At 44.9% G+C, this 72,089-nt stretch overlaps 1 protein-coding gene across 1 annotated transcript; it reads right to left on the bottom strand.

Moving 5' to 3' along the window:
- Positions 1–33,811: 33,811 nt before the first annotated feature.
- Positions 33,812–34,912, bottom strand: LOC123161009 (zinc finger protein CONSTANS-LIKE 2). Its single transcript, XM_044578860.1, has one exon. It carries the CDS (start codon positions 34,832–34,834, stop codon positions 34,103–34,105), a length of 732 nt encoding a protein of 243 aa, XP_044434795.1. The 5' UTR covers positions 34,835–34,912; the 3' UTR covers positions 33,812–34,102.
- Between the last annotated feature and the right edge of the window lie 37,177 nt (positions 34,913–72,089).

Raw genomic sequence — 72,089 nt, forward strand, 5'->3', positions numbered from 1 at the left:
ACGCGCATGTCCTCGCTTCCATGCCCACATTCGTCCCCATCCCAGTAGCGCTTGTCCCCGTGCCCGCGCATGTTCCCACATTGCCGGCCACGGACCCAGATGCGGAGGCATAATTTCAAGCCATCTGGCCGTTAAAGCATGTGGGGCAAAGGACGCTCATCACACATTGTTTATTAAATAGATAAGTATGTGGTTGTAAGATTGGCATTGGTCACTTTGAAACACTGCCATGTGTCATTGTGGGAACTTTCCCATTTGTCAATTTGGGAACTGAAGTGAAGTGTTCATTCAATGAACACTACCAACAAAATCTAATTTAGCAACTGAATATTACACAAACATGGCCAATACGCTGAAATTCACTTAACACATTCATATCCTTAATTAAGTGGTAGGTTTATGTACAAACTATATTTTCTATAGGCTTGCTCAAACCTGAAGATATTTGACTTAAACAAAACTAAAACTTCAAATATTATGGAACGAAGGAGGAATAAAAGAAGGCATTGACGACAAAATTAAAATGCCAACAAGATAAAAAAAATGATAAACAACTTGTATGTATCTAGTAACAAATATGCAACCGAACAAAAACGTATTGAGTAGGTAATATATAAAATGTTCCTAAAAAGATAATATATAAAAGACAACAGATGATCAACTCAAGGACTGGAGGAACTTGGAGACCTCACAAGGGAGAAAGGACATGGGTGCTTCGGACCTTTTTTCGGTTAAGTCACCATCGTCAGTTTCAAGGCCCTCTTTTCCATTGATATATTTAGAGAATGAAACCACGGTCTTGGTTTTCATGTTAATGACGACCACCCACATCTTCTTCAGCACCCATTCAAACTCGGTCATAAGGAAGTGCACTTTCTGTGGGTTGTCGATGTTCACTTGAGGGAACATCAAGATGTCACGAGGGAGACACTCAGAAGAGTTGAGCGACCAGAGCTCATCCGAGCTGATCTTGTAGTCCTCGTTCCACACCATTTGGCCCGACGTAAGGGTCATGAGGGTGTGGCAGATGATAGTGAAGCCAGCACCGGGTTTAAGTGGTCCGTAGCCAACACCATCATTGCGGGCGATATTAACAAATTTGAGTGCACGGCCTGCATCGACAACCGAAGCACCACGATACACCCAGCTGGATTCCCTGCCGCGAGTGGAAGGGAACTTGTTCAAGGGGAACCGGAGAAAGGAGACGGCGGGACTGGCCTCTGCAAACACATCACAAAGGAGGATGCCTCGGTAGTAGTCGATCCAGCATAGGAAATGTTTGAAGGGAATAACGGCGTCGGTCTGCCAATAACAGAGCTACACGACATCATCAAGATCTTCAACGCCGAGGATTGGCACACGCATGGAGTTCCATTTGCCGTCAGGTCTGAGGCTAGCTGACGTAGTACTTGAGTACAAAATGCAGATGTCGGCATAGACCTTATTATGGAGGGTAGGGAAACGCTGAGCTCTGCCACCGCAAACTCTTCGCCTTCGCCTCGGCACAAGAGGCCCATGGATCCGACGGTCAGCAGGCGCCACTCCTCCTTCTGGCCAGGAGGTTGACGAGGTAGCCGGTAATCAGAGCGGGAATTATCTGGGTACGGCTTGGTACAAGTTGGGAGCGCTATGAGCGAGGAAGGGTTGTTGGCGTTGTAGATGAAGAAGTCCTGCAGCACCACCCCGCCTAGTGTCGGGGTACAGGTACCGACGTGAAACAGGAAGATATGGCGGTGGGTCGTCTGGATGGCTAAGGGCCTCTGTTCCATGGGATCCGGGAAGCCCGGGAACTGCGCGTACAAGCGTCAGATGAGCGGCGCTCGGCAAGGCAGAAGGCGAGGCGGAAGGAGGCGTGAAACGAGGTGGCGCCGGTCACCCTGATGGGCGCCTTGCCATCATATGTAACCTTTAGGGATTGTTTGTTGCAATGCGATGGATTGTCACCTTATGGTCAGATTTATATGGTTTATTCTTGGATTCATATGAGTTCTTTGTTGCATAATTTATAGACATATATGATTTCTGATCTATTAGTCTTGCACTGGCCATGTTAAGATGAATGATCTCCAAGAGGGAGTTGTGTATGTTACTTGGGTCCAATCTTGCAAGTGATCTACGACGGTGATAGAAGATGTGAAATGATTGTATTCTGTTGTTGCCACTAAGGATAAAAGGATAGTTGCATAGTAACTCGTCTCAAGCGTATTTATAATTTTTGTTTGTTTCATGTCAAGGTTTATATCATTTTGGCATCAATTTTTATTATTTTTTAGACAAACCTATTAACTTAATGCCTAGGGTCAGTTGTTGTTTTCTACATGTTTTTACATTTCTATGAAAATCAATCAGAGTTCCAAAAATACCAAAATTGTTCCAGAAAATCTTTGTCATCGGGAAGCTTCTGGAGGACACAAGAGGTGGCTAGGGGTCGCCCACAACCCACATCCTCCAGGTGCCCCCACCACATGGCCAAGGGCACATGGTGGGGCCGCATGGAGCCCGTGGTCCACCTCTCCACCACCTTTCGACGTCTACATTTTCCGTTCGCACCGAAAACCCTAAATATTGAGGAGTTATTCAACTCCTACCATTGCACCTCTTTGTTCCACGATGATCCAATTTGGAGGCCTTTTTGGTACTCTGCCAAAGAACAAAATTATCACGGTTGCCATCTCCATCAACTTGAAGGTCACCACGATTGCCGGTGAGCAATTTCCTTTGGACTACGGGTCCATAGCAGTCGCTAGTTGGTTTTCTCTCCCATGTTTCTCAATACAAAGATCACATGAGCTACCCTACATGATTGTGATGCTTCTGATGTAATCTGCTGGTATGTTTGTTGTGTTGTGATGAATTTTCACTTTATGATCAGATTTATCATGAATATTTTTTAGACCTATTTGATTTCTTTGCTGCATAATTGTTATTTGAAAGGATCGATATAGTTGACTAGAGGGGGGGGGAGTGAATAGGCAACTAACAATTTTTAAGCTTCTCTTTACCAATTTAAACTTTGCAACAAAATAGGTTGTCTAGATATGCAACTATGTGAGCAACCTATATGATGCAATAACAACTAGCACATAAGCAAGCAAGGGATACAATCACAAGTAGGCTTGCAAAAGTAAAGGCACGAAATAACCAAGAGTGGAGCCGGTGGAAACGAGGATGTGTTACCGAAGTTCCTTCCTTTTAAGGGGAAGTACGTCTCCGTTAGAGTGGTGTGGAGGCACAATGCTCCCCAAGAAGCCACTAGGGCCACCGTATTCTCCTCACGCCGTCACACAGTGCGAGATGCCGTGAATCCACTATTGGTGCCCTTGAAGGCGGCGACCGAACCTTTACAAACAAGGTTGGGGCAATCTCCACAACTTAATTGGAGGCTCCCAACGACACCACGAAGCTTCACCACAATGGACTATGGCTTCGAGGTGACCTCAACCCTCTAGGGTGCTCAAACACCCAAGAGTAACAAGATCCGCCAGGGATTAGTGGGGGGAATCAAATTTCTCTTGGTGGAAGTGTAGATCGGGGCCTTCTCAACCAATCCCGAGCAAATCAACAAGTTTGATTTGATAGGGAGAGAGATCGGGCGAAAATGGAGGTTGGAGCAACAATGGAGCTTTTGGGGGAAGAGGTAGGTCAACTTTGGGGAAGAAGACACCTTTATATAGTGGGGGAAACAATCCAACCGTTACCCCCCCCCCCCAAACAGCCACGCACAGAGCGGTACTACCGCTTGGGCAGGACGGTACTACCACTGACAAGCGGTACTACCGCTCCCTCCCAGCGGTACTGCCGCGCTGACGAGGGATGCAGGGTCATGGCCCGAGAGCGGTACTACCACGGAAGTATTTGCGGTACTACCGCTTGGAGCGGTACTACCGCCACTACTGCCGCTACTAGTACCGTAAAACCCGACACGAAAAACAGCGGTCTCGAGTCGAGGCGGTAGAACCACTGCGGTACTACGGCCGAAGACCGCAAGCGGTACTACCGCTCGGGGAACGGTACTACCGCTTGGGGAGCCGTACTACCGCTTGACGTGCTTCGGCGGTACTACCGCTGAGGACCGCGGTACTACCGCTGGGACAGGACAGGGCAGGCACAGATAGGGAAGGTAGCTCCAATGAAGCGGAAAGAAACATCGGGTGTGATAAGGATGTGTACGTGTTGATTCCACCCTAGCCTTACCAAAGCGGATCCCCTCTTGATAGTACGGTGACAGTCCACCAACAGAGAAACGAAGGAGCTACACCGTCTTGAATAAAACACCGATGGGAGGTAATCATCTCGTGCCAAAGGATGAATCTCTGAAAGAACTCAACTCACACGATTAGTCCGCAAAAGCATTGTCATCAATCACCAAAACATCTTGGGGATAAATATGCCCTTACAATCTCCCCCTTTTTGGTGGATTGATGACAATACGGGATTTGCACAAACAGGAAAGATATAGGACAAGCGCAAAACCCCACCGTCCTAAAATGTAGATGGGCTCCCCCTAGATGTGTGTTATCTGGATAAGTGCTTTGGACTGCACGACACACATACCAGGATCAACGCTCCCCCTGCATTTTAGAGACCAACCACCTAAGCAGGGTATATGAGAGCAACATAGATAACAGGATAAGCATGCAACTCATAAGCTAGATAGACATAGATAATGATACTCGAAAGATAAGGTAGCATATGTCTCGAAAGATAAGGTAGCATATGTCTCACACCATATGACTGGAACTTAGGTCTCACTAACACAAACCAAACAAAGCAAACTGCGAGAAAACACAAACACAGAAGACGAAAGACACAAAACACAAATCCCTAAACTCTCTCCCCCTTTGGCATCGAGACACCAAAAAGGAGAGGGAGTGTTGCTACGGCTCCATGTGATAGCAAGAGAGGGACTCAAATATCAGATCTCAGCGGGATTGTCTGCGCCACCGTCGTCGGTCGGGAAGTGCTCGGCATCAAAATCGGTCCACAGGCAGTGCTGCTGAATCCACTCCTCCTCCTCAGTAAGCTGGTCCTCAGATCCACTGTTAACGGTGGCACCCAACTGACGCATGAGCTCCTTGTGACGACCTCGGGCCTTCTTCTCAGCCACATGAGTCATGTACTGACCGTGAGACTCCATGCAGAACAGCTTCTTCATCTTGAGCTTGAGCTTCTTTGCCCAAGAGGGCTCTGCCGCAGAAGGCACATAGTCATCATCATCATCCTCAGCCTCAGCCTCCTCCTCGATCTCCATGGCAGTAGCAGATGAAGGACCTCCAGATTTAGGGACCTGAGTGCCCCAGTTGTCCTTCTTCCTCAGACGCTTGATGTCGTGAGAAACCAACTCTCCAGTCTCTAGCATCACCTTGGGATAGACACGATCCCAGGCCTTCTCAATAAGCAGCATGATGAACGGACCATAAATCGGGCACTTGCGCTCGGAGATAGCAAGATAAAAGCTCAGACCACATAACATGAGAGATATCAGGGACTCTCCGGTGTTTTGTTCCTTCTCACGCTGGCAGAAGAGAAGCATGTCCATGAGATAAGAATGAACCATATCCAGATTCCCGATGCGAGGGAAAAGAGTCTCATGGAAGACACAGTGAAGAATGTCCAGAAAGGCAGGCAGCTCATACGTTTCCTTCTTCGTCTCAGGGTTGATCTTCAAAGTGCAGTAGGGCCATAGAGCTTGCTTGTGAGTGGAGGTGGTGTTGCGGTGTGGGCGAAAGCCGACAGGAGACGCAAGCCCTTGATCTTCCACCCCAATCAACTCTATGAACGCCTTCCACTTGACTGAAAGCAACTTGCCATTGGTCATCCAAGTCAGTGTCATGTTCTCATCAGTCCCGAGATGAACTGTGGCATAGAATTGGGCCACAATGTCAGCATCATAATCTTTGTTGAATTGCATGACACCAAGAATGTTCAGTTGAGTGCACATCTGAAGAGCTTCACCAAAGTATTCAGGATCCTTCTCCATATGGTCGGTGTCGATGGAGTGCATGTTAACAAAGAGGTTCTTCTTGGCTTTGAGTACATCAAAGAAGATGGCAAACTGAAACCTGTTCCAGAATGGACGGTTTTACCAAAGTGGGATCTTGGTCTGCCTCATAGGGGTTGCGGCGACGCCTTGCCCAGTACTCCTTGGCTTGCATTTCTGGCATGGTTTTTTCCAGATTGCTTTGGCTTGACAGCAGACTTCTTCTTGAGTTGAGGTGGAGGTGGAGCACTTGAGGAACCTCCTGCAGACTCAGTTGTGCGGTAACGCTTTGACGTGGCACGACCGGGGTTGATACACCGAGCCCGATGCTCAGGAAGCTCATCACCTGGAACCACACACAAGAACACGCAAACAACTAGAAAGAATGAGCATAAGCCACCAAACACAACCAAAAAGGATCACTGGGTAGTAAGAGTATGGTGGAACCTGGTAGAGGGCGGTAGTATCGCGACCTGTGAGCGACATTACCGCTCCAAGCGGTAGTACCACTCTAGAGGGAGCGGTAGTACCGCTCGAGATGGGGAAACAACAGTTTCCTACTACCGTGGTCAGATCCGGCACTACCGTCCTACCAAATTCAAAAATACTTCTACCAACCACCAATCCAAACTGCCTAGATGCCTTCTTCATCCTACTCAAGCCTAGATTTGGCCAAAAATCTAGATATGCAACCACTAGTGCCCCTAAGATGCTAGATTGGAAGTCTAGACAAGAAGAGAGAGGGAATGGGGGCAATACCGACATCCATGGCAAGAGGACAAGGTGGGGATCGTCTCCACCGAAGGAAATGGAGAGGAACGCCCCGAAGAAGGAGATCCGCCGGAGCCCTCCCGCGGAGCCGGTTGCTGGAGAGACGAACAGAGCGAGGGGGCGAGCGAATAGGTATGGGTGAGAAGAAAACTCCCCCTGCCCCCGATATAACCCCCTGCCCCCGCCACACAGCGGTAGTACCACGCTGGTGGGAGGTAGTACCGCTTGGAGCGGTAGTACCGCGCACCACCAGCGGTAGTACCGCTCAGCAACCTACAGGCCTCTAGACAGACGACAAAAGCTCAAGAAGAAACGAAAAACATAGCCAAGAAGGAGGACAGACCAACACGGCCACAAACACACTAATAACGGTCCAGAACACACCTCTTCAAGAGAGGACGGTGGCCGAGGCCACCTATGTTTGAGTCAAGAGGTATGGCGTCGCGAAGATTTTAACCTTGGACGCATGATGAAAACTCGTCCTTGAAGCACTAGTACCATAATAAAAAAATGGTTAAAGTGAAAGACTAGACCAATTTATGCATAATGGGGGGAGGGAGAGTTCATTGAGAGAACAACACTCCCCCTATGTCCATGCCTACATCTAAGCTAGCCAACAAGTTGAGTGAGGTGGGGTGTACAAGGGTTCAAGTCACATTGCTCGAATCAATGATATTTAGCTCATGCCTTAACTCACGAAATCTTGCTTCATCCAAGGGCTTCGTGAAAATATCTGCGAGGTTATCATGAGTGTTGACATACTTGAGCTTCATCTCTCCTCGCCTAATGTGATCCCGGATGAAATGATACAGAATCTCAATATGCTTCATCTTGAAGTGTTGCACCAGGTTGAGAGAAATCTTGATGGCACTTTCGTTATCACACCAAAGAGGCACTTTGTCACAAATGACACTGTATTCCTTTAAAGTTTGCCTCATCCATAAGAATTGTGCACAACAACTACCGGCCGCCACATATTCCGCTTCGGTGGATGAGAGAGACACACAACTTTGCTTCTTGGAAGACCAACTCACCAAAGAGCACCCAAGAAATTGGCACCCTCCGGAAGTGGACTTCCTATCCACTTTGTCTCCCGCCCAATCGGAATCCGTAAATCCTTCAAGCTTGAAGTTTGCTCCTCTTGGGTACCATAAGCTAAAGTTTGGGGTATGAGCCAGATATCGAAAGATTCGCTTGACCGCCACATAGTGACTTTCCTTTGGTGTGGCTTGAAACCGTGCACACATACCCACACTCAACATGATATCCGGTCTAGATGCACAAAGGTAAAGCAAGGAGCCAATCATGGAGCGATATACCTTTTGATCCACCGCTTTACCATTGGGATCAATGTCAAGTTGGCACTTGGTAGGCATTGGTGTAGTAGCCGGCTTGACATCATTTAGCTTGAATCTTTTTAGCATGTCTTGAGTGTATTTGGCTTGGTTGATGAAGGTACCTTCTCTTTGTTGTTTGATATCAAAACCAAGGAAGAACTTCAACTCTCCCATTGAAGAAATCTTGAACTTGGAGGTCATAAGAGCGGCAAATTCCTCATTGAAAGCTTTGTTAGGGGAACCAAAGATAATATCATCAACATATAGTTGGCATACAAACAACTCCCCTTTGACCTTCTTAGTAAAAAGAGTGGGATCGATTTGCCCCACCTCAAATCCACGATCTTGTAACAACTCGGTAAGGTGGTCATACCACGCACGTGGGGCTTGTTTAAGGCCATAGAGTGCCTTATCGAGTTGATACACATGATCCGGTAAGTAGGGATCCCCGAACCTGGGGGGTTGCTTGACATAGACCAACTCATTAATAGGACCATTAAGAAAAGCACTTTTCACATCCATTTGTTGCAACTTAAAGTTGTGATGGGAAGCATAAGCAATCAACAAACGTATGGATTCAAGACGAGTAACGGGAGCAAAGGTTTCACCGTAGTCGACACCCTCAACTTGGGAGTAGCCTTGTGCTACCAATCTTGCCTTGTTGCGAATGATGTTCCCATGAGCATCTTGCTTGTTGTTGAAAATACACTTGGTTCCAATGACGTTGTGGTTCCCTGATGGCCTTGGCACCAATCTCCACACCTTGTTGTACTCGAAGTTGTTGAGTTCCTCATGCATGGCATTGAGCCAATCCGAGTCTTCGAGCGCCTCATAGACCTTTTGGGGTTCAACACAAGAGACAAACGCGTGATGTTCACAATAGTTTGCTAATTGTCTACAAGTGCTTACCCCCTTTCTTAGGCTTCCAACCACATTTTTCATGAGATGGCCTTTGCTGGTGAGCTTGGAAGCAATCTTCGCGGCACGACGCTCTAATTCCTCCTCGGATGTGGAAGGAGGAGGGTTAACTTGATTATCTTGAGCGTCGTCTTGAGCTTGCTCATGATCTTGAACTTGCTCGAGGGGGAGAACTTGACCTTGGGCATCATTTAGAGGATCACCACCATCTTGAGATTGATCTTGCCCTTGGTCTTGTTCACGAGGTTGAGGGCCTTCACTTTGTTCTTCGGAAGCGTGTGGGTCTTGGGGAGGTGATGGCTCCACTTGAGTGGAGCATTGTCCTTCTCCTTCGGCCACAAGGGGTTCCTTAATGGGTAGAATATGACCAATACCCATTATTCTTATGGCTTGGGGTGGAATTTCATCACCTACCTCACAAGTACCACTTTGCTCCACTTGGGAGCCGTTATTTTCGTCAAACTCCATGTTACACGTCTCCTCAATGAGTCCGGTGGACTTGTTGAGAACACGGTAAGCATGAGAGTTTGTAGCATAACCAACAAATATGCCCTCATAAGCTCTAGCCTCAAATTTAGACAAACGAACACCTTTCTTGGGAATGAAATACTGACACCCGAACACCCGTAAGTACTTGAGATTGGGCTTGTTGCTGGTGAGTATCTCATAAGGAGTCTTGTTCAAGCCTTTGCGCAGATAGAGCCGATTTGATGCATGACATGCGATGTTGATGGCTTCGGCCCAAAAGTTGTATGGAGACTTGAACTCCGCCATCATGGTCCTTGCCGCATCCATCAACGTCCGGTCCTTCCTCTTCGCAACACCATTTTGTTGAGGGGTATATGGAGCAGCATATTGATGCTTGATCCCCTCATCACTAAGAAACTCATCCAAGGTGTAGTTCTTGAACTTGGTGCCATTGTCACTCCTTATTGTAAAGATCTTTGCATTATGTTGACGTTGAGCTTCACTTGCAAAGTCGATGACAGTTTGTTGAGTCTCACTCTTCCTCTTAAAGAAGTATACCCAAGTGTATCTTGAATAATCATCCACAATCACCAAGCAATACTTTCTACATGCAAGACTATCAAAAGATGGAGGACCAAAAAGATCCATGTGAAGGAGCTCCAAGGGTCTCTTCGAGTAGATAATGGTCGTGGGAGGGTGAGCCTTCTCATGGAGCTTTCCTTCAATACAAGCACTGCAAGCACGATCTTTGGCAAAACTAACATTTGTTAGTCCACGGACATGGTCCCCCTTGAGAAGACTTTGCAAAGATCTCATATTGACGTGGGCTAAACGGCGATGCCAAAGCCATCCCACGTCAACTTTAGCCATTAGGCATGTCGCGGTCTTAGTGGGTCGCTCCGAAAAGTTAATCACATAGAGACCGTTCTCGACATGCCCAACAAAGGCTACTTTAAGAGTCTTGCTCCACAAGAGGGCCACGGTATCAATGTCAAAGAAAGTAGCAAAACCCATGAGTGCAAGTTGACGAACGGAAAGCAAATTGTATGCAAGGGACTCAACAAGCATGACTTTCTCGATCGTTAGATCATGAGAAATGACAACCTTGCCAAGACCCAATACCTTAGAATGTGAGGCATCACCCCACTCAACATTGGTGGGCATAGATGGAATCTTTTGCACGTCCACCAACAAGTCCTTGCTCCCGGTCATATGATTTGTTGCTCCACTATCGAGCAACCATGACCCCCCACCTGAAGCGAACACCTACAAGAGATCAATGCTTGGTTTTAGGTACCCATTTAGTAATGGGTCCTTTGATGTTAGTAACAAGGGTCTTAGGAACCCAAATAGATAACTCAATGTACTCATAAGGAGAACCAACAAATTTAGCATAAACATGTCCATCACTAGCACGGCATAACACATATGATGGGTTAAAGTCGTCGGCCTTGGAGGAGGGGGAGGTGGTGTTGCCCCTTTTGACATCAACACCCTTCACATTGTTCTTCTTCTCCTTAGGAGCACCCTCTCCCTCTTTCACAAAGGTTTGCTTGAGAGGGGGAGGTCGTTTGGTCTTGTCGTTCTTCTTCTTGTTCTTGGACTTGGGTGCGAATCCAATTCCTTCCTTGGCCACAACTTCCTTTTGATTGCTCAAAAGGTCGTTGAGGTTCTTCTCACCTTGAATGCATGCCACAAGGCCTTTCTCAAGTTGATCCTTAAATTTGGCATTCTCCTCCACAAGATGCACATGCTCACAACACGGGTTAGTAGCATATGCATTATCAATTAATACCATATGAGGAAAGGTGGCCTTTTCCTTGGTTAGCTTAACTTGGAGTTGAGCATGAGACTCCTTGAGGTTTGCATGAGCACCCTTCAAGACCTTGTGGGCCTTGTCAAGTACATCAAACTCCTCCTTGAGTCTAGCATGATCAACCCCAAGTTTAGCCTTCTCGGAAGTTAGCACACGAGACACAACAAGAGCATGATCAAGATCTTTCTTTAACTTGGCATGGTCATCATTTTGTGACTCCTCAAGAGCCAAACGATGCCCATGTTCTTCCTCAAGAGCATTAGAGAGATCCGATATCTCATCGGCATAGTCACAACTATGACCTTCCATCTTAGAGATGGTTTCTTCGTGAGCCTCGATCATGTCATTGGCTTCACCAAGTTGTTCCAAGAGAGCAACAAAGTGCTTCTTGGATTTGCCCTTGAGCTTACTCATAAAGGACTCAAAATCATTTACTTCCTAATTAGTCCCCTTATCATCATATGTGCCAACCGTCAAAGATGGATTTGGAATAATAGTGGTTTTGATGTTGGGGTTACCTTGTTGGTGGTTTTAGCCATGAGGCACTTGGCGGTGATGTTCTCGTTGGGTGAGTCGAAGAGAGACACCCGGGGAGTTGTGGCAATGGCAACGGATGCCATGGCCATTGCTTCACTATCTTCATCATCATCGTCATCCTCACAGTATTCCTCTTGAACCACCAACCCTCGAGTAGGAGTCTTCTTGGTGAAGTTGTTCTTGTTTGGGAAGGACTTGGCTTTGTCTCTCTGAATGAGCTTGCCACCATTGTCTTCCCGCTTCTCGTAAGGACAATCCGCAATGAAATGGCTCACATTGCCACAGTTGAAGCAAGTTCTAACTCGTTGCTTGCTCTTGAAGACACTTGAGTTGTTCTTGTTGAAGTTGGGTCTTGAGTTCTTCTTGCTCCAAAATTGCCTCGAAGCAAGGGCCATGTGCTTGTGATAATCATATTTTGTGTCTTCGGGGTTGCTCTCGTCCTCTTCCTCTTCTTCCACAGTAACCTTGGCCTTCAAGGCAAGGTTGGGCTTCTTTGCCCTTTGATACCGGAGTACCGCGTTGTCGGCGGTATTGTACAAGATGCTCATGGCAACAAACTCATCCAACACTTCACTTGAGGTCATGGAGTGGAAGTCCGGTCTTTGACGAATGACTGAGGACATGGCCTTGTTGTAGGGCATCATGGCCTTAAGGAACTTGTGTTTGATCCAATTGTCATCCGTGTCCTTGCTCCCATGATCTCGGAGCGAGACCGCAAGTTTGGTTACCCTCCGAATGAGCTCACGAGGTTCTTCATCTTCCTTCATAGCAAACTCATCAGCTTCATCTTGCACCACTTCATAGTTGGAGCGTTGAATGCTCGCACTTCCTCGATAGACAGACAACGCAATGCCATGCGTCTTTGGCCGTGGCGTAGGGTTGAAGATGAGGGAGATCTTCGGGAAGAATTGCCTCTTGGATGATGAAGAGAGCATTCTCATTGAATTGATTGTCCACGGCTTCTCGAGGGGTGAAGTTGCTCGGGTCTTGAGGATAGAAACCTTCTTCAATGATTCTCCAAAGATTAGTATTAACATGCTTTAAGTGACGCTTGAAGCGATACACCCAAGAATCAAAATCCTCATTTTTCACAATCTTAGGAGGAGGACCGGCATGATTTAAATGAGTAGATGGAATCGGTCCTCCATAAATTGGAGGTTCCACATGGGCAAAGATGTCGGTGCCATTTCTACCGCTAGTAGAAGGACGCTTTTCACTGTTAGCTTCCCCCTTGTCGGAGGTAGCATTCGTCACCTTGTTAGTGGGATCACCCACTTTCATCGGCGAGGTGGACAGTTTAAGCCCTTCAAGAAATTTAGTAAACATGCTTTCAACCTTGGTTGTCATGGAGTCTTTCAATGTGTCTAGAGCCACATTCAATTCCTCACGAGAGACCGAGGTTCCCCCATCGGCCGTAGACGAGATAGGATTCACACCGGAGTGCTCCTCCGCACCGTCTGTGGTGTCAACCATACTCTTCAGACGGCAAAGTCCTTAATAAAGAGACGAGGCTCTGATACCAATTGAAAGGATCGATATAGTTGACTAGAGGGGTGAATAAGCAACTAACAATTTTTAAGCTTTTCTTTACCAATTTAAACTTTGCAACAAAATAGGTTGTCTAGATATGCAACTATGTGAGCAACCTATATGATGCAAAAACAACTAGCACATAAGCAAGCAAGGGATACAACACAAGTAGGCTTGCAAAAGTAAAGGCACGAAATAACCAAGAGTGGAGCCGGTGGAAACGAGGATGTGTTACCGAAGTTCCTTCCTTTTAAGGGGAAGTACGTATCCGTTAGAGCGGTGTGGAGGCACAATGCTCCCCAAGAAGCCACTAGGGCCACCGTATTCTCCTCACGCCCTCACACAATGCGAGATGTCGTGAATCCACTATTGGTGCCCTTGAAGGCGGCGACCGAACCTTTACAAACAAGGTTGGGGCAATCTCCACAACTTAATTGGAGGCTCCCAATGACACCATGAAGCTTCACCACAATGGACTATGGCTCCGAGGTGACCTCAACCGTCTAGGGTGCTCAAACACCCAAGAGTAACAAGATCCGCTAGGGATTAGTGGGGGGAATCAAATTTCTCTTGGTGGAAGTGTAGATCGGGGCCTTCTCAACCAATCCCGAGCAAATCAACAAGTTTGATTGGCTAGGAAGAGAGATCGGGCAAAAATGGAGCCTGGAGCAACAATGGAGCTTTTGGGGGAAGAGGTAGGTCAACTTTGAGGAAGAAGACACCTTTATATAGTGGGGGAAACAATCCAACCATTACCCCCCCCCCAAACAGCCACGCACAGAGCGGTACTACCGCTTGGGCAGGACGGTACTACCGCTTGTGCAGGATGGTACTACCGCTCCCTCCCAGGGGTACTGCCACGCTGACGAGGGATGCAGGGTCCTGGCCCCAGAGCGGTACTACCGCGGAAGTATTGGCGGTACTACCGCTTGGAGCGGTACTACCGCCACTACTGCCGCTACTAGTACCGTAAAACCCGACACGAAAAACAGCGGTCTCGAGTCGAGGCGGTAGTAGCCCGGAACCACTGCGGTACTACGGCCGAAGACCGCAAGAGGTACTATCGCTCGGGGAACGGTACTACCGCTTGGGGAGCGGTACTACCGCTTGACGTGCTTCGGCGGTACTACCGCTGAGGACCGCGGTACTACCGCTGGGACAGGACAGGGCAGGCACAGATAGGAAAGGTAGCTCCAATGAAGCGGAAAGAAACATCGGGTGTGATAAGGATGTGTACGTGTTGATTCCACCCTAGCCTTACCAAAGCGGATCCCCTCTTGATAGTACGGTGACTCCCACGAAACTAGTCCACCAACAGAGAAACGAAGGAGCTACACCGTCTTGAATAAAACACCAAGGGGAGGTAATCGTCTCATGACAAAGGATGAATCTCTGAAAGAACTCAGCGCACACAATTAGTCCGCAAAAGCTTTGTCATCAATCACCAAAACATCTTGGGTATAAATATGCCCTTACAATTCATATATGCTCTTCAGTCTATTTATCTTTCTTTGTCCAAGTTTGATGATTGATCTCCAAGAGAGAGTTATGTATGATAGTTGGGTTCAACCTTGCAAGTAATCTACCATAGTGGCGGTAAGCAGAAAATGTTTGTATTGTGTTGTTTCCACTAGGTATTAAAATATGATTTTGTAGTTGTTTTTTGAACTCATCGTGGAGACGATATATCATTGACTAAATGTTATCATACTGTCGGGGGGATGACCCCCAGGTAGACCCAAGATGGTGAATGACGCTTCAAAACATTGCCAGGAGAGTGCCCCCTGGCTGGCTGGAACTTGGCTGGCTGGAATCTGGCCGGGTTGAGCCTGGCTAGGTTGAGCCTGGCCGGGTTGAGCCTAGCCGGGTTGAGCCTGGTCGGGTTGAGTCGTCCAGGTTAAGCCATCTGGGTTGAGCCCGTCCGGTTGGAATCTGGCCAAGTCAACTAAGACGTCCCTTCGACCCGACACCGACAAGACGGTCATTGTTGGGGAACGTAGTAATTTCAAAAAAAATCCTACGCACACACAAGATCATGGTGATGCATAGCAAGGAGAGGGGAGAGTGTTGTCCACATACCCTCGTAGACCAAAAGCGGAAGCGTTAGCACAACGCGGTTGATGTAGTCATACGTCTTCACGGCCCGATCGATCAAGCACCGAAAGCACGACACCTCCGAGTTCTTGCACACGTTCAGCTCGATGACATCCCTCGAACTCCGATCCAGTTGAGTGTAGAGGGAGAGTTCCTTCAGCACGACGGTGTGGTGACGATGATGATGTTCTACCGATGCAGGGCTTTGCCTAAGCACCGGTACGATATTATCGAGGAGGACTATGGTGGAGGGGGGCACCGCACACGGCTAAGAGATCAATGATCAATTGTTGTGTCTATGGGGTGCCCCCTCCCCCGTATATAAAGGAGTGGAGGAGGGGGCCAGCCAATGGGAGGAGGCGCGCCCAAGGGGGGAGTCCTACTCCCATCGGGGGTAGGAATCCTCCCTTTCCTATTTGGAGAGGGAGAGGGAAGGAAGAGGAAGGAGGGAGGAAGGAAAGGGGGAGCCGTCCCCCCTCCCAATTCGGATTGGGCTTGGGGGGGCGCCCCCTCCCTTGCTCCTTTCCCCTCCTTTCCACTAAAGCCCATTAAGGCCCATATACCTCCCGGGGGTTCCGATAACCTCCCGGAGCTCCGGTATTGTCCCAATCTCACCCGGAACCTTTCCGGTGTCCAAATATAGTCGTCCAATATATCGATCTTCATGTCTCAATCATTTCAAGACTCCTCGTCATGTCCATGATCACGTCCGGGACTCCGAACAACCTTACGTACATCAAAACACATAAGGTCATAATATAACTGTCATTTAACTTTAAGCGTGCGGACACTACGGGTTCGAGAACTATGTAGACATGACCGAGACACGTCTCCGGTCAATAACCAATAGCGGAACCTGGATGCTCATATTGGCTCCTACATATTCTACGAAGATCTTTATCGGTCAAACCGCATAACAACATACGTTGTTCCCTTTGTCATCGGTATGTTACTTGCCCGAGATTCGATTGTCGGTATCTCAATACCTAGTTCAATATCGTTACCGGCAAGTCTCTTTACTCGTTACTCAATGCATCATCCCGCAACTAACTCATTAGCTACATTGCTTGCAAGGCTTATAGTGATGTGCATTACCGAGAGGGCCCAGAGACACCTCTCCGACATTCGGAGTGACAAATCATAATCTCGAAATGCGTAAACTCAACAAGTACCTTTGGAGACACCTGTAGAGCACCTTTATAATCACCCAGTTACGTTGTGACATTTGGTAGCACACAAAGTGTTCCTCCGGTAAGCGGGAGTTACATAATCTCATAGTCATAGGAACATGTATAAGTCATGAAGAAAGCAATAGCAACATACTAAACGATCAAGTGCTAAGCTAACGGAATGGGTCAAGTCAATCACATCATTCTCCTAATGATGTGATCCCGTTAATCAAATGACAACTCATGTCTATGGTTAGGAAACTTAACAATCTTTGATTCACGAGCTAGTCAAGTAGAGGCATACTAGTGACACTATGTTTGTCTATGTATTCACACATGTATTATGTTTCCAGGTAATACAGTTCTAGCATGAATAATAATAATTTATCATGATATGAGGAAATAAATAATAACTTTATTATTGCCTCTAGGGCATATTTCCTTCAGTCTCCCACTTGCACTAGAGTTAGTAATCTAGATTACACAGTAATGATTCTAACACCCATGGAGCCTTGGTGATGATCATGTTTTTCTCGTGGAAGAGGCTTAGTCAAGGGTCTGCAACATTCAGATCTATATGTATCTTGCAAATCTCTATGTCTCCCACCTGGACTTGGTCCCCGATGGAATTGGAGTGTCTCTTGATGTGCTTGGTTCTCTTGTGAAATCTGGATTCCTTTGCCAAGGCAATTGCACCAGTATTGTCACAAAAGATTTTCATTGGACCTGATGCACTAGGTATGACACGTAGATCGGATATTAACTCCTTCATCCAGACTCCTTCATTTGCTGCTTCCGAAGTAGCTATGTACTCCGCTTCACATGTAGATCCCGCCACGACGCTTTGTTTAGAACTGCACCAACTGACAGCTCCACCATTCAATATAAACACGTATCTGGTTTGTGATTTAGAATCATTCGGATTAGTGTCAAAGCTTTCATCGACGTAACCATTTATGACTAGCTCTTTGTCACCTCCATAAACGAGAAACATATCCTTAGTCCTTTTCAGGTATTTCAGGATGTTCTTGACCGCTGTCCAGTGATCCTCTCCTGGATTACTTTGGTACCTCCCTGCTAAACTAATAGCAAGGCACACATCAGGTCTGGTACACAGCATTGCATACATGATAGAGCCTATGGCTGAAGCATAGGGAACTTATTTCATTTTCTCCCTATCTTCTGCAGTGGTCGGGCATTGAGTCTAACTCAATTTCACACCTTGCATTACAGGCAAGAACCCTTTCTTTGCTTGATCCATTTTGAACTTTTTCAAAACTTTATTAAGGTATGTAATTAGTGAAAGTCCAATTAAGCATCTTGATCTATCTCTATAGATCTTGATGCCCAATATGTAAGCAACTTCACCGAGGTCTTTCATTGAAAAACTTTTATTCAAGTATCCTTTTATGCTATCCAGAAATTCTATATCATTTCCAATCAATAATATGTCGTCCACATATAATATTAGAAATGCTACAGAGCTCCCACTCACTTTCTTGTAAATACAGGCTTCTCCAAAAGTCTGTATAAAACCATATGCTTTGATCACACTATCAAAGCGTTTATTCCAACTCCGAGAGGCTTGCCCCAGTCCATAAATGGATCGCTGGAGCTTGCACACTTTGTTAGCATCCTTTGGATCGACAAAACCTTCTAGTTGCATCATATACAACTCTTCTTCCAGAAATCCATTCAGGAATGCAGTTTTGACATCCATTTGCCAAATTTCATAATCATAAAATGCGGGCAATTGCTAACATGATTCGGACAGACTTAAGCATCGTTACGGGTGAGAAAGTCTCATCGTAGTCAACCCCTTGAACTTGTCGAAAACCTTTCGCAACAAGTCAAGCTTTGTAGACAGTAACATTACCATCAGCATCAGTCTTCTTCTTGAAGATCCATTTATTCTTGATGGCTTGCCGATCATCAGGCAAGTCAACCAAAGTCCACACTTTGTTCTCATACATGGATCCCATCTCAGATTTCATGGCCTCAAGCCATTTTGCAGAATCTAGGCTCATCATCGCTTCCTCATAGTTTGTAGGTTCTCCATGGTCAAGTAACATGACCTCCAGAATAGGGTTACCATACCACTCTGGTGAGGATCTTATTCTGGTTGACCTACGAGGTTCTGTAATAACTTGATCTGAAGTTTCATGATCAATATCATTAGCTTCCTCACTTATTGGTGTAATCGTCACAGGAACCGATTTCTGTGATGAACTATTTTCCAATAAAGGAGCAGGTACAATTACCTCATCAAGTTCTACTTTCCTCCCACTCACTTCTTTCGAGAGAAACTCCTTCTCTAGAAAGGATCCATTCTTGGCAACAAATGTCTTGCCTTTGGATCTGTGATAGAAGGTGTACCCAACAGTTTCCTTTGGGTATCCTATGAAGAAACATTTCTCCGATTTGCGTTCCAGCTTATCGGGTTGAAGCTTTTTCACATAAGCATCACAACCCCAAACTTTAAGAAACGACAACTTTCGTTTCTTGCCAAACCACAGTTCATAAGGCGTCGTCTCAACGGATTTTGATGGTGCCCTATTTAACGTGAATATTAATGCGGCCGTCTCTAAAGCATAACCCCAAAACGATAGCGGCAAATCAGTAAGAGACATCATAGATCGCACCATATCTAGTAAAGTATGATTACGACGTTCGGACACACCATTACGCTATGGTGTTCTGGGCGGCGTGAGTTGCGAAACTATTCCGCATTGCTTCAAATGTAAACCAAACTCGTAACTCAAATATTCTCCTCCATGATCAGATCATAGAAACTTTATTTTCTTGTTACGATGATTTTATACTTCACTCTGAAATTCTTTGAACTTTAAGTAGATATACCCATATCTGCTCAAATCATCTGTGAAGGTGAGAAAATAAAGATACCCGCCGCGAGCCTCAACATTCATTGGACCACATACATCAGTATGTATGATTTCCAACAAATCAGTTGCTCGCTCAATAGTTCCGGAGAATGGCGTTTTAGTCATCTTGCCCATGAGGCATGGTTCGCAAGTACCAAGTGATTCATAATCAAGTGATTCCAAAAGTCCATCAGTATGGAGTTTCTTCATGCGCTTTACACCAATATGACCTAAACGGCAGTGCCACAAATAAGTTGCACTATCATTATCAACTCTGCATCTTTTGGCTTCAACACTATGAATATGTGTATCATTACTATCGAGATTCATCAAAAATAGTCCACTCTTTAAGGGTGCATGACCATAAAAGATATTACTCATATAGTAGAACAAACATTATTCTCAGATTTAAATGAATAACCGTCTCGCATCAAACAAGATCCAGATATAATGTTCAAGCTCAACGCTGGAACCAAATAACAATTATTTAGGTCTAAAACTAATCCCGAAGGTAGATATAGAGGTAGCGTGTAGACGGCGATCACATCGACTTTGGAACCATTTCCCACGCACATCGTCACCTCGTCCTTAGCCAGTGTCCGCTTAATCTGTAGTCCCTGTTTCGAGTTGCAAATATTAGCAACAGATCTGGTATCAAATACCCATGTACTGCTGCGAGCTCTGGTAAGGTACACATCAATAACATGTATATCACATATACCTTTGTTCACCTTGCCATCCTTCTTATCCGCCAAATACTTGGGGCAGTTCCGCTTCCAGTGACCAGTCTGCTTGCAGTAGAAGCACTCAGTCTCAGGCTTAGGTCCAGACTTGGGTTTCTTCTCTTGAGCAGCAACTTGTTTACTGTTCTTCTTGAAGTTCCCCTTCTTTTTCCCTTTGCCCTTTTTCTTGAAACTGGTGGTCTTATTGACCATCAACACTTGATGCTCCTTCTTGATTTCTACCTCCGCAGCCTTTAGCATTGCGAAGAGCTCGGGAATTGTCTTATCCATCCCTTGCATATTATAGTTCATCACGAAGCTCTTGTAGCTTGGTGGTAGTGATTGAAGAATTCTGTCAATGACGCTATCATCCGAAAGATTAGCTCCCAGTTGAATCAAGTGATTGTTATACCCAGACATTCTGAGTATATGCTCACTGACAGAACTATTCTCCTCCATCTTGCAGCTGTAGAACTTATTGGAGACTTCATATCTCTCAATTTGGGCATTTGCTTGAAATATTAACTTCAACTCCTGGAACATCTCATATGCTCAGTGACGTTCAAAACGTCATTGAAGTCCCGGTTCTAAGCCGTAAAGCATGGCACACTGAACTATCAAGTAGTCATCAACTTTGATCTGCCAGACGTACATAACATGTGGTGTTGCTCCTGCAGCAGGTTTGGCACCTAGCGGTGCTTCCAGGACGTAATTCTTCTGTGCATCAATGAGGATAATCCTCAAGTTACGACCCAGTCCGTGTAATTGCTATCATCATCTTTCAACTTTGCTTTCTCAAGGAACGCATTAAAATTCAATGGAACAACAACACAAGCCAGCTATCTACAACAAACATAGACAAGCAAAATACTATCAGGTACTAAGTTCATGATAATTTTAAGTTCCATTAATCATATTACTTAAGAACTCCCACTTAGATAGACATCCCTCTAATCATCTAAGTGATCACGTGATCCAAATCAACTAAACCATAACGAATCATCACGTGAAATGGAGTAGTTTTGAATGGTGAACATCACTATGTTGATCATATCTACTATATGATTCACGCTCGACCTTTCGGTCTCAGTGTTCCGAGGCCATATCTGCATATTCTAGGCTCGTCAAGTTTAACCTGAGTATTGTGCGCATGCAAAACTGGCTTGCACCTGTTGTAGATGGAAGTAGAGCTTATCACACCCTATCATCACGTGGTGTCTGGGCACGACGAACTTTGGCAATGGTGCATACTCAGGGAGAACACTTTTATCTTGAAATTTAGTGAGATACCATCTTATAATGCTACCGTCAATTAAAGCATAATAAGACGCATAAAAGATAAACATCACATGCAATCAATATAAGTGACATGATATGGCCATCATCATCTTGTGCTTGTGATCTCCATCTCCGAAGCACCGTCATGATCACCATCGTCACCGGGCACGACACCTTGATCTCCATCGTAGAATCGTTGTCGTCTCGCCAACTATTGCTTCTACGACTATCGCTACCGCTTAGTGATAAAGTAAAGCAATTACTAGGCGATTGCATTGCATACAATAAAGCGACAACCATATGGCTCCTGCCAGTTGCCGATAACTCGGTTACAAAACATGGTCATCTCATACAATAAAATATAGCATCACGTCTTGACAATATCACATCACAACATGCCCTGCAAAAACAAGTTAGACGTCCTCTACTTTGTTGTTGCAAGTTTTACGTGGCTGCTACGGGCTTAGCAAGAACCGTTCTTACCTACGCATCAAAACCATAATGATAGTTCGTTAAGTTAGTGCTATTTTAACCTTCTCAAGGACCGGGCATAGCCACACTCGGTTCAACTAAAGTTTGAGAAACTGACACCGGCCAGCCACCTGTGTGCAAAGCACGCCGGTAGAACCAGTCTCGCGTAAGCGTAAGCGTAATGTCGGTCCGGGACGCTTCATCCAACAATACCGCCGAACCAAAGTATGACATGCTGGTAAGCAGTATGACTTGTATCACCCACAACTCACTTGTGTTCTACTCATGCATATAACATCTACGCATAAAACATGGCTCGGATGCCACTGTTGGGGAACGTAGTAATTTCAAAAAAAATCCTACGCACACACAAGATCATGGTGATGCATAGCAACGAGAGGGGAGAGTATTGTCCACGTACCCTCATAGACCGAAAGTGGAAGCGTTGGCACAACGCGGTTGATGTAGTCGTACGTCTTCACGGCCCGACCGATCAAGCACCGAAAGCACAACACCTCTGAGTTCTTGCACACGTTCAGCTCGATGACGTCCCTCGAACTCTGATCCAGCTGAGTGTCGAGGGAGAGTTCCGTCAGCACGACGGCGTGGTGACGATGATGATGTTCTACCGACGCAGGGCTTCACCTAAGCACCGCTACGATATTATCGAGGAGGACTATGGTGGAGGGGGGCACCGCACACGACTAAGAGATCAATGATCAATTGTTGTGTCTATGGGGTGCCCCCCTCCCCCGTGTATAAAGGAGTGGAGGAGGGGGCCGGCCAATGGGAGGAGGCGCGCCCAAGGGGGGAGTCCTTCTGCCACCGGGAGTAGGACTCCTCCCTTTCCTATTTGGAGAGGGAGAGGGAAGGAAGAGGAAGGAGGGAGGAAGGAAGGAGGGGGGGGCGGCCCCCCTCCCAATTTGGATTGGGCTTGGGGGGGCGCCCCCTCCCTTGCTCCTTTCCCCTCCTTTCCACTAAACCCATTAAGGCCCATATACCTCCCGGGGGGTTCCGATAACCTCCCGGAGCTCCAGTATTGTCCCAATCTCACCTAGAACCTTTCCGGTTGCCAAATACAGTCGTACAATATATCGATCTTCATGTCTCGATCATTTTGAGAGTCCTCGTCATGTCCATGATCCCATCTGGGACTCCGAACAACCTTTGGTACATCAAAACACATAAACTCATAATATAACTATCATCTAACTTTAAGTGTGCAGACCCTACGGGTTCGAGAACTATGTAGACATGACCGAGACACGTCTCCGGTCAATAACCAATAGCGAAACCTGGATGCTCATATTGGCTCCTACATATTCTACGAAGATCTTTATCGGTCAAACCGCATAACAACATACGTTGTTCCCTTTGTCATCGGTATGTTACTTGCCCGAGATTCGATCGTCGGTCTCAATACCTAGTTCAATCTCGTTACCGGCAAGTCTCTTTACTCGTTACTCAATGCATCTTCCCGCAACTAACTTATTAGCTACATTGCTTGCAAGGCTTATAGTGATGTGCATTACCGAGAGGGCCCAGAGATACGTCAACTCAACAAGTACCTTTGGAGACACCTGTAGAGCACCTTTATAATCACCCAGTTACGTTGTGACATTTGGTAGCACACAAAGTGTTCCTCCGGTAAGCGGGAGTTACATAATCTCATAGTCATAGGAACATGTATAAGTCATGAAGAAAGCAATAGCAACATACTAAACGATCAAGTGCTAAGCTAACGGAATGGGTCAAGTCAATCACATCATTCTCCTAATGATGTGATCCCGTTAATCAAATGACAACTCATGTCTATGGTTAGGAAACTTAACCATCTTTGATTCACGAGCTAGTTAAGTAGAGGCATACTAGTGTCACTATGTTTGTCTATGTATTCACACATGTATTATGTTTCCGTGTAATACATTTCTAGCATGAATAATAAACATTTATCATGATATGAGGAAATAAATAATAACTTTATTATTGCCTCTAGGGCATATTTCCTTCAGTCTCCCACTTGCACTAGAGTCAATAATCTAGATTACACAGTAATGATTCTAACACCCATGGAGCCTTGGTGCTGATCATGTTTTGCTCGTGGAAGAGGCTTAGTCAACGGGTCTGCAAGATTCAGATCCGTATGTATCTTGCAAATCTCTATGTCTCCCACCTGGACTTGGTCCCGGATGGAATTGAAGCGTCTCTTGATGTGCTTGGTTCTCTTGTGAAATCTGGATTCCTTTGCCAAGGCAATTGCACCAGTATTGTCACAAAAGATTTTCATTGGACCCGATGCACTAGGTATGACACCTAGATCGGATATGAACTCCTTCATCCAGACTCCTTCATTTGCTGCTTCCGAAGCAGCTATGTACTCCGCTTCACATGTAGATCCCGCCACGACGCTTTGTTTAGAACTGCACCAACTGACAGCTCCACCGTTCAATATAAACACGTATCCGGTTTGCGATTTAGAATCGTCCGGATCAGTGTCAAAGCTTGCATCGACGTAACCATTTACGACTAGCTCTTTGTCACCTCCATAAACGAGAAACATATCCTTAGTCCTTTTCAGGTATTTCAGGATGTTCTTGACCGCTGTCCAGTGATCCACTCCTGGATTACTTTGGTACCTCCCTGCTAAACTAATAGCAAGGCACACATCAGGTCTGGTACACAGCATTGCATACATGATAGAGCCTATGGCTGAAGCATAGGGAACTTCTTTCATTTTCTCTCTATCTTCTGCAGTGGTCGGGCATTGAGTCTGACTCAATTTCACACCTTGTATTACAGGCAAGAACCCTTTCTTTGCTTGATCCATTTTGAACTTTTTCAAAACTTTATCAAGGTATGTACTTTGTGAAAGTCCAATTAAGCGTCTTGATCTATCTCTATAGATCTTGATGCCCAATATGTAAGCAGCTTCACCGAGGTCTTTCATTGAAAAACTTTTATTCAAGTATCCTTTTATGCTATCCAGAAATTCTATATCATTTCCAATCAATAATATGTCGTCCACATATAATATTAGAAATGCTACAGAGCTCCCACTCACTTTCTTGTAAATACAGGCTTCTCCAAAAGTCTGTATAAAACCATATGCTTTGATCACACTATCAAAGCGTTTATTCCAACTCCGAGAGGCTTGCACCAGTCCATAAATGGATCGCTGGAGCTTGCACACTTTGTTAGCATCCTTTGGATCGATAAAACCTTCTGGTTGCATCATATACAACTCTTCTTCCAGAAATCCATTCAGGAATGCAGTTTTGACATCCATTTGCCAAATTTCATAATCATAAAATGCGGCAATTGCTAACATGATTCGGACAGACTTAAGCATCGCTACGGGTGAGAAAGTCTCATCGTAGTCAACCCCTTGAACTTGTCGAAAACCTTTCGCAACAAGTCGAGCTTTGTAGACAGTAACATTACCATCAGCGTCAGTCTTCTTCTTGAAGATCCATTTATTCTTGATGGCTTGCCGATCATCGGGCAAGTCAACCAAAGTCCACACTTTGTTCTCATACATGGATCCCATCTCAGATTTCATGGCCTCAAGCCATTTTGCGGAATCTGGGCTCATCATCGCTTCCTCATAGTTCGTAGGTTCGCCATGGTCAAGTAACATGACCTCCAGAATAGGATTACCGTACCACTCTGGTGCGGATCTTACTCTGGTTGACCTACGAGGTTCTGTAGTAACTTGATCTGAAGTTTCATGATCAATATCATTAGCTTCCTCACTTATTGGTGTAGTCGTCACAGGAACCGGTTTCTGTGATGAACTATTTTCCAATAAAGGAGCAGGTACAGTTACCTCATCAAGTTCTACTTTCCTCCCACTCACTTCTTTCGAGAGAAACTCCTTCTCTAGAAAGGATCCATTCTTGGCAACAAATGTCTTGCCTTCGGATCTGTGATAGAAGGTGTACCCAACAGTTTCCTTTGGGTATCCTATGAAGACACATTTCTCCGATTTGGGTTCGAGCTTATCGGGTTGAAGCTTTTTCACATAAGCATCGCAGCCCCAAACTTTAAGAAACGACAACTTTGGTTTCTTGCCAAACCACAGTTCATAAGGCGTCGTCTCAACGGATTTTGATGGTGCCCTATTTAACGTGAAATGCGGCCGTCTCTAAAGCATAACCCCAAAACGATAGCGGTAAATCAGTAAGAGACATCATAGATCGCACCATATCTAGTAAAGTATGATTACGACGTTCGGACACACCATTACGCTATGGTGTTCCGGGTGGCGTGAGTTGCGAAACTATTCCGCATTGCTTCAAATGTAAACCAAACTCGTAACTCAAATATTCTCCTCCATGATCAGATCGTAGAAACTTTATTTTCTTGTTACGATGATTTTCAACTTCACTCTGAAATTCTTTGAACTTTTCAAATGTTTCAGACTTATGTTTCATTAAGTAGATATACCCATATCTGCTCAAATCATCTGTGAAGGTGAGAAAATAACGATACCCGCCGCGAGCCTCAACATTCATTGGACCACATACATCAGTATGTATGATTTCCAACAAATCAGTTGCTCGCTCCATAGTTCCGGAGAACGGCGTTTTAGTCATCTTGCCCATGAGGCATGGTTCGCAAGTACCAAGTGATTCATAATCAAGTGATTCCAAAAGTCCATCAGTATGGAGTTTCTTCATGCGCTTTACACCAATATGACCTAAACGGCAGTGCCACAAATAAGTTGCACTATCATTATCAACTCTGCATCTTTTGGCTTCAACATTATGAATATGTGTATCACTACTATCGAGATTCATCAAAAATAGACCACTCTTTAAGGGTGCATGACCATAAAAGATATTACTCATATAAATAGAACAACCATTATTCTCAGATTTAAATGAATAACCGTCTCGCATCAAACAAGATCCAGATATAATGTTCATGCTCAACGCTGGCACCAAATAACAATTATTTAGGTCTAAAACTAATCCCGAAGGTAGATGTAGAGGTAGCGTGTCGACGGCGATCACATCGACTTTGGAACCATTTCCCACGCGCATCGTCACCTCGTCCTTAGCTAGTGTCCGCTTAATCTGTAGTCCCTGTTTCGAGTTGCAAATATTAGCAACAGAACCAGTATCAAATACCCAGGTGCTACTGCGAGCTCTGGTAAGGTACACATCAATAACATGTATATCACATATACCTTTGTTCACCTTGCCATCCTTCTTATCCGCCAAATACTTGGGGCAGTTCCACTTCCAGTGACCAGTTTGCTTGCAGTAGAAGCACTCAGTCTCAGGCTTAGGTCCAGACTTGGGTTTCTTCTCTTGAGAAGCAACTTGTTTGCTGTTCTTCTTGAAGTTCCGCTTCTTTTTCCCTTTGCCCTTTTTCTTGAAACTGGTGGTCTTATTGACCATCAACACTTGATGCTCCTTCTTGATTTCTACCTCCGCAGCCTTTAGCATTGCGAAGAGCTCGGGAATTGTCTTATCCATCCCTTGCATATTATAGTTCATCACGAAGCTCTTGTAGCTTGGTGGCAGTGATTGAAGAATTCTGTCAATGATGCTATCATCCGGAAGATTAACTCCCAGTTGAATCAAGTGATTGTTATACCCAGACATTCTGAGTATATGCTCACTGACAGAACTATTCTCCTCCATCTTGCAGCTGTAGAACTTATTGGAGACTTCATATCTCTCAATCCGGGCATTTGCTTGAAATATTAACTTCAACTCCTGGAACATCTCATATGCTCCATGACGTTCAAAACGTCGTTGAAGTCCCGGTTCTAAGCCGTAAAGCATGGCACACTGAACTATCGAGTAGTCATCAGCTTTGCTCTGCCAGACGTTCATAACATCTGGTGTTGCTCCTGCTGCAGGTGTGGCACCTAGCGGTGCTTCCAGGACGTAATTCTTTTGTGCAGCAATGAGGATAATCCTCAAGTTACGGACCCAGTCCGTGTAATTGCTACCATCATCTTTCAACTTTGCTTTCTCAAGGAACGCATTAAAATTCAACGGAACAACAGCACGGCCATCTATCTACAACAAACATAGACAAGCAAAATACTATCAGGTACTAAGTTCATGATAAATTTAAGTTCAATTAATCATATTACTTAAGAACTCCCACTTAGATAGACATCCCTCTAATCATCTAAGTGATCACGTGATCCAAATCAACTAAACCATAACCGATCATCACGTGAAATGGAGTAGTTTTCAATGGTGAACATCACTATGTTGATCATATCTACTATATGATTCACGCTCGACCTTTCGGTCTCAGTGTTCCGAGGCCATATCTGCATATGCTAGGCTCGTCAAGTTTAACCTGAGTATTCTGCGTGTGCAAAACTGGCTTGCACCCGTTGTAGATGGACGTAGAGCTTATCACACCCGATCATCACGTGGTGTCTGGGCACGACGAACTTTGGCAACGGTGCATACTCAGGGAGAACACTTTTATCTTGAAATTTAGTGAGAGATCATCTTATAATGCTACCGTCAATCAAAGCAAGATAAGATGCATAAAAGATAAACATCACATGCAATCAATATAAGTGATATGATATGGCCATCATCATCTTGTGCTTGTGATCTCCATCTCCGAAGCACCGTCATGATCACCATCGTCACCGGCGCGACACCTTGATCTCCATCGTAGCATCGTTGTCGTCTCGCCAACTATTGCTTCTACGACTATCGCTACCGCTTAGTGATAAAGTAAAGCAATTACAGGGCGATTGCATTGCATACAATAAAGCGACAACCATATGGCTCCTGCCAGTTGCCGATAACTCGGTTACAAAACATGATCATCTCATACAATAAAATATAGCATCACGTCTTGACCATATCACATCACAACATGCCCTGCAAAAACAAGTTAGACGTCCTCTACTTTGTTGTTGCAAGTTTTACGTGGCTGCTACGGGCTTAGCAAGAACCGTTCTTACCTACGCATCAAAACCACAATGATAGTTCGTCAAGTTAGTGCTGTTTTAACCTTCTCAAGGACCGGGCGTAGCCACACTCGGTTCAACTAAAGTTGGAGAAACTGACACCGCCAGCCACCTGTGTGCAAAGCACGTCGGTAGAACCAGTCTCGCGTAAGCGTACGCGTAATGTCGGTCTGGGCCGCTTCATCCAACAATACCGCCGAACCAAAGTATGACATGCTGGTAAGCAGTATGACTTGTATCGCCCACAACTCACTTGTGTTCTACTCATGCATATAACATCTACGCATAAAACCTGGCTCGGATGCCACTGTTGGGGAACGTAGTAATTTCAAAAAAATTCCTACGCACACGCAAGATCATGGTGATGCATAGCAACGAGAGGGGAGAGTGTTGTCCACGTACCCTCGTAGACCGAAAGTGGAAGCGTTGGCACAACGCGGTTGATGTAGTCGTACGTCTTCACGGCCCGACCGATCAAGCACCGAAAGCACGGCACCTCCGAGTTCTTGCACACGTTCAGCTCGATGACATCCCTCGAACTCCGACCCAGCCGAGTGTCGAGGGAGAGTTCCGTCAGCACGACGGCGTGGTGACGATGATGATGTTCTACCGATGCAGGGCTTCGCCTAAGCACCGCTACGATATTATCGAGGAGGACTATGGTGGAGGGGGGGCACCGCACACGGCTAAGAGATCAATGATCAATTGTTGTGTCTATGGGGTGCCCCCCTCCCCGTGTATAAAGGAGTGGAGGAGGGGGCCGGCCAATGGGAGGAGGCGCGCCCAAGGGGGGAGTCCTACTGCCACCGGGAGTAGGACTCCTCCCTTTCCTATTTGGAGAGGGAGAGGGAAGGAAGAGGAAAGAGGGAGGAAGGAAAGGGGGGGCGGCCCCCCTCCCAATTTCGATTGGGCTTGGGGGGGCGCCCCCTCCCTTGCTCCTTTCCCCTCCTTTCCACTAAAGCCCATTAAGGCCCATATACCTCCCGGGGGGTTCCGATAACCTCCCGGAGCTCCGGTATTGTCCCAATCTCACCTGGAACCTTTCCGGTGTCCAAATATAGTCGTACAATATATCGATCTTCATGTCTCGATCATTTTGAGACTCCTCATCATGTCCATGATCACATCTAGGACTCCGAACAACCTTTGGTACATCAAAACACATAAACTCATAATATAACTGTCATCTAACTTTAAGTGTGCGGACCCTACGGGTTCGAGAACTATGTAGACATGACCGAGACACGTCTCCGGTCAATAACCAATAGCGGAACCTGGATGCTCATATTGGCTCCTACATATTCTACGAAGATCTTTATCGGTCAAACCGCATAACAACATACGTTGTTCCCTTTGTCATCGGTATGTTACTTGCCCGAGATTATAACGTCGGTCTCAATACCTAGTTCAATCTCGTTACCGGCAAGTCTCTTTACCCGTTACTCAATGCATCATCCCGCAACTAACTTATTAGCTACATTGCTTGCAAGGCTTATAGTGATGTGCATTATCGAGAGGGCCCAGAGATACCTCTCCGACATTCGGAGCGACAAATCATAATCTCGAAATACGTCAACTCAACAAGTACCTTTGGAGACACCTGTAAAGAACCTTTATAATCACCCAGTTATGTTGTGACGTTTGGTAGCACACAAAGTGTTCCTCCGGTAAGCGGGAGTTACATAATCTCATAGTCATAGGAACATGTATAAGTCATGAAGAAAGCAATAGCAACATACTTAACGATCAAGTGCTAAGCTAACGGAATGGGTCAAGTCAATCACATTATTCTCCTAATGATGTGATCCCGTTAATCAAATGACAACTCATGTCTATGGTTAGGAAACTTAACAATCTTTGATTCACGAGCTAGTTAAGTAGAGGCATACTAGTGACACTATGTTTGTCTATGTATTCACACATGTATTATATTTCCGGGTAATACAATTCTAGCATGAATAATAAACATTTATCATGATATGAGAAAATAAATAATAACTTTATTGTTGCCTCTAGGGCATATTTCCTTCAGTCATACCGTGGCCACTGTTGCTGATAAATCATACACTGTTCACTCGTCATGTGCAACATCATGTACAGCGCTACTTGTCCCTGGGCACTAGTTTATAAAGTGACCCAGGGGAGCATTTCCTTGGAGAAGGAGTCATCCCCTTGGCCAAGAAGGCACATACTTGACCAAGGGGGCTGGCCACACACCCACGGTCACATTTGGCCGCAACATCCATCCGCACCCACATAGCCACAAGGCTCCATACACACTCGCGTACAGGAGACTAGCAGCTGATAGCTCTCTTCTGTCTTCTCTAAATACAGCTCTAGAAGCAACTCTATACTGTTACACACTCCACATATAAACCACACTCGGTAGGACTAGGGGTATTATCTCTCCGGAGAGCCCCTAACCTGGGTACGTCTTGCGTCTCCCGCTCGCTCGTGCCAACCTTGCCTCTGGAGCCCACCGATTGCCTCTCGCCTATCCCTCTCTTTAGCCACCCTGTGGCATCTGTTGTGCGCCCACGACGACACATACTTAATGAAATACTCTATTGTTTACTTAATACTTTTAGATACATGTTGGATAGCGGTCTTGGGTGGAGTAATAGATATAGATGCAGTTGGATAGTGGTATACGGATATTGGGACGTAATGCTCATATGTTTATTATGAAATGGATAGTTAGTGTAGTTATAAAAACAAAAATTTAATCGATATGCAACTGTAGTTTGTTCACCTTACCATGCTATCTTTTGGATAGAAACCACTAGTGAACCTATGGACACTGGTTCATTCTTCTTCCTATTTCTTTGAACCTCGATCGAACACTCTTTTACAATTCCTTACATTTACTTTCTTGCTGCAATCAAATCTTCCATACACTCATGCATTCAGTCCCTATAACTAGCAAACTTAGTGAGATTGACAACCTTAGTTTCGTTAGGGGACAAAGGATTTTTGTATTTGTGTGTGCCTATGTTGATAATTGGTTATTTTGCAGCTCTTATTGGTTTGATAAACCTTAAGCTCATCCACTTCAGGGAAATTGCGGCTTGCAAACTCTTGCACTCGAGGGCCCAACACCTAATGCAATACTCGGTTTTATTTAATACATTGAGATGCATGAAAGTGGAAAAGAACAGCCTGATTCCATATGAAAATACATTATTTTGATCATAAAATGGTTGTTGGAATTAGGTACTAAGTTTTGCTAGTATATACACGATACTACTATACGTATTTTCAACGCTTGTTCGCCTCTAGCCTCATCCCTCCGGTACGATGGGTCGCATGTCGCTTCTTTGGTCCGGTCTTGGGCGCCGCCGCAGAGGCCTTTTCGGAGTCGGACACTAGCATCACTGGCGACGATGGCGGTGGCCCGGCGGATGTGACGGAGACAGATCCATTTCTTCGAGTAGGAGTGGAGAAAGTGAGTGGCGGGAGGATTAGTTACGTAGATAGGTGGTGGAAGTATCGTAGGCGCTTTCATTTCTAAAACCGCCTCCAATGTTCACACAATATGCGCGGTTTCAAAATCACCACCACCTTCGGCTTTTACTATAGGTCATTTCAAATTTCCAACCGCCTTGACCATAGATATGGCCATCTCCGCTGGAATATTATAGGCGGCTCTGGGACCTACATACATAACCGCCTTGGGCGGCGCTGCTAATGTTTGTTTTTCTATAGTGCATGGACGCAATGCCGGAGGAGAAGGGGGTCACCAATGCCGGGAAAGGAAGGGAAGAAGGGGTAAATAAGAAGTTGACATGTGAGCCCACATCCAATTTAATGGTCAACCAAGCGGAATTGACATTTAGATGCCATCTGAACCTGATGAGTAGGCCCAATCTTCATAATCATACTCAGTTTTAAAAGTTGTAGATTTTTTAAACCCTAACCTGCTATATAATGGTATAGTTTTATGTTATTTACTCTAGTTCTTGTAGTACTTTGATGAATTCTCGTCATTTTTCTTCCAAGACAAAAAGAAAGTGCAATGTAATTAGAATCATGCATAGGCCTGCATAAATCTGTCGACCAGTCCCATACTGGCACAACTTCAACTTAATTGTTTTGTGGAGCATTAGGCAATCATAAACCCCACATACCTCACTATCATTAAATAAATATCGTCTACATAGTCATCCTTTGTCACCCCAGTTTCATATTTAGGAAATTGAAAATGTCATGGTCGTTGTCGTTTTCAGTGACCCAACAAATGCATAAGCAACCATTTCCACAGTACGAGCGCGCATAGACTCAGGCACACCCGGATTACTATTTTCGAACTCGGGGCACTCCCAAATTGTAAAGATACTAGCAATCATTATTAGCAGACAACCTAAACTAAGCACCAATGATAGAGTCACATCTCTATACGCTAATTAAATATAAATAGAGTCGTCATGGCTAGCTATCTGTTCATACAAAAATCACATTGGCTTTATTATCTTCGCGTAGGAAATTAAACCATGAAAGCTACATGCGAACAACTGCACACGAGCTATCTTAGACTAAATTAACCTCCCATCCTATATACACTAACCTATTTATGCGCATGCAAATATAACATTTCAATATGCAATCATGCATGAAAAAGATTATTCCTATTTTATTAAGCTGCTTAATTATATCCAATAAATATTTTACAACTAAATAATAATCAAATACAGTAAATAATATGTATTTTCAGTTCTCATATTATCAAAAAATAATCAATTCCTGCAGTAACATGTGGGGTATATCATCCAGTTGCCGATACACCTAGGTGCAGAATAGCCGCTCTCAGAAAAAAAAAGCTTTATCCATAAACACTGGCAACGGTAAAATGCGGAGTATGAACATCAGTGTGGCCACAAGAATTCAGCATGATTCTTTATTTATCTTAGCACATGAAACTAACAACAAACCGAGGAAGTACAGTAATCGCCTAGTTCACCGATGGACATGAAATTGTGCCCATCGATCGAAAAACCCGCGTCATCAGTTAAAAAAAATCGATGGCGGGTTTTTACCATGAATATTGACTGCAACGACGGCACGACAGGAACACGGACACGACAGGAAGACCATGGCGCATGGCATCTGCACTTTGCTGGATTTTGTCTCGAGCTGGGCAGACGCCATTGCCACGATCAAGTACCTTCGCCCGTCTAGAAGCTTGGCACGACTCCATGGGATGCAACTTGGAACCCTACACTGTTGTCGGAGAAGGAGAGCCAGAATTTGGCCGCCGCCTCGGCGGCGCTCGTGTTGTCGTCGTCGACCGACACCGCCGCGGGGCGTTTGACGAAGCGGCCCTTGATCCTGGGCCGCGCCTCGGCGTACGCCTTGCGGGAGGCGTAGCGGATGGTCTTCTGGAACTTGCGGTTCTTGCGCTTTTCGCGGTACCGCCTGACCCTCTCCGCCCTGTCCGCCGCCGACGGGACGACGACTGCCTCTGCCGGCGACCACGAGGAGGTCCATGCAGCAGAGGCGTCCGCGGCGAGGCCTGGCTGCAGCCACAACGGGCCGTCCGATAGCATGCTTCCACCGGCGCCGGTGGCCACGAGGTCGACGTCGGAGAGCAGGTCAAACAGGCTCATCTCGACGCCGCCGCCGTTACTGAAGCCGGACGAGCCGCTGCTGGGGCTCCCCTGCCCCGGCCAGGACGAGCCGCCTTCGTCGTCAGCCGCGAAGAGGTCGTAGACGCCGGAGGTCGCCGCCACGGCGGCCGCGAGCGGCACGCGCTCGTGGCGGGAGGCCAGAGGGTTGGCCGAGTGGACAGCCGCGTCGCAGGGCACGCAGAGAGCCGCCGCGTCCGCCGGACAGTACAAGGCCGCGGCGCCGCCGCAGACCGCGCAGGGGGCGCCGCCGTTGGGGCTCGTGCTGCCTTCGCTCTCCATGCCCGTGGCTTCTGCTGGCTCTGCCACTGCGCTGAGGAGGATTTCTTGGCTTGATTGGTCAACGGGAAAATCACCGAGTGTGTGCGAGTGAGTGTGAAGCGCGAGTGAGCTGCTGAGCTGTATAAATAGCTGAGGTGGAGGGGGAGGGAGGTCGGAGAAGGTGGGGTTGGTGACGCGCCCGGGAGGGCACGTGGGCGTCTACTGGCCGCGCAAAGTTGGCGCTGGGTTGATTGGGTTGAGCGAGACTCTAGTTTATGAGGAATTTTCCGCCGACCAGCGACTTGTTATATGCTTGTCTCTATCGCCAGCGCAGCAGGACGGCGCCGGACAAGTCACGATCAACCAAGACCGACTTTGTGGGCCGGCGTCAACTCTGTTACCATGTCCTTCTCGAACCTTCCACACCGAGAGAGGCGGTCCAGAGGATTACTCGTCTTCTTGTCCTTCCGTCGACGCCCTCGCCGGCTCGCCGCTCTCATCGGCCTCCAATGGCCGCTCAGGCCCTCGGGAGGGTGATCTCCGGGGCATAGATAGGTCCTTGTTTCTGTTTGTTGGGGTTATCCAGGGGGCGGCATAAGTGGTGTTGTCTCATCGGAATCCAGTTTTTGTTTCCTGTGTTGGTATTACTGGGCACAACAAGGACCAGGTAGTTCTTGAAATACATAATTATGTGATCCATCCAATTCCCCTAATCAGGAACTCATTTGTGGATGTTGTTACCTCTACCCCTCAGGTGATGGAGGCGGATTGTGCTGATGATAGCAACCTGGATGTCTCTACTGATTATGTGGTGCAATATCGAGTTACCTCTCCCGATGTTTTTGATGATATCCTCCCTACTACTCCGCTAGCTTCTGAGATGAATTTGAGGTTCGACTTGGGAAATGCACAAAATAATATGAAAAGAGTAAATGAGAGGGCTACAATTGCTACCAAGAAGAGGAATTTGGAAGGTAGTCTTCCAATTTAAAGTTCTAATGCATTCAATATATTGTCTGATAACGATCTTATGTTAAGGGGCACTAAAATGGGTGTTTTAGTACCTGGAAATGATTTTTCCTACATAGATATTGTTAGAGAACTTGATAAATCTAGGAATAACTTGGATGATAAGAGTAATCCTATCCAAGATGTCATGGATGACGAGTTAATGTTTATCAATGAAAAGGGGGATAAGACCCCTGTTAATATGACCTAGTGCCTTAAGAGAGATTTAGAGATGGATGATTCTACTATAAAGGAGATCCAAGAAAAAAGAAATAGGAAGTGTGTGTGATTGTACATAGACCTATTACCAGGAGTCAGAAAGTTGTAGTTGAGATCGCTAAAAGTGAGGGTAATTCTTCCCATTCCCCTAACAGAAGTACATGACAACATAAAATAACTAGAAATATAAATGAGAGGTCTATTGTGGAAATGCAGAGGGGCAGGGAAGAAGGGGATGTGTACCTGTATCTCTTATATTAGTTTTGATCATTTCCGAAATTTTATTTGTTTACAAGAAACTAGTCAAAAGTTCTCTGCTAGTTATTTCAGCAATGTTGATTCCTATTATGTGATTACCTGGGAATGGATTCCTTATAGAGGTAGAGCCGGTGGTGTCCTTTGTTGGTTAAAAAAAGAGAAAGTTGATATTGTTCCCCATGTTAAAGGAAAATATGTTTTGCAACTCATTCTAGAGGATTTAATTGTTAAAACTAGATGGGCCCTACTTGTTGTTTATGGGGTAGCTCAAGATGATGCTAAGTTAGATTTTTTTAATAGAGCTAGCTAGTTTTTGTGGTAATGTAAAAATTCCTTTTCTTATGGGGGTTATTTTAATATCTTGAGGCATAGTGGGAATAAGAATAAGAGAATGCAATGTTTTCGGTATAATGATATTTTTTAACTCAATCATTCATACTTCTGGTTTGAGAAAACCTTTTGTAAGCGGTGGAAAGTACACATGGACTAATAATCAAAAGCATCCGAGTCTTGAGAAAACTTTATAGGATCCTCATGCCTAGTGATTGGGCGAACGTTTTTCCTTTGATGACTCGGCAATTTTTTTTCCGAGAGATGTCTGTGACCATAATCACCTCTTATCATCCACCAAGAATAACCATGTTACATGTCCTAAAAGAGGGACTTTCATTTTGAGGTTAATTAGATGAAAAAAGCTAATTTTCTTCCCCTAGTTCATAAGATTTGTAGTAAACCTATGAGATCACCAGATTCTATTGATGTACTGCACACGAAGATTAAAATATTAATAAAAATCATTAAATGCTAGGGCTCAAATTACTTTTGCCATGCTAGAAGTAGAAAGGAGGAACTTGGAGTGGAACTCTATGTATTGGTAGAGTTGGAAAATTTAGGTCCTCTTCACCCTGAATTATATTGTTGGAGAGTTGGCATTAATATTGTGCTCAATCAGATCTTGATTAATAAGGAAGTATATGTTGGTGAACGTAGTAATTCAAAAACTATTCTACGATCATGCAAGATCTATCTAGGAGATGCATAGCAACAAGAAGGGAGAGTGTGTCCTGTTGGGGTAACGTAGTAATTTCAAAAAAAATTCCTACGCACACGCAAGATCATGGTGATGCATAGCAACGAGAGGGGAGAGTGTCGTCCACGTACCCTCATAGACCGTTAGCGGAAGCGTTATGACAACGCGGTTGATGTAGTCGTACGTCTTCACCATCGACCGATCCTAGTACCGAACGTACGTCACCTCCGTGATCTGCACACGTTCAGCTCGGTGACGTCCCACGAACTCACGATCCAGTAGAGCTTCGAGGGAGAGTTCCGTCAGCACGACGGCATGATGACGGTGTTGATGAAGCTACCGACGCAGGGCTTCGCCTAAGCACCGCTACGATATGACCGAGGTGGATTATGGTGGAGGGGGGCACCGCACACGGCTAAAGATCAATGATCAACTTGTCGGTCTTGGGGTGCCCCCTGCCCCCGTATATAAAGGAGCTAGGAGGGAGGCGGCTGGCCAAGGAGGAGGGTGCGCCAAGGGGGGAGTCCTACTCCCACTGGAAGTAGGACTCCTCTTTCCTAGTAGGAGTAGGAGCAGGGGGAAGGAGGAGAGAGGGGAAAGGAAAGGGGGGTGCCGCCCCCCTCCTTGTCCAATTCGGATTAGAATGGGAGGGGGCGCGTGGCCTACCCTGGCCTCCCCTCCTCTTCTCCACTAAGGCGGTAAGGTCCAATAGGCCCATTACACTCCCCGGGGGGTTCCGGTAACCCCCTGGTACTCCGGTATTTGTCCGAACATGCGCGGAACCCTTCTGAAGTTCAAACATAGTCATCCAATATATCGATCTTTATGTCTCGACCATTTCAAGACTCCTCGTCATATCCGTGATCATATCCGAGACTCCGAACTACCTTCAGTACATCAAAACTCATAAACTCATAATACGATCGTCACCGAACGTTAAGCGTGTTGACCCTACGGGTTCGAGAACTATGTAGACATGACCGAGAAACATCTCCGGTCAATAACCAATAGCGAAACCTGGATGCTCATATTGGCCCCTACATATTCTACAAAGATCTTTATCGGTCAAACCGCATAACACTATACATTGTTCCCTTTGTCATCGGTATGTTACTTGCCCGAGATTCGATCGTCGATATCTCAATACCTATTTTGATCTCGTTACCGGTAAGTCTCTTTATTTGTTCCGTAATGCATCATCCCGCAACTAACTCATTAGTCACATTGCTTGCAAGGCTTATAGTGATGTGCATTACTAAGAGGGTCCAGAGATACCTCTTTGACAATCAGAGTGACAAATCCTAATCTCGATCTGTGCAAACTCAACAAGTACCATCAGAGACACCTGTAGAGCACCTTTATAATCACCCAGTTACGTTGTGACGTTTGGTCGCACACAAAGTGTTCCTCCGGTAATCGGGAGTTGCATAATCTCATAGTCATAGGAACATGTATAAGTCATAAAGAAAGCAATAGCAGTAAACTAAAATGATCAACGGCTAAGCTAACGGAATGGGTCATGTCAATCACATCATTCTCCTAATGATGTGATCTCGTTTATCAAATGACAACTCATGTCTATGGCCACGAAACTTAACCATCTTTGATCAACGAGCTAGTTAAGTAGAGGCATACTAGTGACACTCTGTTTTTCTATGTATTCACACATGTATTATGTTTCCGGTTAATACAATTCTAGCATGAATAATAAACATTTATCATGAATTAATGAAATAAATAATAACTTTATTATTGCCTCTAGGGCATATTTCCTTCAGTCTCCCACTTGCACTACAGTCAATAATCTAGATTACACAATAATGATTCTAACACCCATGGAGTCTTGGTGATGATCATGTTTTGCTCGTGAGAGAGGCTTAGTCAACGGGTCTGCAACATTTAGATCCGTATGTATCTTGCAAATATCTATGTCTCCCACCTAGACTTGATCACGGATGGAATTGAAGCATCTCTTGATGTGCTTGGTTCTCTTGTGAAATCTGGATTCCTTTGCCAAGGCAATTGCACCAGTATTGTCACAAAAGATTTTCATTGGACCCGATGCACTAGGTATGACACCTAGATCGGATATAAACTCCTACATCCAGACTCCTTCATTTGCTGCCGCCGAAGCATCTATGTACTCCGCTTCACACGTAGATCCCGCCATGACGCTTTGTTTAGAACTACACCAACTGACAGCTCCACCGTTCAATATAAACATGTATTCGGTTTGCGATTTAGAATCGTCCGGATCAGTGTCAAATCTTGCATCGACGTAACCATTTACGACGAGCTCTTTGTCACCTCCATAAACAAGAAACATATCCTTAGTCCTTTTCAGGTATTTCAGGATGTTCTTGACCACTGTCCAGTGATCCACTCCTGGATTACTTTGGTACCTTCCAGCTAAACTAATAGCAAGGCACACATCAGGTCTGGTACACAACATTGCATACATGATAGAGCCTATGGCTGAAGCATAGGGAATATTTTTCATTTTCTCTCTATCTTCTGCAGTGGTCGGGCATTGAGTCTGACTCAACTTCACACCTTGTAACACAGGCAAGAACCCTTTCTTTGCTTGATCCATTTTGAACTTTTTCAAAACTTTATCAAGGTATGTGCTTTGTGAAAGTCCAATTAAGTGTCTCGATCTATCTCTATAGATCTTGATGCCCAATATATAAGCAGCTTCACCGAGGTCTTTCATTGAAAAACTCTTATTCAAGTATCCTTTTATGCTATCCAGAAATTCTATATCATTCCCAATCAACAATATGTCATCCACATATAGTATTAGAAATGCTACAGAGCTCCCACTCACTTTCTTGTAAATACAGGCTTCTCCAAAAGTCTGTATAAAACCATATGCTTTGATCACACTATCAAAACGTTTATTCCAACTCCGAGAGACTTGCACCAGTCCATAAATGGATCGCTGGAGCTTGCACACTTTGTTAGCACCTTTTGGATCGACAAAACCTTCTGGTTGCATCATATACAACTCTTCTTCTAGAAATCCATTCAGGGATGCAGCTTTGACATCCATTTGCCAAATTTCATAATCATAAAATGCAGCAATTGCTAGCATGATTCTGACAGACTTAAGCATCGCTATGGGTGAGAAAGTCTCATCGTAGTCAACCCCTTGAACTTGTCGAAAACCTTTCCCAACAAGTCAAGCTTTGTAGACAGTAACATTACCGTCAGCGTCAGTCTTCTTCTTGAAGATACATTTATTCTCGATGGCTTGTCGATCATCGGGCAAGTCAACCAAAGTCCACACTTTGTTCTCATACATGGATCCCATCTCAGATTGCATGGCCTCAAGCCATTTTGCGGAATCTAGGCTCATCATCGCTTCCTCATAGTTCGTAGGTTCGCCGGTCAAGTAACATGACCTCCAGAATAGGATTACTGTACCACTCTGGTGCGGATCTTACTTTGGTTGACCTACGAGGTTCGGTAGTAACTTGATCTGAAGTTTCTTGATCAATATCATTAGCTTCCACTAATTGGTGTAGGTGTCACAGGAACCGGTTTCTGTGATGAACTACTTTCCAATAAGGGAGCAGGTACAGTTACCTCATCAAGTTCTACTTTCCTCCCACTCATTTCTTTCGAGAGAAACTCCTTCTCCAGAAAGGATCTATTCTTATCAACGAATGTCTTGCCTTCGGATCTGTGATAGAAGGTGTACCCAACAGTCTCCTTTGGGTATCCTATGAAGACACATTTCTCCGATTTGGGTTCGAGCTTATCAGGTTGAAGCTTTTTCACATAAGCATTGCAGCCCCAAACTTTAAGAAACGACAACTTTGGTTTCTTGCCAAACCACATTTCATAAGGCGTCATCTCAACGGATTTAGATGGTTCCCTATTTAACGTGAATGCAGCCGTCTCTAAAGCATAACCCCAAAACGATAGCGGTAAATCAATAAGAGACATCATAGATCGCACCATATCTAATAAAGTGCGGTTACGACGTTCGGACACACCATTACGCTGTGGTGTTCCGGGTGGCGTGAGTTGCAAAACTGTTCCGCATTGTTTCAAATGAAGACCAAACTCGTAACTCAAATATTCTCCTCCACGATCAGATCGTAGAAACTTTATTTTCTTGTTACGATGATTTTCCACTTCACTGTGAAATTCTTTGAACTTTTCAAATGTTTTAGACTTATGTTTCATTAAGTAGATATACCCATATCTGCTTAAATCATCTGTGAAGGTGAGAAAATAACGATACCCGCCGCGAGCCTTAATATTCATCGGACCACATACATCAGTATGTATGATTTCCAACAAATTTGTTGCTCGCTCCATTGTTCCCGAGAACGGCGTTTTAGTCATCTTGCCCACGAGGCATGGTTCGCAAGTACCAAGTGATTCCAAAATTCAATCAATATGGAGTTTCTTCATGCACTTTACACCAATATGACCTAAACGGCAGTGCCACAAATAAGTTGCACTATCATTATCAACTCTGCATCTTTTGGCTTCAATATTATGAATATCTGTATCACTACAATCAAGATTCAACAAAAATAGACCACTCTTCAAGGGTGCATGACCATAAAAGATATTACTCATATAAATAGAACAACCATTATTCTCAGATTTAAGTGAATAACCGTCTCGCATCAAACAAGATCCAGATATAATGTCCATGCTTAAGGCTGGCACCAAATAAGAATTATTCAGGTCTAAAACTAATCCCGAAGGTAGATGTAGAGGTAGCATGCCGACCGCGATCACATCGACTTTGGAACCATTTCCCACGCGCATCGTCACCTCGTCCTTAGCCAATCTTCGCTTAATCCATACTCCCTATTTCGAGTTGCAAATATGAGCAACAGAACTAGTATCAAATACCCAGGTGCTACTGCGAGCTTTAGTAAGGTACACATCAATAACATGTATATCACATATACCTTTGTTCACCTTGCCATCCTTCTTATCCACCAAATACTTGGGGCAGTTCCGCTTCCAGTGGCCAGTCCCTTTGCAGTAGAAGCACTCAGTCTCGGGCTTAGGTCCAGACTTGGGTTTCTTCTCCTGAGTTGCAACTTATTTGTCGTTCTTCTTGAGGTTCCCCTTCTTCTTCCCTTTACCCTTTTTCTTGAAACGGGTGGTCTTGTTGACCATCAACACTTGATGCTCCTTTTTGATTTCTACCTCCGCAACCTTTAGCATCAGGAAGAGCTCGGGAATAGTCTTATCCATCCCTTGCATATTATAGTTCATCACAAAGCTCTTGTAGCTTGGTGGCAGTGATTGGAGAATTAAGTGATTATTATACCCAGACATTTTGAGTGTATGTTCACTGACAGAACTGTTCTCCTCCATCTTAGAGATGTAGAACTTATTGGAGACTTCATATCTCTCAATCCGGGCATTTGCTTGAAATATTAACTTCAACTCCTAGAACATCTCATATGCTCCATGACGTTCAAAATGTCATTGAAGTCCCGGTTCTAAGCCATAAAGCATGGAACACTGAACTATCGAGTAGTCATCAGCTTTACTCTCCAGACGTTCTTAATGTTATCAGCAGCATCTGCAGCAGGCCTGGCACCCAGCGGTGCTTCCAGGACGTAATTCTTCTATGCAGCAATGAGGATAATCCTCAAGTTACGGACCCAGTCCGTGTAATTGCTACCATCATCTTTAAACTTAGCTTTCTCAAGGAACGCATTAAAATTCAACGAAACAATAGCACGGGCCATCTATCTACAACAACATAGACAAGAAAAATACTATCAGGTACTAAGTTCATGATAAATTAAAGTTCAATTAATCAAATTACTTAAGAACTCCCACTTAGATAGACATCCCTCTAATCATCTAAGTGATCACGTGATCCAAATCAACTAAACCATGTCCGATCATCACGTGAAATGGAGTAGTTTTCCATGGTGAACATCACTATGTTGGTCATATCTACTATATGATTCACGCTCGACCTTTCAGTTTCAGTGTTCCGAGGCCATATCTGCATATGCTAGGCTCGTCAAGTTTAACCCGAGTATTTCTGCATGTGCAAAACTGGCTTGCACCCGTTGTATGTGAACGTAGAGCTTATCACACCCGATCATCACGTGGTGTCTCGGCACGATGAACTTTGGCAACGGTGCATACTCAAGGAGAACACTTGTACCTTGAAATTTAGTGAGATACCATCTTATAATGCTACCGTCAATTAAAGCATAATAAGACGCATAAAGGATAAACATCACATGCAATCAATATAAGTGATTTGATATGGCCATCATCATCTTGTGCCTTTGATCTCCATCTCCAAAGCACCATCATGATCACCATCATTACCGGCTTGACACCTTGATCTCCATCGAAGCATCGTTGTCATCTCGCCAACTATTGCTACTACGACTATCGCTACCGTTTAGTGATAAAGTAAAGCAATTACTAGGCGATTGCATTGCATACAATAAAGCGACAACCATATGGCTCCTACCAGTTGCCGATAACTTCGTTACAAAACATGATCATCTCATACATTAAAATATAGCATCATGTCTTGACCATATCACATCACAACATGCCCTGCAAAAACAAGTTAGACGTCCTCTACTTTGTTGTTGCAAGTTTTACGTGCCTGCTACGAGCTTAGCAAGAACCGTTCTTATCTACGCATAAAAAACACAATGATATTTCGTCAAGTTACTGTTGTTTTAACCTTCAACAAGGACCGGGCGTAGCCACACTCGATTCAACTAAGGTTGGAGAAACTGACACCCGCCAGCCACCTGTGTGCGAAGCACGTCGGTAGAACCAGTCTCACGTAAGCGTACGCGTAATGTCGGTCTGGGCCGCTTCATCCAACAATACCGCCGAATCAAAGTATGACATGCTGGTAAGCAATATGACTAGTATCGCCCACAACTCACTTGTGTTCTACTCGTGCATATAACATCTACGCATAAAACCTGGCTCGGATGCCACTGTTGGGGAACGTAGTAATTTCAAAAAAAATCCTACGCACACACAAGATCATGGTGATGCATAGCAACGAGAGGGGAGAGTATTGTCCACGTATCCTCGTAGACCGAAAGTGGAAGCGTTGGCACAACGCGGTTGATGTAGTCGTACGTCTTCACGGCCCGACCGATCAAGCACCGAAAGCACGGCACCTCCGAGTTCTTGCACACGTTCAGCTCGGTGACATCCCACGAACTCACGATCCAGTAGAGCTTCAAGGGAGAGTTCCGTCTGCACGACAGCGTGATGACGATGTTGATGAAGCTACCAACGCAGGGCTTCGCCTAAGCACCTCTATGATATGACCGAGGTGGATTATGGTGGAGGGGGGCACCGCACACGGCTAAAGATCAATGATCAACTTGTCTATCTTGGGGTGCCCCCTGCCCTTGTATATAAAGGAGCTAGGGGGGAGGTGGCCGGCCAAGGAGGAGGGCGCGCCAAGGGGGGAGTCCTCCTTGTCCAATTCGGACTAGAGGGGGAGGGGGCGTGCGGCCTGCCCTGGCCGCCCCTCCTCTTCTCCACTAAGGCCCAATAGGCCCATTACACTCCCAGGGGGGTTCTGGTAACCCCCCGGTACTCCGGTATTTTTCCGAACATGCACGGAACTCTTCCGAAGTTCAAACATAGTCATCCAATAAATCGATGTTTATGTCTCGATCATTTCGAGACTCCTTGTGATATCCATGATCATATCCGGGACTCTGAACTACCTTCGGTACATCAAAACTCATAAACTAATAATACAGATCGTCACCAAACATTAAGCGTGCGGACCCTATGGGTTCGAGAACTATGTAGACATGACCGAGACACGTCTCCGTTCAATAACCAATAGCGGAACCTGGATGCTCATATTGGATCCTATATATTCTACGAAGATCTTTATCGGTCAAACCGCATAACAATATACATTGTTCCCTTTGTCATCGGTATGTTACTTGCCCGAGATTCGATCGTCGGTATCTCAATACCTAGTTCAATCTCGTTACCGGAAAGTCTCTTTACTCGTTCCGTAATGCATCATCCCACAACTAACTCATTATTCACATTGCTTGCAAGGCTTACAGTGATGTGCATTACCGAGAGGGCCCAGAGATACCTCTCCGATAATCAGAGTGACAAATCCTAATCTCGATCTATGGAAACTCAACAAGTACCATCGGAGACACCTGTAGATCACCTTTATAATCACCCATTTACGTTGTGGCGTTTGGTAGCACACAAAGTGTTCCTCCGGTAATCGGGAGTTGCATAATGTCAAAGTCATAGGAACATGTATAAGTCATGAATAAAGCAATAGGAGTAAACTAAAACGATCAAGTGCTAAGCTAACAGAATGGGTCATGTCAATCACATCATTCTCCTAATGATGTGATCTCGTTTATCAAATAACAACTCATGTCTATGGCGACGAAAATTAACCATCTTTGATCAACAAGCTAGTTAAGTAGAGGCATACTAGTGACACTCTGTTTTTCTATGTATTCACACATGTATTATGTTTCTGGTTAATACAATTCTAGCATGAATAATAAACATTTATCATGAATTCAGGAATAAATAATAACTTTATTATTGCCTCTAGGGCATATTTCCTTCATGTCCACGTACCCTTGTAGACCGAAAGCAGAAGCGTTTAGTAACACAGTTGATGTAGTCGAACGTCTTCACGATTCAACCGATCCATGTACCGAACGTACGACACCTCCGTGTTCAGCACACGTTCATCATGATGACGTGCCTCGAGCTCTTGATCCAGTTGAGGACAAGGGAGAGTTCCATCAGCATGATGGCGTGGCGACAGTGATGAAGAAGTTACCGGCGCAGGGCTTCGCCTAAGCACTACGACGATATAACCAAGGTGTGTAACTGTGGAGGGGAGCACCGCACACGACTAAGAGAAGACTTGGTGTCCTTTGGGGTCCCCCCCCGCCTCCGTATATAAAGGGGGGAGGAGGAGCTGGCCGGCCTAAGGGGGCGCGCCAAAAGGGGGGAGTCCTACTTGGACTCCTGATAACCCACAAGTATAGGGGATCACAACAGTTTTCGAGGGTAGAGTATTCAACCCAAATTTATTGATTCGACACAAGGGGAGACAAAGAATATTCTCAAGTATTAGCAGTTGAGTCGTCAATTCAACCACACTTGGAAAACTTAATATCTGCAGCAAAGTATTTAGTAGCAAAGTAATATGGAAGTAACGGTAACAGTGGCAAAAGTAACAATAGCAGTTTTGTAGTAATTGTAACAGTGGCAACGGTAAAGTAACTAAGCAAAGATCAATATGTGAAAAGCTCGTAGGCATTGGATCAGTGATGGATAATTATGTCGGATGCGATTCCTCATGGAACAGTTATAACATAGGGTGACACAGAACTAGCTCCAGTTCATCAATGTAATGTAGGCATGTATTTCGAATATAGTCATACATGCTTATGGAAAAGAACTTGCATGACATTTTTTGTCCTACCCTCCCGTGGCAGCGGAGTCCTATTGGAAACTAAAGGATATTAATGCCTCCTTTTAATAGATTACCGGACCAAAGCATTAACACTTAGTGAATACATGAACTCCCCAAACTACGGTCATCACTGGTAAGTATCCCGGTTATTGTCACTTCGGGGTTAACGGATCATAACACATAATATGTGACTATAGACTTGCAAGATAGGATCAAGAACTCACATATATTCATGAAAACATAATAGGTTCAGATCTGAAATCATGGCGCTCGGGCCCTAGTGACAAGCATTAAGCATAGCAAAGTCATAGCAACATCAATCTCACAACATAGTGGATACTAGGGATCAAACCCTAACAAAACTAGCTTGATTACATGGTTAATCTCATCCAACCCATCACCGTCCAGCAAGCCTACGATGGAATTACTCACACACGGCAGTGAGAATCATGAAATTGGTGATGGAGGATGGTTGATGATGACGACGATGACGGATTCCCCTCTCCGGAGCCCTGAACGGACTCCAGATCAGCCCCCCGAGAGAGATTAGGGCTTGGCGGCGGCTCCGTGTCGTAAAACATGATGAATCCTTCTCTCTGATTTTTTTCTCCCCGAACATGAATATATGGAGTTGGAGTTGAGGTCGATGGAGCACCGGGGGCCCACGAGGCAGGGGGCGCGCCCTGTACCCTTGTGGACAGGGTGTGGGTCCCCTTTTGTTGATTGTTTCGCCAATATTTTTTATTAGTTCCAAAACGTGACTCCGTGAAGTTTTAGGTGATTCTGAGAACTTTTATTTCTACACAAGAATAACACCATGGCAATTCTGCTGAAAACAGCGTCAGTCCGGGTTAGTTCCATTCAAATCATGCAAGTTAGAGTCCAAAACAAGGGCAAAAGTGTTTGGAAAAGTAGATACGACGGAGACGTATCAACTCCCCCAAGCTTAAACCTTTGCTTGTCCTCAAGCAATTCAGTTGACAAACTGAAAGTGATAAAGAAAAACTATTGCAAACTCTGTTTGCTCTTGTTGTTGTAACTATGTAAAGCCATCATTCAAGTTTTCAGCAAAGATTATGAACTAACCACATTCACAATAACATTTAGGTCTCATGTTTACTCATATCAATGGCATAATCAACTAGCGAGCAATAATAATAAATCTCGAATGACAACACTTTCTCAAAACAATCATAATATGATATAATAAGATGGTATCTCGCTAGCCCTTTCTGAGACCGCAAAACATAAATGCAGAGCACCTCTGAAGATCAAGGACTGACTAAACATTGTAATTCATGGTAAAAGAGATCCAGTCATAGTCATACTCAATATAAATTAATAGTAATGCGTACAAATGACAGCGGTGCTCTCCAAATGGTGTTTTTAATAAGAGGATGATGACTCAACATAAAAGTAAATAGATAGGCCCTTCGCAGAGGGAAGCAAGGATTTGCAGAGGTGCCAGAGCTCGAGTTTTGAAATAGAGATAAATAATATTTTTAGCGGCATACTTTCATTGTCAACATAACAACCTAGATATCTCGATATCTTCCATGCTACATACATTATAGGCGGTTCCCAAACAGAATGGTAAAGTTTATACTCCCCCACCACCAACAAGCACATTCCACGGCTGGTCCGAAACAGCGGCGAGTCTACTAGACAGGCTTAAACAGGCTCAAGCCTACCCTCCGAAAAACAATACTTTTTACTACTACTTTCATCCCAGCTCAATATATAGTACATCTACTATTGAGTAGCAACACACAACACCACACAGGCACAGCGAACAGGCACTACAAACGAATGCCCAGCCCCCATCTACTGTGTAATTACTAGTTCATGTACTGTTAACTAATTTAGTGTCCAATGCAACTTAATTGCAAAAAAAGAAGAGTACAAAAATGACTATGCATGCATGTACTTCTCACGCTGAACTTGAACCCATCCTAGCTAATATGAACCCAGATACCCTTCCCTTATCTATTGTGATTGTAATCACTCCTACAACTTATATGGACAACAGGATGTGGAGATAATTGTTATGTTGCAAGATAAATTCAAATTTTGATTAAAAATTTCATATATTTTTTCAAAAATCCTTGAAAAAATCTAGTTAATGCTACATGTTTTTTAAGTAGTAATTTGGGAAATTCTAAGGTTAGTTTGACATCAAGATTAGGACATCATGTTTTTTTCAAAAGAGAGCTTAGCTTTCTCGCCGTTGACTTGAGCCTACCCTTCATTTTCTTCCTAGATTCGCCACTGGTCCGAAACAACGGGTACGGTCCAACTAACAACAATCCCAGTGGAGTTTTGTTTGCAATTATTTTGATTTGATTTGGGCATGGGACTGGGCATCCCGGTTACCGGCCATTTTTTCGTGAATGATTAGCGGAGTCCACTCATCGTGAGAATAACCCACCTAGCATGGAATATATAGACAACCCTAGTTGATACATGAGTTATTCGAGTGTACAAAACAGAATTTCATTGGAAGGTTTAGAGTTTGGCATATGCAAACTTACTTGGAACGGCAGGTAAATACCGCATATAGGAAGGTATGATGGAGTCATATGGAATAACTTTGGGGTTTATGAAAGTGGATGCACAAGCTGTATTCCTGCTTAGTACAAGTGAAGGTTAGAAAGGGAATGGGAAGTGACCAACTAGAGAGCGACGACAGTCATGAACTTGCATTAAGATTAACCAACAATGAGTGCAAGCATGAGTAGGATATAAATCACCATGAACATCAATATCGTGAAGGCTATGTTGATTTTGTTTCAACTACATGCGTGAACATGTGCCAAGTCAAGCCACTCGAATCATTCAAAGGAGGATACGACCCTATTATACCACATCACAACCATTTTAATAGCTTGTTGGCATGCAAGGTAAACCATTATAAACTCCTAGCTAATTAAGCATGGCATAAGCAACTATAATATCTAATTGTCATTGCAAACATGTTTATTCATAATAGGCTAAATCAGGAATGATGAACTAATCATATTTACAAAAACAAGATAGGTCGAGTTCATACCAGCTTTTCTCATCTCAATCAGTCCATCATATGTCGTCATTATTGCCTTTCACTTGCACGACCAAACGGTGTGGATAATAATAATAGTGCACATTGGACTAAGCTGGAATCTGCAAGCATTCAATTCAAGGGAGAAGACAAGGTAATATGGGCTCTTAGTTAAATCAACAATAATGCATATGAGAGCCACTCAACATTTTCATCGTGGTCTTCTCCTCTCGACCCCCAAAGAAAAGAAAAGAACTAAAACTATTTACATGGGAAAGCTCCCAACAAACAAAAGAAGAACGAGAAATCGTTTTGAGTTTTCTTTTAATTACTACTACTACAGGCATGGAAAGTAAACTAGCTAAAAGCTATAATTAATTTTTTTGGTTTTTCTTAAGGTTATTCAAACACACAAGAAGAAAGCGAGAAAACAAAATAAACTAGCATGGATAGTACAATGAAAAAGTATGAGCACCGAGAACTAGCAATAGTCTGTGAACATGAATGTAATGTTGGTGAGAAATACGTACTCCCCCAAGCTTAGGATTTTGGCCTAAGTTGGTCTATGCCCATGGTTTGAAGTTGTAGCTGGGGGCGTACTGAGATGGAGCAGCCATCGCCTCACGAGCTGCAACCTGGAGGCGAGTTGCCTCTGTCCTCCTCTCGTACTCGTTCGCCTCCTCCCTGGTTATAATATATCTTCTTTTTGCCTGAAAGTCAAAGAAACCAGGAGCAGGGAGAGCAGCATGGACAGTGCGACGTCTGTCAAAGATTAGTCGGTACTAGAGGAACTGTTCATTCCTCTCAGGAAACTGATGACGAACCATAGCATCATAATCTAGATAAGCGGGAGGCAACTCCATATCATTTTCATGTATGGGTATTTCAAGAAAATTAGCCACACGGGTTGCATAAATCCCACCAAACAAGTCCCCAATTAAACTATTATTATGCAACCTACATGCAATAATGGACCCCAAGTTATGTTGCTTATCTCCTAGCACATCACTCTTGAGAACACTAAGATCTGGAACACACATGTGACATGCCTCGTCCTTGCCATTATGCATCTAACTATAAAGAGAGCAAAATAAATTATAGCAGGAAAATGAATGCTCCCTATGGTAGCTTGTGCTATTTCTCTAGATTCCCCCATAGTGATACTAGCAAGAAAATTTTTAAATTCAAATTTGTGAGGTTCACTAACACTACCCCATTGCGGGAGTTTACAAGCAGTATTAAAATCTTCTAAGTCCATGGTATAAGATTTATCATAAAGATCAAATAGGACATTGTGAGAATTGCGTGAAGATGTAAGTCTAAACCTCCTCACAAAGGAATCAGTTAAGTGGTAATATTGAGGGCACTTATCTAGCATGAAGTCCTCAAGATCAGCATTATGCACATATGCATCAAATTCATCCTTGATGCTGCTTGGACCATAAACTCCTTTGACGGCCTTCACAAGGCCGCACTTGAGCTTCCCTCGGTGGTTCATCGTCCTGCTCACGTATTGTGAGCCTGGGTCCTTGCTTCCTTGAATAACCTCCTTGGTAATTTTCCTAGACATATTTCTTTCTCTGAAAAATTTCTAAAAATTTTTAGTAACTTCAAAATAAAAGCGAATCAAACTAAAGAAGATTGGTAGGAACTACTCCCACAAGTGCCTAGTGCCTATATCATGCATTAGAATTATTTGGGACCTCATAAATTTGACATGCAAGCTCAAGAACAGGGTTACCTATGCAGCAAAAATTTGCAATGAATAAAGCACTAGAACAAAAACTAATTGGACCAATGGAGGAGTCATATACCAAGCAACAATCTCCCAAAGCAGTTTTGTGAATGGATCTTTGAGCAAGGAGATCGAAAATTGCAGCAAAATGAGCTAGAACTCGTGCTTGAGCTAGATGGGGATTTTTTGAGAGGAAGATGGAGTGTGTGGGTGCAGGAATAAGTGGAGGGGGCCATCATGGGCCCACGAGACAGGGGGCGCGCCTAGGGGGAGTGGGCGCGCCGTCCACCCTCGTGGCCAGGTGCTTGCCCCCCTGATGTGTTCTTAGTGCCTAAAATCCTCAAATATTCATAAAAATCATACTAAATTTGCAGGGCATTTGGAGCACTTTTATTTTCGGGATATTTTTTATTGCACGGATAATTCAGAAAACAGACAGATAATACTATTTTTGCTTTATTTATCTAAATAATAGAAAGTAAAAGAGGGTATAGAAGGTTGTGCCTTCTAGTTTCATCCATCTCATGATCATCAAAATGAATCCACTAACAAGGTTGATCAAGTCTTGTTAACAAACTCATTCCGAATAACATGGAACCGGAGAATTTCGAATAACACTAGGTTACCTCAATGGGGATATGAACATCCCCAATAATAAGAATATCATATTTTTCTTGACAGTAGGAAGAGGAAATTCAAAACCTCCAATAATGATAGTTGGAATTTTTCCAATAGAATTGTGCTATGAACTTGAGGTTGTTTCCTCGGAAAGTGTACCGTATGCTCATTACCATTAACATGAAAAGTGACATTGCCTTGTTGCAATCAATAACAGCCCCTGCAGTATTCAAAAAGGGTATACCAAGGATAATTGACATACTATCATCCTCGGGAATATGAAGAATAACAAAGTCCGTTAAGATAGTAACGTTTGCAACCTCAACAGGCACATCCTCACAAATACCGACAAGTATAGCAGTTGATTTATCGGCCATTTACAAAGATATTTCAGTAGGTGTCAACTTATTCAAATGAAGTCTATGATATAAAGAGAGAGTCATAACACTAACACCGGCTCCAAGATCACATAAAGCAGTTTTAACATAGTTTCTTTTAATGGAGCATGGTATAGTTGGTACTCCTGGATCTCCAAGTTTCTTTGGTATTCCACGCTTAAAAGTATAATTAGCAAGCATGGTGGAAATTTCAGCCTCCGGTATCTTTCTTTTATTTGTAACAATATCTTTCATGTACTTAGCATAAGGATTCATTTTAAGCATATCAGTCAAACGCATACGCAAAAAGATAGGTCTAATCATTTCAGCAAAGCACTCAAAATCCTCATCATCCTTTTTCTTGGATGGTTTAGGAGGAAAAGGCATGGGTTTCTGAACCCATGGTTCTCTTTCTTTATCGTTCTTCCTAGCAACAAAGGCTCTCTTATCATAATGTTGATTCTTTGATTGTGGGTTATCAAGATCAGCAGCAGGTTCAATCTCTACCTCATTGTTATTGCTAGGTTGAGCATCGACATGAACATTATCATTAACATTATCACTAGGTTCATGTTCATCACCAGATTGTGTTTCAGTATTAGAAATAGAAATATCATTGGGATTCTCGGGTGTGTCAACAACAGGTTCACTAGAAGCATGCAAAGTCCTATCATTTTTCTTTTTCTTCTTTTTAGAAGGACTAGATACATCAACATTAGTTCTCTGAGAATCTTGCTCAATTCTCTTGGGGTGGCCCTCGGGATACAAAGGTTCCTGAGTCATTTTACCCCCTCTAGTCATAACTCTAACAACATTATCATTTTTCTTATCATTTAATTCATTGAGCAAATCATTTTGAGCTTTAAGCACTTGTTCTACTTGAGTGGTAACCATAGAAGCATGTTTACTAATGAGTTTAAGTTCACCTTTAACTCTAGACATATAATCACTCAAGTGTTCAACCATATAAGCATTACGTTTCAATTGTCTACCAACATAAGCATTGAAGTTTTCTTGTTTAGCCATAAAGTCATCAAACTCATCCAAGCATTGGCTAGCAAACTTAGTAGACGGGATTTAAGCTTTATCATATCTATAGAGAGAATTTACCTTTACTACCTGTGTCGGGTTATCAAGACCATGTATTTCTTCAATAGGTGGTAAATTAAGACCATGTATTTCTTCATCAGGAGGTAAATTCTTAACACCTTCAGCTTTAATACCTTTTTCTTTCATAGATTTCTTTGCCTCTTGCATATCTTCAGGACTGAGAAATAGAATACCCCTTTTCTTCGGAGTTGGATTAGGAGTTGGTTCAGGAAGTGTCCAATTATTTTCATTAGTCAACATATTATTCAATAACAATTCAGCTTGATCAACGGTGCTTTCCCTGAAAACACATCCAACACAACTATCCAGGTGGTCTCTGGAAGCATCGGTTAGTCCATTATAAAAGATATCAAGTATTTCATTTTTCTTGAGAGGATGATCGGGCAAAGCATTAAGTAACTAGAGAAGCCTCCCCCAAGCTTGTGGGAGACTCTCTTCTTCAATGCACAAAATTATATATTTCCCTTAAGGCCGCTTATTTCTTATGAGCGGGGAAATATTTAGCAGAGAAGTAATAAATCATATCCTGGGGACTACGCACACAACCAGGATCAAGAGAATTAAACCAAGTTTTAGCATCACCCTTTAATGAGAATGGAAATAATTTAAGGATATAGTAGTAACGAGTTTTCTCATCATTAGTGAATAGGGTGGCTATATCATTTAACGTAGTAAGATGTGCCACAACACTTTCAGATTCATAGCCATAAAAAGTATCAGATTCAACCAAAGTAATTCTTAGGATCGACAGAGAAATCATAATCCTTATCAGTAACACAGATAGGTGAAGTAGCAAAAGGAGGGTCATATTTCATTCTAGCATTCAGAGACTTTTCTTTCAGCTTAGCTAATAATTTATTAAGATCAGATCTCTCATTGCAAGCAAGAAAATCTCTAGCAGCTTCTTCATCCATAACATAACCCTCAGGCACAATAGGCAATTCATATCTAGGGGGAGAATCTTCATCATCACTTTCATCAATATTATCAGTTTCACTAATTTCATTCTCTCTAGCCCTAGCAAGTTGTTCATCAAGAAATTCACCTAATGGAACAGTATAGTCAAGCATAGAAGTAGTTTCATCATAAGCATCACGCATAGCAGAAGTAGCATCATTAATAACATCAACATATCAGAATTAATAGCAGAAGCAGGTTTAAGTGTCGCAAGTTTACTCAAAACAGATGTAGAATCAAGTGCAGAGCTAGATGGCAGTTCCTTACCTCCCCTCGTAGTTGAGGGAAAAATCTTAGTTCTTTCCTCTTTCAAGTTCCTCATAGTGATCAGCAGATATGAATCCCAAGTGACTCAAATAATAGAGCTATGCTCCCCGGCAACGGCACCAGAAAATAGTCTTGATAACCCACAAGTATAGGGGATCGCAACAGTTTTTGAGGGTAGAGTAATCAACCCAAATTTACTGATTCGACACAAGGGGAGCCAAATAATATTCTCAAGTATTAGCACTTGAGTTGTCAATTCAACCACACTTGGAAAACTTAATATCTGCAGCAAAGTATTTAGTAGCAAAGTAAGATGGAAGTAACGGTAACAGTGGCAAAAGTAACAATAGCAGTTTTGTAATAATTGTAACAGTGGCAACGGTAAAGTAACTAAGCAAAGATCAATATGTGAAAAGCTCGTAGGCATTGGATCAGTGATGGATAATTATGTTGGATGCGATTCCTCATGCAATAGTTATAACATAGGGTGACACAGAACTAGCTCCAGTTCGTCAATGTAATGTAGGCATGTATTCCGAATATAGTCATACGTGCTTATGGAAAAGAACTTGCATGACATCTTTTGTCCTACCCTCCTATGGCAGCGGGGTCCTATTGGAAACCAAGGGATATTAAAGCCTTCTTTTAATAGAGTACCGGACCAAAGCATTAACACTTAGTGAATACATGAACTCCTCAAACTATGGTCATCACCGGTAAGTATCCCAATTATTGTCACTTCGGGGTTAACGGATCATAACACATAATAGGTGACTATAGACTTGCAAGATAGGATCAAGAACTCACATATATTCATGAAAACATAATAGGTTCATATCTAAAATCATGGCACTCGGGCCCTAGTGACAAGCATTAAGCATAGCAAAGTCATAGCAACAACAATCTCAGAACATAGTGGATACTATGGACCAAACCCTAACAAAACTAACTCATTTACATGGTAAATCTTATCCAACCCATCACCGTCCAACAAGCCTACGATGGAATTACTTACGCACGGCGGTGAGCATCATGAAATTGGTGATGGAGGATGGTTGATGATGACGACGGCGATGGATTCCCCTCTCCGGAGCCCCGAACAGACTTCAGATCAGCCCTCCCGAGAGAGATTAGGGCTTGGCGGCGGCTCCGTATCGTTAAACACGATGAATCCTTCTCTTTGATTTTTTTCTCCCTGAACGTAAATATATGGAGTTGGAGTTGAGGTCAGTGCAGCACTAGGGGGCCCACGAGGCAGGGGGCGCGCCCCAGGGGGTGGGCGCACCCTGCACCCTCATGGACAGGGTGTGGGTCCCCGACTGTTGATTCTTTTGCCAATATTTTTTATTAATTCCGAAACGTGACTCCGTGAAGTTTTAGGTCATTCCGGGAACTTTTATTTCTGCACAAAAATAATACCATGGCAATTCTGCTGAAAACAACGTCAGTTCGGGTTAGTTCCATTCAAATCATGCAAGTTAGATTCCAAAACAAGGACAAAAGTGTTTGGAAAAGTAGATACGACGGAGACACATCAACTCCTAGTCCACGTAGGATTCGCCCCCCCCCTCCTTCCTTCCACCGGAGAGGAAAAAGGGGAATGGGAGGAGGCGGGAGAAGGAAAGAGGGGAGGCAACCCACTCTCCTAGTCCCAATTTGGGGTTTGGGCAAGGGGGCGCCTTCTCTCACATGGCCTTTGTCCTCTCCGGCCAATAAGGCCCAATCGGGCTTCAATACTTCTCCCTGGTGAATTCCCGTAACTCCCCGGTACTTCCGAAAATTACCTGAATCACTCGGAAACCATTTCTGATGTCCGAATATAGCCTTCCAATATATGATATTTACCTTCTCGGCCATTTCGAGACTCCCTCGTCATGTCCGGCGATCTGATCCGGGACTCCGAACAAACTTCGGTCATTCAAAATCACATAACTCATAATACAAATCGTCATCGACGTTAAGCATGCGGACCTACCGCGTTCGAGAAACTATGTAGACATGACCGAGACACATCTTCGGTCCATACCAATCAGAGGAACCTAGATGCTTATATTGGCTCCTACATATTCTACGAAAATCTTTATCGGTAAAACCGCATAACAACATACGTTATTCCCTTTGTCATCGGTATGTTACTTGCCCCAGATTCGATCATCGGTATCATCATACCTAGTTCAATCTCATTGCCGGCAAGTCTCTTTAATTTTTCTGTAATGCATCATCCCGTAACTAACTCATTAGTCACATTGCTTGCAAGGCTTATAGTGATGTGCATTACCGAGAGGGCCCAGAGATACCTCTCCGATACTCGGAGTGAGAAATCCTAATCTCGATCTATGCTAACCCAACAAACACCTTCAGAGACACCTGTAGAGCATATTTCTAATCACCCAGTTATGTTGTGACATTTGATAGCACACAAGGTGTTCCTCCGGTATCCGGGAGTTGCATAATCTCATAGTTAGAGGAACATGTATAAGTCATGAAGAAAGCAATAGCAATAAAACTTAACGATCATAATGCTAAGCTAACGGATGGGTCTTGTCCATCACATCATTCTCTAATGATGTGATCCCGTTCAACAAATGACAACACATGTCCATGGTCAGAAAACTTAACCATCTTTGATTAACGAGCTAGTCAAGTAGAGGCATACTAGGGAGACTATGTTTTGTCTATGTATTCACACATGTACTGAGTTTCCGGTTAATACAATTCTATCATGAGTAATAGACATTTATCATGATATAAGAAAATATAAATAACAACTTTATTATTGCCTCTAGGGCATATTTCCTTCAGTCTCCCACTTGCACTAGAGTCAATAATCTAGTTCACATCGCCATGTGATTTAACACCAATAGTTCACATCTTTATGTGATTAACACCCATACTTCACATTGCCATGTGACCAACACTCAAAGGGTTTACTAGAGTCAATAATCTAGTTCACAACGCTATGTGATTAACACCCAAGAGTAATAAGGTATGATCATGTTTTGCTTGTGAGAGAAATTTTAGTCTACGGGTTTGGAACATTCAGATCCGTATGTATTTTGCAAATTTCTATGTCTACAATGCTCTGCATGGAGCTACTCTAGCTAATTGCTCCCACTTTCAATATGTATCTAGATCAAGACTTAGAGTACGTCATCCAGATCGGTGTCAAAGCTTGCATCGACGTAACTCTTTACGACGAACTCTTTGTCACCTCCATAACCGAGAAACATTTCCTTAGTCCTCTTAGGTAACTTAGGATAAATTTGACTGTTGTCCAGTGATCCACTCCTAGATCACTATCGTACCTCCTTGCCAAACTCATGGCAAGGTACACAATAGGTTTGGTACACAACATAGCATACTTTATAGAACCTACGGCTGAGGCATAGGGAATGACTTTCATTCTCTTTCTATTTTCTGCCGTGGTCAGGTTTTGAGTCTTACTCATACCTTACAACTCAGGCAAGAACTCCTTCACTACAAAAAAAGATACATCCATGACATTTTGGGCCGAACAATTTTTTTCTGTCATACTTATGACACTTCTATGACGATAATTGTGACAAAAGCCGGTATCATCATAGATGTGGTGGGCTCCTACTTCTATGACAAAAAATCATGACAGAAAATGGGCTTTTCGTCCTGGGCGGGCCGGAGACACAACTGCATGATATTCTTTGGGCCGTCCATGACGGAAAAAACCGTGGTAGAAGCAAGGGCGAGGAAAATTTCGGCGAGTTCTCGGTTACGGTGGGTGGTTGGGGGCCGAGCGATGCGCATTTCTCTCATACACGTACGTGCGTGTGTGCGAGGCATTGGGCTCTAACTGAACCCGAGCGATTGCACTGTAGGCTACGCGTTGCTGAACCTGAGCGATCGATCGATGGCTGTTAACTGAACCCGATCGAGCGATTCCTTCACTACTGCTGCTAACTGAAGTCGATCGATGCTGCCTTTGGATGAATGGTGAGCGTTGCGGGGGGGGGGGTGGATGAACAATGAGCGGTGGGGCTGGATGAACAGGACCACGTGGCGTTGCCTCTGGATGAACAGGACCTCGATCGATCGAGTCGGTTGGGGCTGGATGAACATGACCCCGTGGAGGGCTGGATGAACAGTAGACGGTGGAGGGGTGGATGAATAGTAGCCTGTGGAGGGGTGGTTGAACAGGAGCCCGTGGAGAGGGGTGGTTGAATAGTAGCCTGTGGAGTAGCGCGCGGTGGAGGCTGGATGAACAGGAGCCCGTGGATGAACAATCACATGTGGAGGCTGGAGGAGGTCGACGGTGGATGAACAGTAGCCCGTGGAGGCTGGAGGAGGTCGACGGTGGAGATGAACAGTATCCCGTGGAGTCCCGTTTCGCGGTACACCACACCCCTCCCGATGAACAGGACCCCCGTTTCGACCATAGCGCTCCAACACAAGTCCGTTTCGTCCGTTTTGCGGTACGCCACACCCCTCCCAATCAACACGACCCCGTTTCGACCATAGAAGGTCCAACACAAGTCCGTTTCCTCCGATTTGCGGTACGCCAGACCCCTCCCGATGAACAGGATCCCGTTTCGAACCTGGTCGGTCGAACACAAGGCTGTTTCCTCCGTTCTTCGGTACGCCAGGCCTCATTTCCATCGCCTGTTCCGTCCAAGCCCTCCCGATGAACGCGATGATGCATTCCGTTCTGACCCAGCCGGTTGGCTCCCCATGAACACGACGACGATGCTATTTCTCCGTTCCGACCCAGCCATGTACACGAGCCCTGGCCGTACGTATGCGCGAGTAGGTGCTTGAGACCCTGCTCGTATGTACACGTACGTGGCCATATTTTTCTTTCTTGCACATTGTCCGCTTTACGTACGTGTACATGCTACGTGCGCGCCTCTACTACGACACATGCGCGCCTCTACATCCACCAGTATGTACGTACATGTTCGCGACCAGAATGACAATGCTACATACGCTTCGACCAGGTGGGTCCCGACTGTCAGACACTTCCTTGCGTGCGAAGATGTAGCTGGTGGGTCCTAGCAGTCAGGGGGCGAATCATTTTTTTTGCCTGGACGCACTTCCTTGCGTGCGAAGATGTAGCTGGTGGGTCCCAAAAGTCAGGGGGGAAATGTTTTTTTGCGAAATACAGTGGCCCGTCCGGTGGGTCCCTGCTGTCAGGTGGAGGTATCATTAATTTACATGTAATAAGGAGGCACTTCCTTGCTGCGGCCGTGGACCCAGCTGTCAGCCTCTCGACGTACAGTCCACGTCCGATGGAAGTCGTTCCTTGACAACGTTGACCATGCCACACCGAGAGCACCACGGCGGTGGACGACGGCGAGGCCTAGGAAGGGGACGACGCGGAGCTGGGGAAGACGCGGCAGTGGATGCCCACGCGGAGAGGAGTACGAGGGTTCACTGGTTCGGCTGTGGTGTGAGGCTGCCATCGCTGCAGAATAACAGGGGGTGTGGGTGAGTAGAGGGATGGCCTGGCCAGCGGTGGGAGTAGTATGGGGGCGGTGAGGCCTCCGCGGCAGCACAGCCGGCCACGGGAGGCAGGAGCAGGCGGCACGACTGGCGCTGCTTTGGGCGGCTGGAGCAAGAAGACCAGAGGTTGAAGAAGCACTATGGCCGTTGGATGGACATCATACGGTCACTGGAGTATTGACTAAGTTGACAAAGCCCTCCGTCCCCGTCAACTTAGTAGGCCCACAAGTCAGCCACCCACTATGGTGGGTCCCAGCTAGCAGGGGGTATTCATTTTTTGTGCGTAATAAGGAGACACTTCCTTGCGTGCGAAGATATAGCTGGTGGGTCCGACCTGTCAGCGGGGGGAACGTTTTTTCGCGAAATACAGAGGCCCTTCCGGTGGGTCCCAGATGTCAGCTGGAGGAATTATTATTTTGTGCATAATAAGGAGGCATTTCCTTGTGTGCGGCCGTGGACCCAACTGTCAGCCTCTCCACGTACAGTCCACGTCCGATGGAAGTCATTCCATGACCATGTTGACCACGCCGCGCCGAGAGCACCAGGGCGGTGGACGACGGAGAGGCCTAGGAAGGGGACGACGCGGAGCCGGGGAAGACGCGGCAGTGGATGCCCACGCGGAGAGGAGTACGAGGGTTCACTGGTTCGGCTGCGGTGTGAGGCTGCCGTCGCCGCAGGGCCTGGCTAGCGGTGGGAGTAGTAGGGGGCGGTGAGGCCTCAACGGCAGCACAGCCGGCCACTGGAGGCAGGAGCAGGCGGTCTCGCCGGCGCTGGTTTGGGCGGCTGGTGCAAGAAGAGCAGCACTTGAAGAAGTAGCAGGACCGTTCGATTCAAATCCAACGGTTACTGCTGCTACAATTGTTGACTAAGTTGACAAGCCCTGCGTACGCGTCAACTTAGTAGGCCCACAGGTCAGCCTCCCAACCGGTGCGCCCCAGATGTCAGTGGGAGGAATCATTTTTTTCGCGTAATAAGGAGGCAGTTGATTGCGTGCGGCCAGGCCAGCGGAGGGAGTAGGGTGGGCCGGGGAAGCCTGCGCGGCATCACAGCGGGCCACAAGAGGAGGGAGTAGGCAGTCCCACCGGCACTAGTTTAAGCGGCTGGAGCAGGAAGATCAGAGATTGAAGAAGCACGTCGGCCGTTGGATGGACATCCAACAGTCACTGCTGCTAGAATCGTGTGTTGACTGACAAAGCCTTGCGTAAACAAGTCAGCCTCGAAATCTGTGGCGTGTACAACCCATTTGCTATTATTTTTATAATTTTTACTCATTTTCTAATTCATATGGAATTTATTGCAGCCCGTTTTCCATTTTTAGAATTGCTGCCCATTTTCTGGTCAGTACCAGGGTTAAAAAATTAACTAAATATGTGCGAAATTTTGAAAATTCGCAAATTTTGGCTGGGGAACAAAATATTCTTAATCCAAAAATTAGTAGCCATACTAAAACAAATTTAAAAATAAATTAGTACTATGTCATGTTAAATCCAATGAAATACTATAAAATATCAGTGAAGAACAAAAACAAAAAAAGAAACTAATATCCCATTTGCTATAATTTTTTTGGAATTTTCAACCCCTTTGATATTACTTTTAACAGACACTGACCATACTCTTTGGCCAGGCCGGAATGCATCCCTCCTCGTCTTGAAAGATTTGCAGCCCAGTAAGTCGAAGAAAACAAATAGGCCTAGCTTGGGTATTCTTCAAAAAGAAATACTGGGCTACCTATTTTCCCAAAGAAAAACCTGCTGGGCTGGTCATGTTGTTAGACGGGCCACAGAGACCGCACAACCCAGTTTATAGCCTGCTCCTCCGAATTACTACTCAAAAAAAGTTGTGCAATTCTGTCGTTAATTGACTATACGTTAAAAATGATGTGGGTCCCGGATATCAGCAGGGTGGATTAGAGTAAAAAACGAGGGGTGCATCTGAGTAGTAAAAGAGGCGCTTGCTTGTGTTCGGGAGTGGACCTGGTGGGTCCGTACTGTCATACTCACAACTACAGTTCTCTCCCGATTGACTATGTTGACAGGGACCGTTTCGAGAAAAAACTATGTTGACAGGGCCGGACGGCGACGCCGCGGCGAGCGCACCAAGGCGGAGGATAAAGTGTTGTCGCCAATGTGCTGGGCTGGGTTGGACATTCTTATTGAAAAATAAAAATGGACCGGAACTATTTACGACGTTGACTACGATTTGCATGGGTCCGCTGGTTGCAGGAAGAAAATGCTGGGAGAAAGAAGACTGGTCGCTATCTTTGCCTAAGAATAATATCGACTGAATGTAACGACACTATCATAGGAAATAATATCCTCCTGTTAAATCATGAATTTAAAGAACTGGTGCATGAGCATTTAGCTTTATTTATTTATTTACTTATTTATGTTTAGGGGACCATGAGCATGTACCTGGGCCGGATTCATGTGAGAGCCTCCCTTCCAGTTAATTATGGGCTCCTCTATTGGGCCTTCATCAGTGGGCTGCATGTTATCAACAAGTGGAAAATGTGTTCCGTACGAAAAATAGTATGCGTTACGTACGGTACGGGGCACTAAGGATCGAACCGTGCAACGACTTCCAAAACATTGTGTTTGTCGTTCTAACAACACATTTATTCAACCAACAGACGAAATATACTACTGATTGTACATTGAAAACAGCAGCAGCAGCAACCAGGGCTGGGGGTGCAACAGAAGCAGTAAGCAGGCCAGAAGAGTGAAGACGCAGCTCTCTCTTCCAAACCAAACATCAGCCATTATTACAAAAGGGCTACCAAAAAAGAACAAGTGTATGCATCAAACTAAATAAATATCCTACTACACCAAGTGTACGCATCTAACTAACTGGCTCAGTTAGATGTTACTATTTATTAAGCTGTGGAGATTGGCTGACGGCTTGAACCAGATGGGTGCCTGACGGGGGAATCTCCAGCCAGCAGGTCGAAGTCTGATACTTGCGACCCTCTCTCCTACTTTGGGCTGCAGAGCGTGGTGGCACATATCAGAGTATGGTGCATGCAGAGACGCATGGTATGCTGTGTACACACAATTTTTCCTGATGAACAAAACCGCGCTGCCATCATGATCCTTGCCGTAAGTTATCTCCTGGTTAATCGGATAATTCAGTCTGACAAACAGAGAGCGTGTACCAAGGCTACTTACCGGCCTCCAGACAAAAATTCTTGAAGGCCCAGAGAAGCTGGGATTTTGCTCAAAGACCTTGCAGTGACTGTGATTGTATTCCATGAAACAACACGTCCGGTACGTGCGAACGATTGATCGTCTGATCAAGCCAGGAACCAACTTCAACTATCGTGCCGCTTTTCTTTGAAAGGTTCTTGGATTAGGAAGGGTAGGGACACCAGGCGGCCTACAACATCATATCAAGTTGGAGTCAAATAAAAAAGGGCTCTTGATGTTGTCAATCTTAAGAACAACATGTTATGAGCAGGAATATTTTTTTAGTAAATGTTGACAGTAATATAAGCAAGCCATCATGACATCATAGGAAAGTAACATACTGCTGTAACAGCCGATTGTAGCGATGACTGGAGTAGGCCAGCAATACGTCCAGCCATAGAAGGAGTCGACAGCGTAAATGAAGCCCTTGTGTTCAATGACATCAGAGAACCATTGAGGATGTATGATCCTGCGATGGACGTGCAGATTTATCCAGTTACCGCAGTGACCTATTAGATAGGCGAGACCACGGTTGAAGAACACAATTAGCCTGAAGTCTTTATAATTTGCAGATCTTGTGGGCACTTGGTAGATTACAACCTTGAGGAAATCAAACTTGGTATCATGTTGGCTACTGTCAGATTCCGAGTATTCTGGGCCGCGGTGCCAAAGCAGTGCAGTGTTAATCGAAGGACGGGGGATCAATCGTCGGGTGTAGACCTCCACGAGCATCCAGCTGCCGCGACCGTCGACGAGCACCATCCAAGACGTGTTCATGCCGACCCAATACATACTGTTAATGTAGTTGAGGGTGACGGGGATCGGATCGCAGTCAAGGGGGTTGATGCTCGCCACCCTACAATCGTTATGCTGCGTGACATGCCGTTTCTGAAGATCAGGCTGCATCAGCCAGCAAGGAGCTGGCTTAAAAAGCTCCTCCTGAGGGCTTTGAGTAAACGGTACAGCCCCGACGAGCACGCGGCGAGCGGCATGGTACTGAGATTGTCCACACGCAAAACAATGAGCTTGATTACCTCTGTGGGGAGTGAATTCCAGCCACTCTTTCGGTGGACGCTGCTCGGTTCTGCCATTGTTAGTGCTTGGATTTCAGACGAGGGGGGAGGCGCCTTAGCGGGGATGGAAGAGTGGACGAGATTATGTGCGGACAAAGATGGAGAAGCAAATATGTGTTGCGGGAAGGGTACAGGTGATGATGACTATAGCACGCCGCTTGACTTACGAGACACATACCAGCAGTGTAGGGTCATATCGATGCCAGACAACTTTCTTGAGTGATCACAGTACTGGTACTCCCTACAGTACCTACTACTATGCCCTAACTTGCTTGAGTAGAGTAGTAGAGTAGGACTCTGCTCTACTACTAGCACCGGAGGAGTAGTATATTCTAATCTAAAATACTTACAAACTTCAATGCCCGAGCGTGGAACGACTACGAACCATGCTCAAAGACCGTGTCTATGTGGTCTTTGGAATTATATGAAAAAAAATTAGCAAGATGCCCATGCATTGCACGGCACACCATCATCACCAACTCAGTTTTTCTCTACTCCTACTCCTATAAAAGACTTAGTTGGTGATGATGGAGGAGAGGAGGCATGTTCAGCCGGGCGTGTAACGGACGGCACAGTACTATTCGATTTGTTATAAAAAACAAAGAAGAGTTGTAGAGATAGAAATAAGAGTAGAGATATAGACTTAGGGAGGAGAACGAGGTTGTGGGAGATAAGTATGAACGAGGCAAGGCCTTATCTATAAATGTGGAGAGAGGTGCGGGTATCTTTTGTAAAATTGTCATAGTTGGCTTTCTATCCGTCAGATATAGATCGGATGGTTTATATTACAAGATGGCAGGCACACCATCATCGCCAACTTGGTTTTCTATAAGAGTAGATAGATAGAGACTAGGGAGTACTAGTAAGGACACCATCTACTGCTTCGTGTGCTACTCCTGCGCTCCATTCGGTGGACCCAATGTCCCCTATAGCCACTCCCTCCCGCGCTCCATTCGGCGGGCGCTGTTGAAATTTGGGGAGTGCACTCTCGCGACTGCTGGCAGCCACGACTTCATCGACGATGACTTCTTCCCCGACCTCGGCAACCTCTTCCTCAATGACATGGGCGACAACCTCAACGCCAACTGTGCTGCTCCCGTTGCACCGTATATGTTTCTGTCATTCTTGTTCGAAATCATGGTAGAATTCATGTTTCTACTCTGTATCCTACTACTATGCTAGTCCACATGATTAGTTTCATCTCTGTTATAGCCGTCATGATTTATTTTGTGCTTATTCAGATTAAATCTCGTAGTAACTTGCTCATATATTCCACTGGCGCAACGTCCAATACAGCCACTCCCGTTTCATGGACGGCCTGGTCGATGCCTCCAAGGAGCCCTTCGTTTACTACTATGAGTGCCCGATGCTGTTTTGGGGCTCGCCAGTGGACATGGTGCATCACCTCACGGATGCGTGCAACGGTCACTACTGGTCCTTGGCGGAGAACATCAAGTACGAGACATGCTACCCGTTCACCATGCCGGAGTCGCTGGAGGATCACCGCCGCCTGCTAGTCTCAGAGGAGGATGGCAGCGTCTTCCTCTTGATCGTGGGCACCGGAGAGGCCCGTGCAGGCCGCCGCCCCGTCTCTGTAGTGTGCGTCAGGGGCGACGCCGCTGACGCTAACACTGACATGAGGCTGATGTACGGGTGCGTGCTCACTGTTACAACCCCTCAGAGGTACGTGGGCGGTGACACCGGCTCCATCATGCTGACTAGGATTGTGCAGAGCTGGGACCTTCCCGCCGATGTGGACATGGAAGACGCATGGTATGATTTACCCCGCAACACGGTGCACGGGGACTCCAAGGAGGTTCACCTGGACATATGCATTACCAAGTTAAATGTTGATCATTAGTCTTCGCTCAATGAAATCCGCTGTCTAAGCATGTGGAGACTTGCATGCATGATCTTGCTCTTTTGGAGTATCGCGCATGAATAAAAGTGTATCCATTTATGGTTTAGTCTAGAATCTTCCATGTATGATTTTTTACTACAGTACTGGTGAAAGACTTACGATGAACCATTCCTTACATCTCCTCTACCCCTTCCAAGCATCCTGATTTAATCCCTCCGTCTAGGTGTATAAGGGCATGGTTAATACTTAATAGTATAGCCAACTGTTGACTATAAGAAAGTGCCAAGTCATCTGTAGCCAACATGTATAACAATCGATACTCAAAAACTAATTCTTAAAGATCATTTCTTGCAAAGCACAATAAGTGTTATTTCTTCACAAGTTTTGGATGCAGGTTGAACAGTTGAACGCTTTTGTTTGCAAAAGATACCTTTTTATCTATTTCACCCGGATGTTTGTGAGCTCTAGAGATGAAATAATATCCGAAGAAACCTATCGATACCCGTTACACATGAGATGACCCCCACATCCTTTGTCAAAATAAACAACTCCCCGATCAATGCATTTCACTCTTCCGTGCAACGCACGGGCACCTTACTACTATAGATTAGTATGACCAAAATTGAACCAATATTATATATAGTACGATAAATGCTGATGCATGTCTCCTAAAATTATATCATTCAAAACTATATTCAAATACGAATCCAACGATATAGTTTTTGTTGACATGCACTAACATTTTGTCAGTTAAATCTTCAGTCAAATTCAATGGGGGACTAATAAACCACGACCGATGTAGTACAAGTGTAGAGGGCGGCGCTGCACGGGAGTCTCACCCCGCTCGTGGCGCGGCAGTAAAGCCGTCATATCACAAAACCCAACCACTGCCAGTAATAAGTGGCCTGGTAAAATAAACGGACAAGCAACCATCACATCCCTCCGTCTTTTTTGCATTTCATCTCTCTGCATTTACTTTCTCCGGTTCATCTCGCACACTCGATCCCTAGCTACTACTCCTAGTATCCCTAGCTACTACTCCTAGGGCCAGTTCTTTTGGCGGCTTAAAAAATAAGCCGTCTCTTCCCCAGCTTTTCCCATAAGACTAGTCACAGTGGAGAGTAACATTAAGGCGCCTCACTCATTTATTTGGGCTTCTAAACTACTACTAGTACTCCCTTCATTTTTATATACAAGGCCACAAACTCAAATTACAGGTACCAAGATAAAAATCAATGTGTGCTTTACAAGTCAATTTATTTTCTCGTTTACCGGGTTAATTAATAGGGTGCATGCACATTAGAAGAAATTGAGTGGCCGTGAGAGAGGAAGTAGATGAGTTTGTCATTATCATCCACTACATGCATGCTAGTAATTAAGCCATGGGTTACTAGTACGAGGAAACATCATTAATATTTGTCTCGATTACTGTTGGTGGCCTTGTATAGATGCAAAATGTATTTTTTATAGTGGCCTTGTATACAAAAATGGAGGGAGTACCTCCGTCCTGGTTTATTCGTCACCATTGTAATTTGTGGTAAATTTTGACCAAAGATTTAACTGATAAAATGTTAGTGCATGTGACATCACAAACATTTCATTAGTTAAATTTATGATCAAAATTTGACACAGATTACAATGGGGACCAATAAACCAGGACGGAGCTAGTAGTAAAGGGATTACTACTAATCTAGAAGCCTAAACGAACTGGCCCCTGGTACTCCTACTAGTAGTACTAGTACTCAAGTTGGAATTCCAATTGCACGGCACAACTTGTTAGGCAAAAAATTCGATACAGGGTGTAGGAAGCGGTTTGGGAATTTGCATGCCTTTCCGACCAGTGAGATACTCCGTACAAAGTACGACAGAGAAATAACCACAGAGAAGGAAGCTAAAAGTAAACAATCAAACGAGCATTTTTGCATTTGTTTTGCATTGAATCGTTTCACAAGCTTGACTAGTGTTGTTTTTCTACTTTTACAAAAACCGCATCGTAATGTTAAAATGTGCATTTGCCTGTACATAAGTAATAGTAGTACTCCCTCCGTCTAGGTGTATAAAGTCTTCCCTCCTACTTGGTCACGATGCACAACCAAAGATGACTTATTCACCTGGACGGAGGGAGTAGCACAGTCTGCAAGCATATATAGAGAGAGACGTGTAGTGCGATAGTATATAGTACTAAAGTTTGTGCTGTATGCACCTACTTAAAAAATGCGTACGGATACACAAGGTTTCCAAACTTTCCCTCTTACATACTTAATTAAGGACGCTAATAATTCCCGAATGTTCGCGATTTATCATTTGCTTCCCAAAACTAATGAGATCACCTTACGAAACTAAATTATTCTCCCTACTAAAAGCCACGGTGCTCGCAGGAGCGCTTGCAGCGTGCCACGAGTGCCCTGGTGTGCGGCCGTTTCCCAGCGCACCGACACAATGCCTCTTCCTCAGCCTCACAACTCGCGAGGTGCTGATTGGCAGCTTGCCGGCGGGCGAGCGTGTTCTCACCGGTGTGGTGATCCGGCGCTAGCAGGTACTTCTCCTTGCTGGAAGTGTGCACCCGGTCCACGTACTACCAAGTGTGGATGAGGCGCTTGGGCCGGACTGCACTCAGGGCTTTGGCACGGGCGTCCTCCGCCACCCTCACGGCCCTTGCACGAGCCTTCTGCCAAAGAGCCAATTGCTTGACTCTCTCGGATGTGACATAGACCTGCCAGGCAGCTTTCCCCATGGCGCGCTTCTCTTCCTTGTCCTTCTTCTCTGCCTCAATTTGGCGTGCTCTGTCGGCGGCAAAGCCTCCCACATGGCGACATCCTTTCCTTTCCAAAGCTCCTCAAGGCTGGGGGGCTCGGCGGGCGGCGCGGCATTCTCCTCGTAGCGGGCAGCCGACACGTCCTCCGACGCGCGTGTTGGCGAGATTGGGAACACCGACGCGTCCACCTCGACGCATCACGGCGAGGAGTGGAACGCCGACGCATCCTCCTCAACTAGTGGCGACGAGGAACGGAACGGCGATGCGTGACCGTCCGGCCGATGCAGCGAGGGGTTCTTAAGGCTTGGGAGGGGCGATGCCATGGTGGTCGACATGAGAGGGAGGGGGAGGAGATAGCGGTGAACGTGAGCGTTCTTCTAAATGTCGTGGGAGGCGTAGTATTTATAGCGAGCAATGGCACACCTACATAAGATATGGACTGAGCTGCACTCACTTAACTGCAGGTCTAGTTGCGTCACTGACATCTGGGCCAGACCCTTGTTGGGCCCATATGTCAGTGACCCAATGCACCTGCAGTTAAGTAACTGAAGCAGCGTCCCGGAAGATATGTTGCGTGATTAACGTAACAACTATGTGGGCATATTTGGTGGAGTAAATTATGGGGGAGGGAAGGGGTGGAAATATTGTTGGTCACAATGGATTGGACGAGCGTGGGGGGAGGAGAGTCATGCATGCAGATTTTTTCCACACGGGGTGGAGTGGTGGGACCGCCGGAGGGAGAAGGAGAGTCTGGCAGGCATATTGTTTCCACACATGGAGAGGAAAAGATTTGGAGATGAACGGGCTTCCTGCAGGTATGGGGAATGGTGCATAATAAGTCATCTTGCATGCCGGGCTAGGTATAGTCTCAAGTCATTAAAAACATACACGCCCCACACATGTTCATATTTCAAGGTGCACTAAATTATTGCATGCGATGATTAAGGCTGGCCATAATGGTGGTATCTTAGCTGGTATCATGCACACGGGAATAGCAAACATGCTGATGTGGCAAAGAATTAAAGAAGAGAGGGGGGTTAGAGTAACTAGTGTTCATGCATGCATTGGTAAACACATTTTTTGTGAAGAACCATAGTATTAGTTGAGTACTTTTGCAGACTTCAAAAACTATTCCACCGCCTCTACTATCTTGCTAAGAGTAGGTGAAAATTTTGAATCGAGCCCTTTAAACTAGAAGGGAGGTAGTAGTACTCTAATAGCTAACCTTGTTGTGATGACAAGATAGGACATGGCACGCACCTGGACGGAGGAACTAGTCTGCATTGTGCATTTAAGTTTTGTCTGAAGTCAATGTACCTCTACTTTGACCAAACTTATAGAAAAATGTATCAACATTCACAATGTCAAATCAATATTTTTACACTCATTATAAAATGTAGTTCTTATACTCATTATAATCAGTATTGTAGATATTGATATTTTTAGTATAAATTTGGTCAAACACTTTGCAAACGGTTGACGGGAGTAAAAAGGACCAGAGGGAGTATCATGCATGCGGAGTAGGCAAAAAAATTGCTCATTTATAGCCGGTCGAAGTCTCAAAGGGCGCGACCGCGCGAGGGAGGCGAAGGTCGTGGGAGGCACGACGGTTGACGGAATTAAGTGAAGTTACATCCACGCGCCGGCATGGCGTGCGAAGAGGCAGAAGCTATACCGTCAGGCCTACGATATGGGTCTAGTAGACATGACATCTAGTGGGTCCCGCATAGTTCTCGAGAACTCTTTGGGGGCTTGCAGCCGTTTATCCACCGGGCAAGCCAGCAACCCCACGCCGTTCGCACGCCCTACTCGTCCCCGTCTTCTACCTTACAACAGTTCGCTCCCAGTCGTCCCGTCCTTTCACATTAGTTCGCTCCCAGTTTTTTTTGCAGGGTACAACAGTTCAACTTCTCCTAACCCTCCTCCAAAATCCATGGCCTCCCAAATCTCCATGGTCGCCGCTGAGTACCAGGTTAGAGCCATCACCGGCGATGAGTTCATCGTCATCTACACACGTGGATCCGCGACGGTGAAAGCATGGCTTGCTCGCTTCCTACGCATGTTCAACAGTTCAACGGATGAGTGGGTCGCTGGGCTAGATGTTGAGTACACCACAGTCCTGGAAAGAGAGAAGATTCTAAAGGAGGCAGAGAGGAAGAAGCCCGCCGTGATCCAGGTTTGCGTACATAACGTTTGCTTGGTCTACCACATATGCCATGCCGACGTTGAGTGCCAGGATTTTAAGAACTTCCTCAAGGACAAAAGAGTGAAATTCGTTACTGTAGACTTTAGGAACGACAGGGATGTCCTGCGTCGGATAGGTCTCGTTGTAGGCCAGCCCTTCGATCTCCAGAAGGCAAGCCTGGTGTCCTCCTCTCAACCTTCAATGCTGACCCTGGCAGCAGCCATGATTGATACTTCGTACGCTAAACTGAAGAAACCCCATCACGAGTTTCATCATGCATGGGAGTCGAAGACATTAGATGAAGATCACATCCTGTACGCAGCAATGGATGCCTACCTTTGTTTAAATATCTACAAGGGTTGGATGAAGAAGCAGAGCCCAGTGTCCGGTTCAAGCAAAGAAGCGTTGGCGAAGAGGAAGAGTAAGAGGGACGAGGACGAAGTCGAGGACGTGGACTCGGACTCCGAGTAGGTGGCAGTGTCGTTGCTCATGTTGGTTCTACTGTAGTGTCAAGCGGACTAGTTGCTTAGTTTATTTTCAAGGGTGTGTTATGCTGAGGCCCCAGCAGAACTATGTTTATGTTCTTTCTCATTATTTGAACTCTTTAGTACGTACAGTAGTACTAGTACTATGTCTAACTACTGTTCTTCTTGTAGTTGGTAC

The sequence above is a fragment of the Triticum aestivum genome, chromosome 7B (assembly GCF_018294505.1).
Source record: "Triticum aestivum cultivar Chinese Spring chromosome 7B, IWGSC CS RefSeq v2.1, whole genome shotgun sequence".
Taxonomy (NCBI): domain Eukaryota; kingdom Viridiplantae; phylum Streptophyta; class Magnoliopsida; order Poales; family Poaceae; genus Triticum; species Triticum aestivum.

Coding starts and splice junctions, on each gene's coding strand:
- LOC123161009 (XM_044578860.1), bottom strand. CDS start 34,834: ATGGAGAGCGAAGGCAGCACGAGCCCCAACGGCGGCGCCCCCTGCGCG.